The 72,089-nt window shown below is 35.3% G+C and overlaps 2 protein-coding genes and 1 pseudogene across 3 annotated transcripts; 2 read left to right on the top strand and 1 right to left on the bottom strand.

Annotated features, from left to right (window-relative positions):
• Window positions 1-23,790: 23,790 nt before the first annotated feature.
• LOC107639682 (HIT-type Zinc finger family protein) lies at window positions 23,791-27,754 on the top strand. Of its 2 annotated transcripts, none has more exons than XM_016343240.3 (6): window positions 23,791-24,160; window positions 25,253-25,484; window positions 25,823-26,024; window positions 26,315-26,383; window positions 26,543-26,675; window positions 26,759-27,754. In XM_016343240.3, the coding sequence occupies exons 2-6, from the start codon at window positions 25,256-25,258 to the stop codon at window positions 27,371-27,373; spliced, it is 1,248 nt and encodes a 415-aa protein (XP_016198726.1). In that variant the 5' UTR covers window positions 23,791-24,160; window positions 25,253-25,255; the 3' UTR covers window positions 27,374-27,754. The 2 variants fall into 2 exon arrangements, with proteins under 2 accessions (XP_016198726.1, XP_020977105.1); XM_021121446.2 differs by having other exon boundaries at window positions 23,797-24,167.
• A 200-nt stretch (window positions 27,755-27,954) lies between these two features.
• Window positions 27,955-32,902, bottom strand: LOC107639681 (protein trichome birefringence-like 34). Its single transcript, XM_016343238.3, has 5 exons — window positions 32,392-32,902; window positions 31,652-31,832; window positions 30,292-30,488; window positions 29,468-29,626; window positions 27,955-28,583 (listed from the first exon to the last, which is right to left on the bottom strand). Exons 1-5 carry the CDS (start codon window positions 32,793-32,795, stop codon window positions 28,235-28,237), a joined length of 1,290 nt encoding a protein of 429 aa, XP_016198724.1. The 5' UTR covers window positions 32,796-32,902; the 3' UTR covers window positions 27,955-28,234.
• A 4,803-nt stretch (window positions 32,903-37,705) lies between these two features.
• LOC148568904 (protein FAR1-RELATED SEQUENCE 5-like) lies at window positions 37,706-39,442 on the top strand (annotated as a pseudogene).
• The last annotated feature ends 32,647 nt before the right edge of the window (window positions 39,443-72,089 follow it).

The raw sequence follows: 72,089 nt of genomic DNA, 5'->3' as shown, positions 1-72,089 counted from the left end.
GCAGTAGGAAATTTTGGAGTCCTGATTCTTCTAGAAAGGAAGATAAAAAACTCATGCATTAAGCCTATACCAGAGAGATATGGATTTAGACCTAGAAGATATGGGTATATTGAGGGATAAGTTTTTTTTTATTTAAATAAAATAAGGAGAAATCAATTTTATTTGATTCTACAAATTCAAAAACATAAATCTCCTACACTTACTAATATATAAATCGTGCTATGATCGTGTGTATTAGATATTATATTAAACACCGATTTATGCATTAAATTTCTTCAAAAAAAATATTTATAAATCGTCTCAGGATATCGAACATTTTAAATTGTATATAATTCGTCATAGGTAGCATGGTTTACTTTTTTTTTTTTTTGAATAATCCTAAACCTCAATTAATTATATATGTTTAGTTTATTTTGTCAAATAAAATATATCTTTAAAATTTTATTTTTTTATTTGGATTTTTTAAAATATATTTTGTTAAAATTATAATTCTAAAATGTATAAATGTTTTTTTAAATAAAAGTGACATATTAAATTAGGTTAAGTGTGATGAGTAATATTTTGAAATAAGAAGGGAGAAAGCACTTGGATATAGGACATAATTGATTAATTTAAATTAAAAAATTATAGTTATTTTTTTTAATATAAATTTGAGGAACAAATTTCTAGATTAATTACAAAACTTAATTGGCCTCGGTGATTTAAGTATATAGGATATATGATATAGCCATGATATTAGATTTTTTTTTTACCGTTATATGAATTTTATTATAAAAATAAATTAATTAATTTAAATTAAAAAATTGTAGTTAATTGATTATTATAAATTTTTTTAAACCAAAATTATAATTGAAAAAAGAAACAAAATTATTTAGTATATTGAGACCAACTCAATGTTAATCATATTTATTTTTCTATTATAAAATATAATAAAATTTTAATTCTCAAAACAAATTAAAATAACATTATTTTGTAGAATTTAATTTTTTATAGTATTTTTATAAAATTTGCATAAAATTCACTTATCACATTGACTGAATTTATTTGTTTATGGTATATTTTTATTTTTCAATCAATTTAATTTTATTTAAATAATTCGAATTTTAAATTATAAAATTTGTATTATTTAAAAATTAAAAATTTAAATAGATATAATTTAAATTAATAATTAAATTTAATTTTATAAAATTATATGTATTTATATTATTGTATTCATATGATTAATTATATTTTTTTAATTTAAAAAAATAACGATTTGAAACCGTTAATTCCTAACTAAAAAATAAATACACTTGTATTATTTTTAACTTAAAATTTATTAAATAAATATATTTTTATTATTTTAATTTTTTATTTAAATAAATATATTCGTATTATTTTAAATAAAATTTAAAATTAATATAAGTATGTTTATTTAAAATTTAAATAAACGTACTCATCATTTTGAAATTAATACAAGTAAATTGATACAAAATTTTAGAATTTTAAATAGATATATTTTTGTTATTTTAAATAAATATATTCTTTTAATTTAAAACTAACATGAATGTATTTAAATAAATGTAGACATGTTTTTTTAATCGTGTGTTAGGGTAGTGTGGGATAGGTTGTTGCACGTTAATCGTGCTAGGGAGTGTAGGATAGCTTGTTGCACGTAAATTGTGCTATCCCATAGTGGTTTAGGTGAAAAAAAAAAATTATCCTAGGACGAATTATATATAATTTGGGATACTTAGTGCCGTGTAATAGTTTATGAGCATTTTTTAAAGGAGTTTGATGCATAAATTATCCTAGATTGTGGTGTTTAATATAATATTTAATACACAATACTCTAGCACGATTTATATATTAATAGATTTAGAAGATTCACGTTTTTGAATTTAATATAAGAGAATCAAGTAAAATTAATCTTTTTTTATTTTATTTAAATAAAGAAGCCTAAAAGATATGTGTAGAGATAAGTCATGTATTTATTTTTTTAATTTTTTATTTTTTTAGAAAAATAATTATATTAGCAAATGGAATACGTGGAAAATATTAATTTTAAAATTTGGTGTCAATAATTTTGTGGAAATCGTGTTTAACATCGTTGATTAATATGAAGACAGAAAAAACGAAAATAGAGATTCCTTACAAGTCTAAGGAAGATATCATAAATGTCAAGATAATTCATCGCAATTTCATGTGATGAAAGACAAAAATGTAATTATGGTATAATGTGGACTGGTTGATAGCATGAGCATAGTTGAAATTTTGGCATGATCTCTTCCATATTTGTTGTATGTCTCTTTAGTTGGTGGTGTTATAGTTTATTGTGATGATATGATGGTAGTTTAATTGTATGAGTTAGGTCTTTTTTATTTGGTTGGATTTTTTCTATGGCTATCCTATTCTTGATGGCAATGCTAAAATAAATATTTTCATTAGTTGTTTTTTTTTTTTTTGTTTTCTCTATTTTTGGGTCGATTTTATTTTGAAAAATTTTATTAAAAATTTTTGTTGTAGACAAAATTAATAATATTATGTTCAATTATTTAAGGAGACCAAATTAATATTTTGATTAGATACTTTTGTTTTATTGAAAATAAATTCTAGTTTCATTAAAAATAAATTCTAGTTGGTAAGTAAAAACACAAAAACGTGCATGACATTGAAATCATAATTTCTACACAAGTAAATTATCGTCTTATTATCTTAAAAAATAATTTATTTATAGAATAATATTGAAAAATCACAATAATTTGCATGAAAATAGTTTATTAGTAAAATAAAAGTTAATTGATTGACCATAAAATTTAATTTAACGGTAAATTTGTAATTGAATATGTTTTTACAGCTTAATTTAAAATCTGTTTACAGCTTAATTTGAAAGCAACTGAAAATGTAAGTCATAGGAAACAAAACAAAGCTCATCAAGAAGATAGAAATAGAGACACACAAAAAAGGACAGATGATACCATTTATGCAATTCCTATAAAAAAAAACGTGAATTTTGTTTCTTTTTTAGAATACTAAATTTTACTTTTTCAAACAATTTGTAGACATATATTTGACGAAAATTAAATAAATAAAAGTTTTAGATAAATTTAAGAAAAAATTGGTCAATAAGAATAAAGAAGAAGAACATACCAAATTTATCTGTTAGGAATTTAAGAATAATACACAGAAAGAATTAAAATTGTTTTAAAGGTAGTTATTTAATCTATTCAAACCGATTTTTTTTTAAATAAACTATTTGTATAAAATAAATCAATTTTTTTTAAACCATATAATAACACGTGTCATATAATAACATGTGTCAACCATCCAAAAGCAACTTCACCTGCAGTCGATTACAGGTGAGTTTCCACCTTCAAATAAACCTTGTTTACTCTTCTTTGTTTTGTTAGTCGTAATAACAGTAGACCAGCACCCTATGGATAGACCCTACGAGGACCAATTTAAGCAAACCAATTACAAGCACGCTAAACCACCAAATCAGATCTACAAAAAAACAAGCATAAATGTCTAACGGAAAAGGACCGAAAATCCTACACCACTCAAACTAGCCAAAAGGTTTAAGATCAAACACCAATACCATCACAAGAAAAACATTCGAGTCAAGGAAACCGAGATCCAAGTTCTGTCACTAGTCATAGAATTTATGTCAAAGTTTGTCTTTTTTTTTAGGAAGATGTTGGCAACTTGTAATATGCTTTTAGGATCAATGTCTTGCATACTTTTATATTTTGAATTGGAATATCCCTCTTATTTTGTTATTAGAAATATTCTAATTGGACAAGACTATATTATGCCACTTTTGTAAAAGTGTTAATTGTGATAAACAATGGTTTGGTTTACATAAAGTTCCTGGTCCTTTAAGATTCTTAATATTCTTTCCCCATGGTAGAACTCTCATAAGTTATAGATTATCTTGATGTAATGGACAAATTCAATTCCTCTTATTTGAAATGGAAATATTTTTTTTATTTTGAGTGAAAATCTTTTATCTTAAACATTTATGTATTATTATATAGTACAGATTATTCAAGACAGGAATATTTTTAAGGAGACAATCAGGGATATTTTAAAAGATTAAATAAGACTTTAGAGACATTAACTTTACAAAGTTTGTGAATTAAGTACAGTTTTATTGAGTTAAGAAATTAATTAAATTAATTAGTGATGACAAACGTTATTTTTGGGCAAAATAAATAATTAGTGTTGATTAATTATATTTACTTATTACTAATTGTTTATTGTTGCAGGCCAAATTTCAATAGCCCAAATGGAACAAAAACCAATCAACAAAATATTGGGCTGAAAGCAAAATTAAAAGCTCAAGAAAAAGCAAAGAAAGAAGCCAAAGAAATCAAATCGGGCCAAGCATATCAATACCCGATCCAAGCCCGATCTGGTTTCAGAAAAACAAATCCCTCTCTTTTGCTTAACCAAAAGCAACGTTCATCTCTCTTTTGTCCTAGTCAAATCAGAGTTTCAGAAAAGTAAGAAAGAGAAAGAGAGAGAGCTTCTTCACCAAGCTAGTCACCAAAGAAGCAAGAGAGAGAAGGATTAAGCTTGAAAGGCAGATATCAAATCACCCAGTTCAAACCCAATCAAGCTTAGGTTAAAGTTAACCCATTTCCTCTTGCATGCATCAAATCTTCATCTCTTCTTCTCAACTCTCTACTCTATCCAAAAATGGCATTCAAGGGAAAGTTGTTCTCTGCCCTATTCTGCTTTACATCTACGGTCACAAGTTATACTTGGGGACCAAGTAGTTTCTCAATGGCTAAGATCAAGTTGACCATTGGAAGATTTATATGGTTGCTGTATTATGGCTTTCGGTCAAGGTGAGGAAGTCAAAAGCAAAGCTTCTACTCTAAGGTTTAATGAGAAAAAGTGATTCTGTGGGTTGGTGAAGCTCAAGGCTCAAGGTGTTGACCTTGGAAGAAGAACCAAGTAACATACAAGGAGATAAAAGAGGTTTGCTGTTCATTCATAAACCAAGGAGAGAAAACCAGAGTGTGAGAACAGTGTTCTGTAAAGAAGTTCCTCTACTTGGATAATGCTTTCTTTCAAAGAAGCATTCGGCCAATACTGAAGAACTCAAGCTGAGGTTTGCGAATCTGGTTTTGCACATAGCAAAGAGGCTGCTGATGAAGTCAATCTCCTTCATGTTTTACTAATTGTAATGTACGTTTCTAAGTTTATCTTTCTGTAATTTCTTGAGAGAAAAGGCATTGTGAGAAAGCTTAAGAAAAAGCCATGAGTGAAAAAAGGCTGAGAGATATACTTGAGAGAAAAGCCTAGAGTTATTCTCTGATTTCTTTAGGTATGTTTATGTCTTGTATCTTGTACCTGTGAGGTATCCTTTTCTTAGTTGGGTTAGCACTAAGAGGGAATAGTTAGGTATTAGCATAGCCAATATCAAGTTAGGTTAGAACTTGAGTGTGAAAGGATTGGGTCAATCCTGTGAAATTAGTGTATGTAATACTGTTAACTATAGTGAAATTCTTCCATAGTTGTGGAGGAGACTGGACGTAGGTTGCATAGCACAAGGCAACCGAACCAGGATACATGCTGGTGTTAGCTTTTCTCTTCTCTACTGTGTTCTGTTTTCTGATATTCATGAGACAAAATTAAATTGTCTCATAAATTTCCGCTGCTGAGTACAAACAGAATCAGAATTGAAAGTTTGTTTTAAAAGGATAATAACAGCAACTTAAAAGGAAGGCATAGATTCAACCCCCTTCTCTAAGCCTACCACAACCTTCAATTGGTATCAGGAGCTAAGGTCTCAAGAATCAAGCTTAACCGCTTGGAGCAAAGATCAAATGGCGAACAACTTGGGCACAACCACAGTTGCCTACACCCTCACTGAAGGCCAGTCAAACAACCGGCCACCTTTCTTCAACGGGAAGAACTACTCCTACTGGAAAGAAATGATAAGGATTTTCATCCAATCCATTGACTACAACATATGGAAGATTGTTGTGAGCGGTCCCAAGATCCCAACAAAAATAAGTGCTGATGGAGTGGTGACTCCAAAAGAAGAAGCTGAATGGAATGAAGATGATAAGAAGAAGATAGAGCTGAATGCTAAAGCAATCAACCTTCTTCACTGTGCTATCAGCTTTGAAGAGTACCGGAAGGTATCTAGATGCAAGACAGCCAAAGAAATCTGGGAAAAACTCCAGGTTACACACGAAGGCACCAAACAAGTAAAAGAAACGAGGATTGATATGCTGCGAAAAGAGTACGAGATGTTTAGCATGAAGGATGGAGAAAGCATTGATGAAGCGTTTGAGAGATTCTCAATCATAATCAACAACTTTGATGCTCTGGGTACAAACTATGCAGAACAAACTTTGGTGAGAAAACTCCTTAGAAGCCTCACAAAAGAATGGGAAAACACTGTCACTGTCCTAACCGAGAGTAACAACATAAGTCCCATAACCTATGATGAGCTGAGAGAAAAACTCATTGCCTATGAAGCCACACACACAAACACAGACTCAAAGAAAAAGGGAATAGCCCTCAAGTCACAAATAGAACCGAAAGAGAGTGAGTCTAGTGATGGTATTTCAGATGACGAGCTTTTGTTTTTTGCTAGGAGATTTAGAAGGATGATGAAGAACAAGGGCAAATACAAGGGTTCAATTTCAAAGGAGCACAAGATCGACTTGAGCAAGGTGACGTGCCATCACTACAAGGAGGCTGGACATTTCAAGCTAAACTGTCTAAAGCTCAAGAAGGAGGACAAAGGCAAGAAGAAAAGGAAGAGAGTACTCATGGCAGCTTGGGAGGATCTTGAGAATGACTCAAATGAAGAAGAAGAATATGAAGGAGATGACAAAGACTGCTTCATGGCTGGAAACAACAATCTTGATGAGGTAAATTATTATGATTTGACCATTGAGGATTTACATGCTATTTTTGATGATCTTACTTTAAACACCTCAAAACTGCTTGACAAGTACAATGAGTGCAGATCTGAAAGAGATGTGTTAAGAGCTGAAAATGATTTTTTAAAAGAAAAGGTGAAGGAAACTGAATGTGCTTTGGACATCATTGAAGAAAACAGATTTCTAAAATCTGAACTTGAAAAATTAAAAGGAAAGCACATTGTGGATCCTTCTCATGAGTTAATTGCTGAAAATGAAAGATTAAATAATATGATTAAAAGGCTGAATGGTGACTTAGCAAAATTTGCTCAAGGTTCTAGTAACTTGGACAAATTACTTGCAAGTCAAAGACCATTGTTTGAAAAATCTGGTTTAGGCTACATAGCTAAGGAAGATGCAGTTTCCAACACTTCCTCTATAAAATTTGTGGCTTCTTCATCAAATACTAAATCCATACCAAACAAATCAGGTATCGGATATGTGCCAACTTGTGAAGAAAAATCTGATGAAGAATACACAAGTGAAGCTGAGCCTTCACCAAGAACTGGTCCGAGTTCAAACCGGCCAGGTTTGGGTTACATTTCAAAAAATGAGGCTGCTTTCAAGAAACCACCATTTTACAGCAAAATCTCATTTTCGAAAGGTAAAAATGTTCAAAAAAATTCTGGTGAAAATGCTTTTGCAAAGAGGAATAACTTTAATAAAAATCAGTTTGTCAAAAGAAATGCATCTTCTCCAAAAACCAGAAAATTTCAACACTTTAATCAGTTCAAGGAATATAACTCACCTCAATTTCAGCGACACACATCAGAAAATCATTGTGTAAATTGCAAGAAATTTGGTCACTCATATGCACAATGTTTCATTGAAAAGAGAGTTGTAGGAAACAAAGTTTATAATGTTGTTTGTGATTTCAATGCTCTTAGGCAACCAAGATGGATTAACTTCAGAGGATCCAAATTAATTTGGATACCTAAGGCTACTTGAAACTCTTCATGCAGATTTGCCTAGCATCCAAGAACAAAAAGGACATGTGGTACATGGATAGTGGATGTTCAAGGCACATGACTGGAAGGTCAACTTACTTCATCAAACTAAATAAGTATGATGGAGGTTTTGTGACTTTTGGAGATGATGGTAAAGGTAAAATCATTGCTGTTGGAAAAGTAGGTAATGAGCAATCTACTTTCAGTGATGATGTACTTTTGGTATGTGGTTTAAAGCACAATCTTTTGAGTATAAGTCAGCTGTGTGATTTAGGATATTTAGTTGTTTTCAAAAGGCTTGAATGCTGTGTTGTTAATGAAAAGACAAATAAAGTGATGTTTGTTGCCAAGCGTTTCAATAATATGTATGGACTTACTCTTGATGAACTAAAGGATCAAAATGTAGCTTGTCTTCACTCTAAAGAATCTGAAAAGTGGTTATGGCACAAGAGATTGGGCCATGCAAGTATGTTTCAAATAAACAAACTTGTAAAGAAAGAATTAGTAAGAGGTCTTCCTTTGATAAAGTTTGACAAAGATATCACTTGTGATGCTTGCCAAATGGGAAAACAAACAAAAAGTTCTTTTAAACCAAAGGAAGACATCTCTACTAAAAGACCACTTGAGTTGCTACACATTGATTTATTTGGTCCAACAAGAACTCAAAGCCTAGGTAGTAAACATTATGGTTTAGTAATTGTGGATGACTATACTAGGTTTGGTTGGGTTTTATTTCTTGCACACAAAAATGAAGCCTTTTCGGTTTTTGAACCTTTTTGCAAGAAAATTCAAAATGAAAAGGATTTGAAAATCTCTTCTATAAGAAGTGATTATGGAACTGAATTTGAAAATAATTTGTTTGAATCCTTTTGTGAGGAATTTGGAATATCTCACAACTTCTCTTGTCCAAGAATACCACAACAAAATGGTATTGTAGAAAGAAGAAATAGAAGCATACAAGAGATGACAACAGCTATGCTTTGTGAGAGTAATGTTCCAAAATTTCTTTGGGCTGAAGCAGTTAACACAGCTTGCCACATTTTAAATAGAACAATCATAAGGAAATTTTTGAAGAAAATCCCTTATGAACTTTGGAAAGGCTACCCACCAAACTTAGACTACTTATACATCTTTGGATGCAAATTTTTTGTTTTAAATAACAAAGAAAATTTGAGAAAATTTGATCCAAAGGCTTATGAGTGTTTGTTTGTAGGATATTCCACAACTAGTAAAGCATATAGGGTTTATCATCAAGATGCTAGAATTATTGAGGAGTCCATACATGTTATATTCTGTGATACTAACTTGGTGCAAAGCATTTTGGAAGATTGTGATGCAGGAAATCAAGCTCAAAAGGAAGTTGAAACTGTGCAAAATCAAGAGAAAGGACATTCTGGTCAAACTGAACCAGAAACTGCAACTGCTGAAAATTCGAGAGACAATTCCATTTTGTCTCATGAATCTGAAGAAAATCCTAAAGCTAGCAGCACCCAGAATCCCTTGGTATCTCAATCTGCATCCAAGTCCACCAGACCTCGTGAATGGAGATTCTTAAAGAATTATCCTGAGGAATTTGTCATTGGAGACGTCTCTCATGGAGTGCAAACAAGGTCTTCCACTAGAAAGGTAAATGAAGGATCAAACATTGCCCTTCTTTCACAAATTAAGCCTCAAAATGTCAAGGAAGCACTCAGTGACCCTTCTTGGGTTAAAGCTATGGAGGATGAGCTTCTTGAGTTTGAAAAGAACAAAGTATGGACTTTGGTTCCAAGGCCAAGTGGAAAGAAAGTGACCGGCACCAAGTGGATCTTTCGGAACAAGTTGGGAAAAGATGGTAGCATTGTAAGAAACAAGGCAAGGCTAGTGGCACAAGGATATGACCAAGAAGAAGGAATAGACTTTGATGAATCCTTTGCCCCTGTTGCCCGAATGGAAGCCATAAGACTTCTCTTAGCTTATGCTGCACATTGTGATTTTAAATTATATCAAATGGATGTGAAATATGCATTTTTAAATGGAGTGATAGATAGAGAAGTGTATGTGGAGCAGCCTCCTGATTTTGAAAATAAAGAGCATTTTGATCATGTTTTCAAATTATCTAAAGCTCTATATGGTTTAAGACAAGCTCCTAGAGCGTGGTATGAGAGACTTAGCTCTTTTCTTTTGAAAAATGATTTTTAAAGAGGCAACACTGACACAACTCTAGTTATCAAGAACTCTAATGATTCTTTTATTCTAGTCCAAATATATGTTGATGACATTATTTTTGGATCAGCAAATGAATCCCTTTGTTCTGAATTTGGAAAACTCATGACAAGTGAATTTGACATGAGTATAATGGGTGAACTTAATTTCTTCCTTGGGCTGCAAATTAAACAAACTGAAAAAAGTATTTTCATTCATCAAGAAAAGTATGCCAATGAATTAGTTAAGAAATTTGGTATGGAAAATGCCAAACCCATGGGAACTCCCATGCATCCTAGTTCTAAATTAGATAAAGGAGAAACTGAGAAAGATGTTGATGAGACTAGGTATAGAGGAATGATTGATTCTCTTATGTACTTAACTTTCTCTAGGCCTGATATTGTGCAAAGTGTTGGATTGTGTTCTAGGTTCCAATCCAAACCTAAAGAGTCACATCTTTCTGCAGTTAAAAGGATCATTAGATATGTTCATGGCACATCTAATTTTGGTCTTTGGTATCCTAAGATTGATGATTTTTCTGTAGTTGGTTATTGTGATGCAGATTTTGCTGGTGATAGAGTTGATAGAATGAGCACTTCTGGTTTATGTTATTTCCTTGGAAAGTCATTGAATGTTTGGTCAAGTAAAAAGCAACCAACAGTGGCCTTATCTACTGCAGAGGCTGAGTATATTGCTGCTTCTTCTTGTTGTTCTCAGCTTTTATGGTTAAAAACACAGCTTGCTGATTACAAATTAAAGGCTGAAAATATTCCCTTGATGTGTGATAATATGAGTGCCATTAATATTTCTAAAAATCCAATTTTGCACTCTAGGACTAAGCATATTGAAGTGAAATTTCACTCAATAAGAGAACATGTCCAAAAAGGGGATATTTGCATTCAATTTGTTAAATCAGAGGAGCAATTAGCAGATATTTTTACAAAACCATTAGCTGAGGATAGATTCTGCATGCTTAGGACTTGTCTAGGAATTTTGAGTTATGATTCTTTATTTGAAAAGTGCTGATGTATTTGCTGGAGCTTTTTGTCTCATAAACAGGTATGAGACAATTATGGGCAGGTGATGAACGTTTCCTTCAAGTCAGCGTGTACTGGGCTTACTTCAAGTGAAAAATTGATCTGGAATAACCTCAAATCAGATCTAGGTAGTCCTAAATGTTTAATTAAATCCAAATTACCTCAGAGCCCAAATATGAATGTTACAATTTTTTATTAAAATTTTTTTGGTTGGCCTGTGTGTTTAATTTTTTAAAGGTTTTTTTAATATTTTTTGTCCAAAAATATTTTCAGTTTGGTTTAATTTTTTAATTTTAAGGATTTCAAAAATTTAAAATTAAAAAAAATTTCCTTGTTTTTAAAATAAAATCAAATCTTTCTTTTATGAGGTCATGTCTTTTCAAGTCTTTTCAAAAGTGATGCAGTTGCATGGTTTTAGAAATCTTCTTTTTGGGTACGGTTACCAACACTCCCTCTCTTCCCTCTATAACTCCTTCTCTATCCCTTCGGTTTTCACCACTACCCTCATTTCTCTTTTCTTCTTAAATCAAAAACCACCAAATGAGGAAGAAAACCATAGCACACAAACCTCCTCGTGAAAAGGTGTATAAACTTCCATCCAAGAGTTCCACTCGCTCCCAAGACAAAACCTTCACACTTTCACCATCTCCTCCTATCTCTCCTCCTCGCACTGCTCCCATGGCGTGAACTAAGACCACGCCAAGGTACCCTGCCCCTGCCAAGCCGACACCACCACCGAAAGTCACAACATCCAAGCCAGGGTCATTGAAACCGAGTTCATCCAAAGGGAAGTGACCAACCGCACCAGAACCTCCACCTGAGTCCACACAACCAAAGCCTAGGTCTGTTCCATCACGTTCTCAAAAAGGTAAAACTCGAGTTCCTCTTAAGTCAGTTAAAGAACCAGACATTGGCCCTTTTGATCACAAAGCTCACTTTTTGACTTCTCATTCGAACTATAACCTTTATAGATTCAAATCTACCATGAACAATGATTTTTATGAAGGGGTTATCTCGTACCCTATGTCCCTCTTTTCTCGCTGATTTGCCATCTTTGAAAAGAAAAGGTTTTCCATTTGTTGATAACTTGATTTTTTTGGACTGGAATCACCTTTTTGATATTAAAAAGCCTGTTTATCCCTTGTTGGTCAAAGAATTTTATGCAAACATGACTTATCATGAAGGCACTGCTCACTCATATGTAAAGAACCAAGACATAGTTTTAAATAATGAAACTATCAGTGATGCTTTGAAGTACACTGATGTTGGGCCTTGTGCTTACACTTCGGTTAAGTGAGATGAAGGTGTTGGAATTTCTTATCATGATGCATTTGTAAATCATGTTGCTTGTATGCGAAGTTTGTATTCGTAGGTTTTGATGAATGACAAACCAACAAAAGACATGAAAGACAAACCAACAAACAACTTGAATGAACAAGCATGTTGAAAGATCAACCAACATTCAACGTTGAGGAATGAAGAGTTGAAAGTAACACAACAACAACAAGAAACTCAAGTCCACAACATTTGAAGACAAGTATAGTGTCTTAGGACTTAGGTAACTTCTTGTTAAGAACCAATTGCTAAATCTCTCAACACACACTCACAAAATGTTTTGATGCACATCTTGCAATTCGATGCTAGCCAAATGGTTTAAAAACTTGTTTTCAAAGGTACAAAAGCATAGGAATTGACTCCAACAAGTTTGAGATCAATCCTAAGCATTTTGAAGTGATTTTAAGCCATTCTTTAAGGTTTGCATCGATGCACACTCATCTTGCATCGATGCAAAACATGCAACGACTTGTTGCATCGATGCAAAGATGTTTGCATCGATGCAACCTAGCTGAAAATTCAAATTTCAGCTTCAAAGACACATTTGCATCGATGCAAAGTGTTATGCATCGATGCAAATGATTCAAAAACATAAAAAACGGCTAGTTTTATCAAAACGGCTCCATCCCATTAACTCCCCAACGTTTCTAAGGTTTGGGGAGTCTATAAATAGATGGATTGAAGCCTTATTTCATACATGTGAGTACTTGCAAACTATCTTGTTCATATTCTTTCATTCTACACATTTTTAAGGTGTTATAATACACGATTTGAGAGAGCAATATCAATTGGTTCAATAGTGCTAAACTTGTAATCATACACTCTTCTAGAGAGTACTCATTTCATCTCAACAATTCCTTGAGAATTGTTTTCTTGTAACACTTTGTAAATTGGAGTGTGATCTCCAAGGTTGAGTCAAGAGTTATAAACACTATAGTCGGTGAGGATACCAAAGAAGTATACTAAGTACTCAAGGCAAATCTTAGAGAAGGTATCTCTAAGTGGAGTAGGTTAGTATACGAGTGGTGATCATATACCGTGAGGTGTTAGAAACTAAGGACTCGGATTGTAAAAGGTTTTGCGCGAGCACCTTGAAGCTTGGCAATAGTGGAACTTCTCAATAGCGATTGAGAAAGAAAGTGGACGTAGGACAAGGATTGTGCCGAACCACTCTAAATAGCGTTTGCATCTCTCCAAACTCATCTCTTCTATATTATTGTCTTTTACCTTTGAGCAAATAAATTGTGATCGAAAAGTAGCTTCGTAAGTACTTAAGAAATAGCTTAAGTCCGATTGGTGAAAAGCTTGATCAATTTATTTGAGTTGGTGTCTATTGGAAAGTAAAAGCTCCTTATAAATGCTTAGCAATTGAGTTAAGCTCTTGGAAAAATACTAGTACAATAACACTTTTGTATATTGTCTTTAACTTTCGCAAAAAGATTCATTGTTGTTGCAATACTCAATTCACCCCCCCCTCTTGAGTAATTGTGCATAGGTTCTACAAGTGGCATCAGAGCTTAACCCTTTGAAAGACTTAACCGTTTAAGGGAAAAGATCATGGCAAGCACAAGCTTTAACAACAACAACACTAGTGAAGGTAACTCAACCGCTACACCTCCTCTTTTTAGCGAAACAAATTACTCTTATTGGAAAAATAAGATGAGAATTTGGATCCGTTCTCAAGATGTGAGAATTTGGAAAGTGATTGAGAATGGAAATCACATTCCAACAAAGACAACAAGCGCTAAAGAAGGAGAAGTCTCCGTCTTAAAGCAAGTACCGAAAGGAGAAAATGAATATAGTGACGATGATTGGAAGAAAGTGGCAATGAATGATAAAGCCATCAACTTCATTCATTGTGCACTTAACAAGCATGATTATATGAAGATCTCTACATGTGAAACCGCTAAAGAGATTTGGGATAAACTCCAAATCACTTACGAAGGAACCGACCACATTAAAGAAACAAAGGTACCAAAATGCTATGAGTGTGGAGAAGTTGGACACATTAAACCCAATTGTCCAAAACTTCAAAAGGAGGACAAAAACAAGAAATTTAAGAAGAAGGAGAAAGCATACATATCATGGGAGAACGAGGATGAATCCGACTCCGATGACGACGAGGTTGCAAATCTTTGCTTAATGGCAAGCGAAGAAAAGGTTAGTGATGACAACTCCACTTCTTTTAATTTACAAGATGAATATGATGCCTTACTTGAGGTGTACACAAAACTTACCCAAGATTATTCTCTCCTAAAGAAAAAGAATATGGATCTTTTAAAACAAAATGAGATGTTGAAAAACGAGAATATCAATCTTGGAAAAGATAAGTGTAGCACAAGTAGTGATCCATACAAATCTTGTAAAATGCATGAAAATAAAATCACAAATCTTAAGAACAGTTTAGCTAAGTTCAATGAATCTTCAAAGAACTTAGATAAAATGTTGAAAAACCAAAAGCATGTTCATAATAAGGAAGGTTTAGGTTTTGAAAAAGGAAAATTTAAAAATACTAAAACTCCTATTAGGCAACCGCAAGCCCAAAAGGCAAGCATGCCTAAAAGGAATGATGCCTTTAAACATCCTCCTCAACATGCTTCATTTAGAAATTATAATCACAATGCATATAGATCAAAAGATGTTGCATTTAGGAAACAACCTAGGCAACCATTTAGAAACATGCATAGGATGCATAATCCAAATGTCATATGTCATTATTGTAATAAAGTAGGTCATATAGCACCCGTATGCTTTACTAGAATTAAACATATAAACTTTCGTAGTCAAGATACGAGATGGGCACCTTATGGGCATTATGCTCATACTAACCATCAAGGACCCAAATTCACTTGGGTACCTAAATCCCAATTTTAATTGTTTTGTAGGTACGTGTTGGAGCTAAGGATACAAATTGGTATGTTGATAGTGGATGCTCCAAACACATGACCGGCGATGAATCAAAGTTCACCGCAATAGAGCCTACAAACGGAGGAAACGTGATCTATGGAGACAACAACACCGGCAAAGTAATCGGCGTTGGAAAAGTTGGTAAAAATTCTTCTACCTCCATAGATAATGTTATACTTGTCAAAGGTCTCAAACATAATCTCATTAGTGTTAGCCAATTTTGTGACAAAGGAAACTTAGTCACCTTTAATTCAAAAAGTTGTTTGATAAAAAGGCAAGACACTAATGAAATTGTGCTAATTGGGCACCGTGTTGACAATGTATACATGATTAATCTAGATGAAGTTTCCTCAAATGATGTGAAATGCCTTGTTAGTAAAAATGATAAAACTTGGTATCTTGGATTCTAATCTAATATGATTTGTTTTGAATTCATTGTATTTATATTGCTATTTTTATATCTCTTACTAACTTAAGCATTGGAGATATCCAATTAGCCATTGTTTTGTAGGTTTATGAGTTGATGAATGAGTGATTAATCTTGAGGTAGATTGAAGTATTTGAAGATTATAAACAATGGAGGATCAACAAATTGAAGATTTTTTTAACATCAAGTCACTTTTTTATTGCTTTATGTTTATTTGATTATATGAATTGTTAAACTAACTCCTAGTAAGCTAAGGATTTCTATTATGGTTTAAATACTTTGATATTTTCTTCATAATTTTGTTTAATGATTAATGCTTGTATGCTTATTTGGTGAATAACTCAAAATAGGCTTGGTACCCCTATTTTAAGTTAATATGCATGCTTTATTATATTTCACTTATTTAGGGGGAATTATGCATGCTTGTTATATATATAAAAAGAGGAAATCAAATTCTTTTTGAAAGGGGGAATATCTCATCCTTGAAATTAATAGAGAAATTGAACTTTAAAAAAAAAAAAAAATTCATTGTTTTATGCATGCTTCTATGACACATTTCAAACTCCTTTCTTTTTGATAATGTCAAAAGGGGGAAGAAAAGTTTGAGGATATAAGTTTGAGGATATTTGAAGTTTTGAACTTTTGAAAAAGAAGAAGTTTGAGGATTTAAAAAGAAGAAATAAGTTTGCGAAACAATGATTTCAAAAAGACTTCCGCTAAGCAAAAACTTTTGATATCTAAATCGTTTTCTTTGATAAACGCCCTTTAAGGGAACAAATGCACATATTTAGGGGGAACTCCTGCAAAATTTTTGAAAGAAGTCTTCTCCAAAGTTTTCTATAAAACAAAGTGCATTATTGTTGCTTTCAAAATCATTTATAAATGCATATCCTCAAAATTGGTTTGTCATTATCAAAAAGGGGGAAATTGTAAATCATGTTGCTTGTATGCGAAGTTTGTATTCGTAGGTTTTGATGAATGACAAACCAACAAAAGACATGAAAGACAAACCAACAAACAACTTGAATGAACAAGCATGTTGAAAGATCAACCAACATTCAACGTTGAGGAATGAAGAGTTGAAAGCAACACAACAACAACAAGAAACTCAAGTCCACAACATTTGAAGACAAGTATAGTGTCTTAGGACTTAGGTAACTTCTTGTTAAGAACCAATTGCTAAATCTCTCAACACACACTCACAAAATGTTTTGATGCACATCTTGCAATTCGATGCTAGCCAAATGGTTTAAAAACTTGTTTTCAAAGGTACAAAAGCATAGGAATTGACTCCAACAAGTTTGAGATCAATCCTAAGCATTTTGAAGTGATTTTAAGCCATTCTTTAAGGTTTGCATCGATGCACACTCATCTTGCATCGATGCAAAACATGCAACGACTTGTTGCATCGATGCAAAGATGTTTGCATCGATGCAACCTAGCTGAAAATTCAAATTTCAGCTTCAAAGACACATTTGCATCGATGCAAAGTGTTATGCATCGATGCAAATGATTCAAAAACATAAAAAACGGCTAGTTTTATCAAAACGGCTCCATCCCATTAACTCCCCAACGTTTCTAAGGTTTGGGGAGTCTATAAATAGATGGATTGAAGCCTTATTTCATACATGTGAGTACTTGCAAACTATCTTGTTCATATTCTTTCATTCTACACATTTTTAAGGTGTTATAATACACGATTTGAGAGAGCAATATCAATTGGTTCAATAGTGCTAAACTTGTAATCATACACTCTTCTAGAGAGTACTCATTTCATCTCAACAATTCCTTGAGAATTTTTTTCTTGTAACACTTTGTAAATTGGAGTGTGATCTCCAAGGTTGAGTCAAGAGTTATAAACACTATAGTCGGTGAGGATACCAAAGAAGTATACTAAGTACTCAAGGCAAATCTTAGAGAAGGTATCTCTAAGTGGAGTAGGTTAGTATACGAGTGGTGATCATATACCGTGAGGTGTTAGAAACTAAGGACTCGGATTGTAAAAGGTTTTGCGCGAGCACCTTGAAGCTTGGCAATAGTGGAACTTCTCAATAGCGATTGAGAAAGAAAGTGGACGTAGGACAAGGATTGTGCCGAACCACTCTAAATAGCGTTTGCATCTCTCCAAACTCATCTCTTCTATATTATTGTCTTTTACCTTTGAGCAAATAAATTGTGATCGAAAAGTAGCTTCGTAAGTACTTAAGAAATAGCTTAAGTCCGATTGGTGAAAAGCTTGATCAATTTATTTGAGTTGGTGTCTATTGGAAAGTAAAAGCTCCTTATAAATGCTTAGCAATTGAGTTAAGCTCTTGGAAAAATACTAGTACAATAACACTTTTGTATATTGTCTTTAACTTTCGCAAAAAGATTCATTGTTGTTGCAATACTCAATTCACCCCCCCCTCTTGAGTAATTGTGCATAGGTTCTACAGCATTGGCACACATCTGTGAACATGTTTCTCTAATTGATGACATTACACCCACTCATAAAGCCCTAGGATATGAGCGTGCTCAATTGCACCGAATGGTCAACCACATTATTCTGCCTCAAAGTGGCTCATATCAAAGGGTTTCCTACACTGATACTCTTGTTTTATATGCCCTTCTCACCAAAACTGAAATTTCATTTGCATACTTGATGGTTAGATATATGTTTAACTCTGTTAGGAGTGAAAAGGACAAAGCACTTCCTTATGGCATGTTTCTAACTTTCATATTTGAGTTTTTTGGTGTTGACTTGACCAATGAGAACTATGAAAATAGACATTCATACCTAAAGGGGGGTGGTTTAGTGAAACAGAACAAAGGATCCACTAGATCAGAAAGAGTTGTCCTAGATGATGAAGATGATGATTTTGTTCCTGAGGATTCTCCTGCTCCTTCAACTGAGGGTACTTCCATCTCCACTGGGAAGAAATCTACTCTGCTGAATGTGGTCAAGGATGTTGCTCAAGAGTTTGTTTCCCAATCAAATCACATGATTGCCATGAGCAAGGAACAAAGGAAGCTAGCTAGCGAGCATGAGAACTTCCTGAAGAAATCAAGGGATAGGGTGGCTGTGCTCATGACCTTCATTGATAACCTTCAAAATGATGAAGACATTGCCACTGATGTTGAAGAGGAAGATGCTTCGGAGGAGAATGGTTCTGATGCCTAGGATTTGTCTCATAAAAACTGCTACAACTGCTCTCTTTTTGTCTCATGAACTTTGTTTTATTTTGCTAACTGTTTGGCCTACTTTTGTTATCTTGGATGACTGTAATAACTTTGGATACTGATGCACTTATGGTAGTTTAGTTAGAAATTTGGACTGTGCACTAACCTTTCTTGCAGGATTTATAGTGATGTTTTTGTTAATCTTGGTTATTGTCCGCCCTTGATGACAAAAGGGGGAGTAATAGTTAGCTGATTTCGATTGACTTATACTGCAACTGATTTTTCTGATTAGAACTTAACTTTGTTTTGCAAATTGTTTTTGTTTTACAATATGCTTTTGCTTCTGTCATGATAAAAATACTGGGCTGAATCTGTGTTGCTGGTTATATAGAATCCCCTAGTCAAGTTACATATTGAATAGCTCTTTTTAAGCTTAATGTAAACAGGAACAAAAAGGAAAGAGCATTAATTCAGGGGGAGCTACTGTTGAAAAGAAAAGGGGGGAGCAACACATCAGCAAGCAACATCATTCAAAGGGAGTTTCTAAACCTTACTCAAACTCAGTCCCTTTTGATTATTTCTTAAATCATGTTTGTCATCAAGGGGGAGATTGTTGAGTTAAGAAATTAACTAAATTAATTAGTGATGACAAACATTATTTTTGGGCAAAATAAATAATTAGTGTTGATTAATTATATTTACTTATTACTAATTGTTTATTGTTGCAGGCCAAATTTCCATAGCCCAAATGGAACAAAAACCAATCAACAAAGCTGAAAGCAAAATTAAGAGCTCAAGGAAAAGCAAAGAAAGAAGCCAAAGAAATCAAATCGGGCCAAGCATATCAATACCCGATCCAAGCCCGATCTGGTTTCAGAAAAACAAATCCCTCTCTTTTGCTTAACCAAAAGCAACGTTCATCTCTCTTTTGTCCTAGTCAAATCAGAGTTTCAGAAAAGTAAGAAAGAGAAAGAGAGAGAGCTTCTTCACCAAGCTAGTCACCAAAGAAGCAAGAGAGAGAAGGATTAAGCTTGAAAGGCAGATATCAAATCACCCAGTTCAAACCCAATCAAGCTTAGGTTAAAGTTAACCCATTTCCTCTTGCATGCATCAAATCTTCATCTCTTCTTCCCAACTCTCTGCTCTATCCAAAAATGGCATTCAAGGGAAAGTTGTTCTCTGCCCTATTCTGCTTTACATCTACGGTCACAAGTGATACTTGGGGACCAAGTAGTTTCTCAATGGTTAAGATCAAGTTGACCATTGGAAGATTTCTATGGTTGCTGTATTATGGCTTTCGGTCAAGGTGAGGAAGTCAGAAGCAAAGCTTCTACTCTAAGGTTTAATGAGAAAAAGTGATTCTGTGGGTTGGTGAAGCTCAAGGCTCAAGGTGTTGACTTTGGAAGAAGAACCAAGCAACATGCAAGGAGATAAAAGAGGTTTGCTGTTCATTCAGAAACCAAGGAGAGAAAACCAGAGTGTGAGAACAGTGTTCTGTAAAGAAGTTCCTCTACTTGGATAATGCTTTCTTTCAAAGAAGCATTCGGCCAATACTGAAGAACTCAAGCTGAGGTTTGCGAATCTGGTTTTGCACATAGCAAAGAGGCTGCTGATGAAGTCAATCTCCTTCATGTTTTACTGATTGTAATGTACGTTTCTAAGTTTATCTTTCTGTAATTTCTTGAGAGAAAAGGCATTGTGAGAAAGCTTAAGAAAAAGCCATGAGTGGAAAAAGGCTGAGAGATATACTTGAGAGAAAAGCCTAGAGTTATTCTCTGATTTCTTTAGGTATGTTTATGTCTTGTATCTTGTACCTGTGAGGTATCCATTTCTTAGTTGGGTTAGCACTAAGAGTGAATAGTTAGGTATTAGCATAGCCAATATCAAGTTAGGTTAGAACTTGAGTGTGAAAGGATTAGGTCAATCCTGTGAAATTGGTGTATGTAATACTGTTAACTATAGTGAAATTCTTTCATAGTTGTGGAGGAGACTGGACGTAGGTTGCATAGCACAAGGCAACCGAACCAGGATACATGCTGGTGTTAGCTTTTCTCTTCTCTGCTGTGTTCTGTTTTCTGATATTCATGAGACAAAATTAAATTGTCTCATAAATTTCCGCTGCTGAGTACAAACAGAATCAGAATTGAAAGTTTGTTTTAAAAGGATAATAACAATAACTTAAAAGGAAGGCATAGATTCAACCCCTTTTCTCTAAGCCTACCACAACCTTCAAGTTTGAAACATGATTCACCTATTTCACTACTACTTTTACATCTCTCTCGCTAAACTAATCCTATAACAGAGTTAAATCTTATTTTGGTCCCTAAAATTAGCGAGTTGCACTAATTTGATCTCTGACTTTTCAATTGCCACAATTTGGTCCTCCAGATTAAAAAAAGTACACCAATGTAATCCTTCGTATATCTTCCGTCGCTGGAACTCAACACCATTAGTGGCGTAGCTCAAGTCTTGTCACGCTAGACATATTAAAACGACATGGTATGCGTTTTGGCACTAAAGAAGGCACTAAATGACGTCGTTTGAGGGTTTGAACAATACTTACGTTATACTCCTCCTTTTTAATTTTGTTCAAACTCTGAAATGATATAATTTAGTATTCTTTTAGCGTCGAAACGTGTAAAATGTCGTTTTAATATGTCTAACATAGCAAGACTTGAGCTATCTCACTAACGGCGTTGACGAGGGACTATATTGGTGCACTTTTTTAAATCTAGAGGACTAAATTGTAGCAATTAAAAAGTTAAGGACCAAATCAGTGCAACTCGCTAATCTCAAAGATCAAAGTGGGACTTAACTCCCTATAATCTCTCTCAGTGCTAATAGCCTAGTTTCATTTGGGTTTCATTCCTAAACCATGAAAAATACACAAAAAAGACAATGCTCCATCCCAACACCAAAAGAGCACTAAAAATCAATAGTTTGCATTTAGTATACGATAATTTAGCCTTTAAAGTAAAAATCTTCATTTTTAGTCTAGCAATCTTAGCTTCTTGTATTACTACTTCTCCATCCGTCCAAACAAAAAAAGTACTGTCGAGTTGAGAATACAATTAATTTAAATATGATAACAAACATTGATTTATTTGATTAAATACTCAATTGAGTTTGAATTGTTTTATTTAGTGATGCAGGTCCAAAAATAAAGATTGCAGCAACCCAACAAATTGAAACAAAAAAATAAAGGCTGTTGGAGAATTGTTGATCCACAAACAAAGCCCAAAGAAAAGGAACAAAGAAATCAAACGTGTTGAACGGAAAATTAATCCAAACCAAGTCCAGGTCCTTCCAACCAAAGTGAATCAAATATAAGTTAAAGCTCACAAGTACTCTTCGGTCAAACACAAGAGAGAGAGAAAGAGAGCTTCATTCTCCAGTTCATACACTAGAGAAGAAAGAAAGAGAAAGGTTAACCAAGAAAGTAAAGTCTAATCACACTAATCAAAGGCATGTTAAGCTAAGTCAGAGGTTAAAGGTGATTTATTTCTATTTGCATGTAAGTTGATTTCTTTACTTCTTCTCCTACTCTCTGCAACGCCATTTCAGTTTCAATGTATATATTTCTTAATTTTCTTTGAGAGGTAAAAGGCAAGAAAGAGAGGCATTGAGAAAAACTCATAGATTGAAAAAGGTTGAAAGATACACTTGAGAAAAAAGCCAATAGTGATTTCAGATTTCTTTTGGTATTTTCTGTCTTGTGTCAAGTACGTGAGAGGTATCCCTTGCTAAGTTGGGTAAGCACTTAGTGTAGTGAGTCTAGGTATTAGCATAACCAAGTCAAGTTTATGTTGAAGCTTGTGTGTCCACTTAGGATTAAGTTGAGCACTAGGGAATTGGTGTATGTAATACTTGGATTATAGTGAAAATTTCACCAAGGTTGTGGTAGAGACTGGATGTAGGTTGCATTGCACAAGGCAACTGAACTAGGATATATGGTTGTGTCAACTTCTTCCTCTCTGCTTTAGTTCTGTTTTCTGGTTTTTATGAGACAAAATGAAATTGTCTCCTGATTTATCCGCTGTGTAGATCAACAGAAATCAAATTTAAAGTTTTGGGTTTAAAGCTTAACAAATCAAAGTTAAAGAAGGCCATAGATTCAACCCTCTTTCTCTAAGCCTTCTGAAACCTTCAAGTACACTCCTTTTCAATTTGAACCATAAACACCAAGAATTTAAAGAATTTTATAGGCCCATATCAAAATACAAGTTAAGCAGCATACTTATATCATAGTATATACAACTTCAAAATCTGCGTCTTAGATTTTCTGCTGTCTTCGACCACCTTAAGACAGGGACTCCCCACAATTATAGGTAAGTATTGCTCATCACCTACTTCGTTTCTGTGATGCTGTTAAACTATGAGAAGCCATAATTTAGGATTTCAGTTTCTTATTTTAGGAAGAAGAACGACGAAGATACAAGGTGGAATTAGAGTTCAATCATTCAGGTTTAAGTTTTTTTTATATTTTTTTGTTTTTATATATTTTTTTTAACAAAAAATTTAAAAATAAGTTAAAAATAATTTTATTTGTCCAATCAGCTATTAAAGGTTGCGTCAGAATTTTAGATTGTTAGTTTATTAATGACCATTTCTAATTTTGAGTTTTTGACATGGATAGAAAAAAAAGATAAAATTAGTCTAATTCAAAAATTTGTAGATAAAATTAAATCAAATTAAAATTTGAAAGTATTTTTAAATTTTTTTATAAATATTAGGGACATAAAAATATTTTATCCTTAAAAAAATTAGACCGACTATTATAATTTATAAACAAGATTCGGCTTAGCTCGGGTGAACCGCAAACGGCCTGGCCGGTTAAAGCAGAAATTAAAAAATGAGGGGATTAGGGCACGACCGCACACAAGGCTCCCAGTCCCAGCCTCCCATGCATTATTCCTCTTTAGTTCTTCGTGCTTCACTGCTTCGTCCGTTCTTCAGCTGGTCAGCCCCGTCCCACGGCCACCACCAAGCACCAGCCACCCTTCTTCCCTTTCTTCGTCACCAGCCAGCCAGCCTCACAAGTCACTACCAGTCCACCACGATTCGCCGTCGATCACGGCGCCGTCACCCACCCGTCCCACCGGATCTCTCATCTCTCAGATTCTCGTCTTGCTCACCTCCCTTCCTTCCAGCAGCTCGTTGCCGTTGCTGTTGACAGTTGCTGCCGCCGGCCACCAGCTGTCGTCGTTCATTGCCAGCAGCGAAGCAGCCTTTCGGCAGGTAACTGGTAAACCTTGATTCTAATTCTAAAAGACCATTATTGTAACATGTAAGAAGCTTCTAACCTGCTTTTGTCTTGTTAAAAGGCAGAATTAATTGTTTTCTTTGTATAAATTTACATTTCAAGGCTGAACCTTTCCTAACCTCTTTCTTTCCCCTGTTTCTCCTTTTATTTACATAGGTTCAGTGTTATAAATTATAAACCTCTCTTTTTCCTCTCCTCTCCCCCCCCGCCCCCCCCCCCCCCCCAAAAAAAAAAAATTTACACAGGTTCAGTACATTATGTCTACTTCAAGACAAGTCCCTGATTTTTTAGTTTTTAAGTTCCATGTCTTATGTTTTATGGTGTGTTATGATTTGAAGTTATGTTCATTTGTTGAATCTGCTACTGCATATACTGAATTAATTGGATGCATTGTGAATAGAAAATTACTTAAATTGATTAGATTTTATAATTGATTACATTTGCAATCTCTGCATGTTTTTTTGTGCATATACATGTATTTTTAGGTGATCTGCCATTTTCCGTAATGCCATCCGCCATAAATTTATGGCGGATTTTTGGCTCACTGCCATGAGTCGCCATCCACAATCGAAAACTATGTTATAAAACTGCTTGAACTATCCATTATTTGATATGTTCATTATCCTTTTCTAGGCTTAATTATATCAGCTTTGGTTAGAGTTACTGAAACTTGTATCGGTGGCATGAGTGTTTGATATGTGTGTGATAAAGGAGTTAGTATTAGTGTCCTAAATCTTAATAATGTTAATAGGGTTTGCAATTGATATTTTGTTCCTTCAATTTAAATACAAAGGGACGAAATTTCAGGGCAAGCAAGTGTAATCTGCAACTTTTTATGTCTTGATGATTTCAAGGTTTGTCGTATGATTGTGTTTTGGTTGCTTGTGCGGCATGTTGGTCTTTGTTTCTTGAAAGATATAAAAAATTAAGCCATTATCATTGAAAGGAAGCATCAAAGCTGAAATCTAATCTATTAGGTTCTGGCTTTTTCTCAAGGCAGTTTTTCCTATGCCTGGTGCACCTGTGATGGCTGCTTGTAATGATAAATGTGTTTGCTTTTGCTGTAGAAAATGGGAGAAAACGTAGAACAGGTCTCAAGTAGAAGCAACTCCAGAGTCCCAACACTATGCGAAGAATGCAAATCTAACCCATCAAAATACAAGTGCCCCGGCTGTTCCATACAATCATGTGGTCTTCCCTGTGTAAAAGCTCACAAAGAGCGAACGGGATGTACCGGCAAGAGGAACCAGACTCAATTTGTTCCTCTTTCCCAGTTTGACGACAACCTCCTACTATCTGGTACATAACACTTGAACTTTGCATTTAGCCTTTATGTTAAAAGCTTTTTATCTTGATTGTTGGTTAGTCAAAACAATTTTGTTTATTTTTGGTGCCTTTTATATCATCCAGGAGGACCTTTAATGGCTTCCCTGTTTTTTTAGTTAATTTCTAATTCTCGTGTATTTATTTTTCGTCACCATTTTGAATTTTCTATCTTCATTCTTTTTGTTGTTATTGTTTATAATATTTCATAAATATGCACCGTTGCACATTTTTCAATGTGCTTAGGGATTCTTAATTCCCCTATTTTTTGTATTTATTGTTCATTTTGTTTTATTTTGTTTTCCGCTATCTAGACTATAATTTGCTGGAAGAGGTAAAGAGGGTAGCTGAATCTTCTCAGAGAATGAGAACTAAATTGGGCATGTATGCATATTTTAAGTTACCTCATTACCTTAAAAGCCTGGGGAGCGCTGCTAGGAGTCGGAGAACCAAACTGCTGTTTCTTCCTAGCGGAATGTCAAAAAGACAGAAGAATCAAACTCGATATGACCAAAGGTAGTATATTTATTTTTCATGACAAGTTCCTTTTAGGAGGATTGTACATATAAGAAATTTCTTCATTTTGTACTTATAAGTTTTTCCATGTTTACTTTTGAACCTAAGGTATATATATGATCTGTAATATTCAAAGTGAATTTTTGGTTTGGATTTGAAAATTTTATCATGTTAGAGTTTCTTCTTTTTGGCATATTGATCCTAGAGGGAAATACATATTATAAGAATGTTTCCTTTGAAGATTGCTACGAAGCATTTGTAAATTTCAAATGTGTTTGAAACATTTTCAGGAAGAAATTCATATCTTGGACAATTGAATGGCATTTTCATTCAACGGATGTTGTTTTACATGACAACGGGTGAGCCACTTAGCGGTTTTCTTTCGATCTGAATACAATACTGCACTATTTAGTTTATTTATTTTTTAAAGAAGAAACTGCACTTTAAGTTCTTATCACATGCTTAGAATCTAGAATATGGAGAGAAAAAATTGAGTATATTATGCTTATGGCTTCCAGAGTCAATGAAAATACAAGCATCTACTCCATCCTAGAAAAGCACCTCAAGCCTGGTCCGTGGAATCATCCATTAAGGCAATTTTGCGAAGAGCAGCCGGATCGTCTCAAGATTTTCATTCGTAAATACCCAAAGGTGGTTTTCTTTACCTTTTCACATGGACATCAAGGAATGATTCTATTTCAGTTTTCAATTTAATCTTGCTCGTGTTAATGCAGGGTCCCAAGTCACCCTTCAAAGAGCTGGATATGAAAGCACCAATCAGACAGCAATTAGCCGATGTAGTCATTTTGGAGTTTCCCGTCGTTTTTGTTTTCTTGCCATCTCACAGAATTGATTTTGAAGTTATTAAGAATGTAAATCAGATAGATAATAAATCACTTCCAAAAGACAGCGAAGATGGCCAAGAGCCAGAAGGTGTATCATTTAGGGAGGAGGAGATAGAAGATGACTCCACAGATCCTCAGGTTTTGGATCTCATGAAGAACTTGGAGTCAAGTACATCAAATCAAGTGCCTACACATAATATGAGTTCCGAGAAAGCACCAACGGGTTCATCGGATAAACCCCTGTTTGAAGAAGACACTGTGGGTAACCCGTCACATTCTTCACTGAAAAACAAGGAACTAAAAATCTCTGAAGACATGACATTTGACTTTGATCCAGAATTGATGGATGTCTATGCTAATCTAATGGCTGACATGAATCCAGACAACTTCCTTGATTTTGATGGTGAATTCTCCAAGAAAACAGACAATGAGATAGGTTTGATTGGTACCAATGGGGTATTGCCTGTGCCAGAGGAATTGGAGGAAGGGGAAATTCCAGAATAGTTGGTAATAATATACTTGAATTCTATCAAAGCAGTCGACCAAGTGGTGGAAGAGCATTGGCAACATGAAACCGGATTATATGTTTTAAGGTTGCTTGCTTGCTAAGCAAGATCGCATTCACAGCCTAGAGTAGTTGCATCAAGACGATGATTTTATGTTGCTCAATTTAAGTCAGTTTTGATATCTCCATCAAATGCTCATGGATGTTCTTTCATGGTTCTTTGCATAACTGAAATTTTGTCGTAATAGTTGATACTTCACTTTAGATGCAGTAAGGTACTTCCTTAATCCTTTCTGTAAAAAGACCATTCCCCTAATATTTTTATGAGGATTCAAACATAGCACCAAAACCATACTTCACAGCATTGTTTGCTTTGCTCATCCCTTCAGGCCAAATTTTGTTACCCTTACCTTCAAAGCGAGATTAATTCATTGTAATGGATATATTTTCTAGTCTCCGGTTGTTCAGTTGTGCCTACACAACCTTGATCTTCACTTCAAGTTTAAGAGTCCATTAGTATATTTTTGAAGTTCAAAATGGACATGGCGTGAAGTTTAAGGGGTTGAAGGGAATAAAGTACAATTAATAACACTTTATTAACATGTTGCACTTGTGGAGAACTTGTCATCTGCACTTTGTTAATATCTAATAACAAGCCAGGTTTAGGCTTATGAATATTCTAGACTGATTGGTAGTTGGAGACTCAAACAATTTCAGAGGGGAAAAGGAAAGCCTTTGCTTTACAATATCAGTGGTTGAAAAAGAAAAAGAAATGATTCAACAATCTTAGAAAGGTTGTATGAAGGTGTAGTTTTTTTTTCTTTTTGTTATACAAATTAATATTTTCTTTTGTTTATTAGTCATTGTTGGAAAAGATAGGCATAAAGTATCTCATTCCACACATCAGGAACTCCAGGAAGGCACCAATGTATGCAATCTGCATAGCTATTTGGATCTTGTATCTGTTTTTGTGTTAGAGGCTCCCACTGCTTTCTGTATATAGAAGGGTGTGCTTCTTTTCTGTACTCTGAGAGCTGAGTGATGTTAAGTATTTCAACATTCAATCCTCTTGTTTTCAAGTCTTCAACCACATTTTCCACCACTTTCATCATTTTTGGATCTGACCCTTTACCCCAATACCCTTCTTCTGTGATCATTTCTGTTTCTTTGTAACAATTGTCACCCTTATCTGCTCCCCATTCTTCAGCCCTGCAATGTTTTTTATTTTTTATTTTTTTTATTAATGATGGTGTTGTCGAAAATATTTATAAATTAATATTATTTCGGTTAGAAAATAGTGAGACATAAAAATTCCGTTTTCAAATTTTTAAATATTATTTTGCTTAATGATTTACATAGTTAGGAATTTTAAGAATAAGAAAAAAAAATGATGGATGAAATTCTCCAAATTAGAGATTTATTCAAAAAAAAAAAAAGTTAAAATCTCTTTTGAAGGCTTATTCAAGATATTGGTTCGAAAATTAAAAGAAAAGCAGAAAACATGGCCCAACTCCATTTTATGATATGAATATTGAAGAAGAGAATTTCTTTCCTGAAGATTAGAATTGGGTGAAGAGTGGAGATTTTTACTAAATTTAGAATAAACGTATGCATTGCACATGATAAATTGTTATTGGTGAATTTTTTCTGCGCTCTAATAAAAATAATTTTTACTCCTCACTAAAATTTTACTTTTTATCTTAGCATTACCTGTTAAACAATCATGCTATGTGCATATAAAAATTAGTTATCAAGTTAGTCATTCGTATAAAAATATATATTGAAATATAAAACACACATTGAATATAATTTAACAATATATATTTATAAATAAATATATAATAACTAGTTTTTATGGTGCACATAGTATTTTGATATTTCAAAAAATTCTCCTATCTGATAACTATGACCTAAAATGTGAAATCACTATTTTAACTAAATTCATATTCATCATCTAGTTGTAACCGTCAAGAAAAAGATTTATCCACTTGTAGGGAAATGCACTTCCTAACAAAAAGTTACCATAAATATAAATGCAATTGTACTTAAAATGATAGTTAGTTAGGTAGCAATGACTTTCCTCTTATATATACCTTTCATGAGTTGGTGACATACTAACAAAAAATAACTGTGTCTTGTTACGATTAACATGGACCTCCAACCAATCTGACCATGTTCTCAATGCCATCTCATAAACTCTTAGCATTTCCACTTTTTTGTAAACTCCATTTGGGTCTCCAAATGTTCCCCACCTGCTCTTGCAATTGAAATCAATGAAATATTGTTACTATATATTAGTGTTCAATTTTAGCACACATTTAAAAGAAACAAAATGAAGTAAACTCTATCTCCGATGAAATTTGATTTTACACTTTATAATCTGTACTACAAAATTTTTTAAATAATGTCAAAACGTGTAAAATGGGCCTTTTTTCGTAACTTTTTTTCAAAATGACTCTTTCATTAATTAAGATATAATTTTTTCTAACACATCACATAGAAGGATAACATTAAAAATAAAAAATAAAAAATAAAAAAGTTAATAAAAGACCTATTTACATTGTTTGACAATTTTAGAATGTCAAATTGGGATTTTTCTTAATAATCTAGAGTATTATAAGATACATAAAAATTTCTGGAAGGCCATAAAAAATATGGCCAAAACAGTTTAAAATTATTTAATTTTATCTTCTTTAATTACGACTGAAATAATTGAATAATATGAAATATAATAAATTTGTAATTATGTATATATAGTACGCACTTAAAATTATAAATGTTAAAAGTTAAATAAAATAACATAAGGTTGTTTTCTTCTTAACATTATTACCGAAAATAAGAAGTAAAATTTGTTGAAGGTTAATTATAATTGAAAGTGATGGTTTGGCAAATTAAGTTCCATGAGAAGTATACTTACAAAACATTCATAAGAGGCCTTCTCCACCAGAGGTAAGTGTTGAAGACAATAAAGTCAGCATGAGTCCAATACCTAGCATGCTTCTCAATTGCATTCACTCTCACAGTTCTTTCTATTACTCTATGGTGCACTGGATCATCTGAATTTGATTCTACTAGCAATGGTGCCCAATAGTGCTCAATTGTTGCATTGTATTCCTTCATTAAACAGTGTTGTAAGCATTAAGCTATGAAAAAATTAAACAGTTGTCAACATTTTTTTTTCTTTTTCAAAATTAGGAGTAAGACTCAAATCCGAAACCTCTAAGTGAGGAGAGAAGACTGTACTATTTGAGTTATAACTCGTTGACAACAGTTGTCAACATTTACTATGAGAAAAATGTTGGAATTAGATTTTCAATTTTTTTTTGCATTTATATTTGTTAAAATAATGGGATATATATTTGTCAATTTGTTTTTTGGATGAATAAGTAAAATTATGCCACTAATTTGCACTAAACAAGCATGCATTACGCTTGTGGTAAAAAATTGACAATTTTTTACATTACATAATGAACTTTATTTCTATTATTAGGATTGCATTGTCTAATTTATTATCAAACTCATCTCTAATATAGACTTCTTTTCTCTCGTTTTTTCATATTCTCTTTTAAAAGATAATAAAAGAACATTAAAAGAAAAATCTTATAATCACTTTCGTGGATATTATTGGATTAAAGATCAAATGCAAACAGTTGGTAATTTCAATTTCGTTTCTAGTAGGAGTAAACTTGCCTATGAAAATTATATGTTAATAGTCATGCATGCATTTGGTTTATCGTACTAGAATTTGGTGAAATAATTTTAATCTATTATTAGATATTTATCATAGATCAGATAATGTATTTACTAAAAATATTATAGATAACAAAATATTCATATTTTTATATTAAATATGATATTAAGATGATATTATTTTTGTAAAAGTATATGTTATTAATTCCCTTAAATTAAAGTATGGTGTATATAAATTTTATTTTATAAATTATGACACCAATAATTAAAAACTAGAGTAGATATATAGGAAACACTAACTAAGAATGTGAAAAGTGAGTATAATTCTATTATTTATGCATTAATTCTTATACGCTCGTTTATATATTGATCCCTAATATTAAGAATTCATTTAATTTATATAAAAAGAAATGAACAACAAATAGATTGTTTATGCCAACTAACTATAACTCAAATGACAAAGCCTCCATATTCTCATTTAGAGGTTTCAGCTTCGACTCTCACTCCTAACTTTAAAAAAAACAAACGGATTGTTTACATTCCTAGTACTCTTCATGAAGCATATAAGAATAATGATAATAACTTACTGTGACCTTCCAAATGTTAAGAGAGGCATTAGCAGTGTTGTGCATGGAAGTGTGAGTTGAGGATGAGAGGGAAGTGTGAAGAAGGCAAACCATGGAAACCCATTGGCCTCTGTTGAGTGAATCCCCCACAAACACAAGCCTCTTGTTCCTTAGCCTCTCAAGCAATGCTGTGGCATTGAACCTTATTGTACATATATACAAAGAACCACAATATTCCACAAAGCTTCAGAAAACATAGCCAAACCTGATCAAGCCACATATTATACACCTAGCTAGCGTATAAATTACAAAACAATATTATATTATTTATTCTCATTGCAATGTTTTTTTTGTCATCAGTAATGTTAGAGAGATAAAAAAAATCGCCAGAATTTGTCTTATTTAACATTTATTAACTGTCGCAACAATTAATAAATATTAAATAAGACAAATTATGATTGTTTTTGACTAATTTTTCTTTTGTTACCAAACATTTTCAAAATTTTATTGTGCCACCCATAAAAAAATCCCACAAAATATGTTATTTTTAATTACTTTTTTTTTTCTATCTTTATATTTTCCATTCTGTATCAGAATGTCTCCTTATCTATAACTATTACTATATATAATTTACATCTAAATATTGAATTATTAATTTACAAAATTTTTAAAATGACAAATATTTTAAAGTGGGATAAATTGTAATATATATAATAAAGTAAATATTAAAAAATTAAACCATTATTGTTGAAGAGAGATACCTTGGTAGATCACAATGGTTTGGCTTCCACCTCCAATTCTGGTAACTCAAGTCCTTCCTTCCAAACTTCTCACATGCCAATTGATCAGACATGAACTTGCATTCCTTATCTTTGTATAATGGATAAGACTTATTGTCAAAAACCCATTTCCCATTGAACAAGTCACATTTAGATGATGACACATTATTATGAGTGTCATCATCCTGAGAGGCATCTATCATTTCTTCATGTTCTTGGGGTGGTGATGATGATGATAACTGTGTTCCATTGTCTTGTTTTATATAAATGAAACTAATGACTAAAAGAGTGGTAAGAATGGCCAAAAGAGAATGAAAGGTGTTTCTAATTCCCCAAGTGTTGCTCCCCCCTACTAGTACTATTGGTTGTACCTTTGCCAATTTCATTGTGATGAATTATTCTTTTGATTCTTCAAATTCCTTTCACTCAATTGGAAGAAGCATGCACCTTTCTTCTATTATTATTCCTCCTTTTTGAAGCTTCATTGCAAAATCGGTTGGTGGAAAAAGGTTCTTATTATCGTTAGCCCAACTTGCCCACTAAAAAATAGTAGGTAAATTAAAGTTTTAATTTGTAGCATGATGCATTTCTAAGCTTCTCATGTTGTTGATTGACTTAAAATATATAATTCCCAGTGAAAATTGTCACTTATAGCTATTTTAAGAGGAATAATATAATCAAATTTACCCACTTTTTCGGTGATTAAAAATGGAATTTTGTTAGTAAATGTACAAAGTTTTAAATTTATATTCAACAATGCAAGCTAAGTAATCTTAAGAGCAAAAGTTGGTTTTGCCCTACTAGTACATACCTTAGCTGAGACCCCACGACTATATATATGCCATTTCTTCAACCTACTTTTTTGGGGATACATTCTTCACTTTTCTTTCACTATACTTGAAAAATAAATATTTTACACGTAAAAAGAAAATCTGAATTTTAATGAGTTACGTAACAGTAAATATTATTATTTTTAGCTATTATTTAGTCAACAATAATTTGTACCTATATTTTCAAAAATTTTACATATAAAAAATATATAATTTACACACATAAATCAATACAATTTATACTTATATTTTTTAAAATTTACACACATAAAATAACAAATTTTATTCGTTGAAAACAATTTAATATCTATACTGATTAAATAATAATAAAAAATACTAAAATTTATTGGTTTAAGAGTTTTCTTTTAATATAATATTTGGTATTTCTCCTCATAACTTGATTGTATTTTTCGACTTAAGAGTTATAAGAAACTGATATTCATCTACACCTAGAAATATTGTATACATGTTTGAGATATTATTTTTTCATGTATACAATTCTAACATATGTATATTCATTAATATTCACAATAAAAAGGTAACTTTGGTTAAGATATATTTATTTTAATATTTATGTATATAGTATAAGTCTCATCAATTTAATTTATTGTAATTTGAAATGTCAGGTGGTTAGAATTATTGTATGTTTATTAATATATTTAATATGTTTGACAATGACCATGTGCAGACCCAGTTTAACGATATATCAGTTGGTTGTGCTATTGACGTTTTCACAAACCCAATAACATTGCTTGAAGTATGCTCGAAGTTTTAATTTCATGTGAATTCAATTCATCTGGTTTCATTGCCCAAGAGATAGAAGTTGAGATTCAAATTAAATCAAAACCAACCAACAATAATTGTTTTATACTTTTAATTATAATAATATTTGTGAATACTTTTCTTATGGATAATAATATATCTAGTGGGAGACAGATAAGATTTCAAATTAAATTAACTATTCTGTTTTCTTCAAACACATACCGGAAAAAACAGAAAAAGAGAAAAGGAAACTTAGAAGAATGGCGATGGATATGGTCATATGGATATATTTAATTATTTATATTTATACATAAATATATGTACATATACATACGTACCCTAAATTCAATAGAAGTATAGTATATGACTTTAGTATTTCGGCGGTGTTACGGTGATGAAAGGAAAAATTTTCCTTATATGCTAAAGAAACGTGGAGAAATTTTATGGTAAATACGTGTTGACTGATTCTCTAAAGAGCAGTAATTCTGATTAGAAACAGAAGCTGCAGCGTGCCGCAGATAAAAGAGATTAATTAGATAAGTATTATTTTATGTTAATAATTATGATTAAAATTTTGGATTTTTTTTATTTTGGGTTCAGTAATGTTTTTTGCAGCAAGATTATTTTCGTAAAACAAATAGATTGAGATAGCGTTATAACAAATAAAAAGATGTTTCTTCTATTAGAATAATTGTATAGCTCGATATGTACTTTTTTTTTTTTTTAACATAACGTGCTTTTTTCTTTAATTTTTTTGAGACATCTTTATTTTTCGAACATCTTTAATTTAAATATAAAAATAATATGCTTATTTTTTAATTTAAAGACTTAGTTTATCAAAATTAAATAACATTATTAATTTAAATTACATCCATTTAAATTTTAAATTAATTTTTCTATAAATATCAATTATTAAAGTTAGATTAATTAAAAAATAAAAACATAAATAATTATTACCTATGATGAACGAGCACTGACATGGACATAGGATACGACACGATACGGGACACGCGAATTTTAAATCTTACATGACACAGGAACACGCATACATATAAAATATAAAGTATTTTTTAGATAAATCGTAATGATATTTTGATATTTTATTGATATTAAACTATAAATTAATTTTTTTAATTATTTTTTATGTCTTATTTTAATTATATCAAGCATTTAAAATATTTTTTGTTTTAATAAATAATAATATATACTATATCTAAATTTATTTTAAGAATACATGTTAAGAATAAGATTGGACACGCTGACACGTGATGATATTTAGGTGTGTTCAGACGTGTCTGGAGAAGAATTTTTTATTTTTTATTAAGACACGGTTGGATACAGCAAATATGCATGTCAGACGAGTATCTGTGAGTGTCGTGTCCGAAATGTATCTGACATGCGGACACGACAACTCAACAAAGTGTGTGTGCTTTATAGATTATTACCCATTCCACCCAACCCAATTCACTAACTTCACCATAACTTTTTGCCTGCATTTGAAGAAGAAATTGAAATTGAGATATTAACTTCGTGTGATATATATTTGGTGTAAAATATAGTTATATCTTAGTTAATATTTTATTTAGTTCAAAATAAATATAGATATAAAATGAGAATACTTATTAAAATATTTTTAATTATTAAAAAAAATATTATTAAAATTTTAATTTTTTCTCAAAAATTTTAATTTTTGTGTCTTAATTTTTTAGAAATATTAAAGTGATTATAATTTTATGTCTGAATTGAAATTTTAGTTTTAATCTCTAATCACTAAATGTAATATTGAGTTTAATCTCCCAAATTCCAATCCTAATCTCTATCAATATACTTTTAATAGTACTCATGTCAATGCTTAGATTACTCTTAATGTTAGTTATTTTTTTTCTTCTGCTTCCTAAGTCTTTCCAAGTCTCTAGTACATATAAAAAAAGGAAACAAATTCCTTTTTCTATATTACATGGTCCAATTAACTATACCTAATATCAACATATTAGTTTTCTTTCGGCTAATTTTTTTTATATTGTTTAAATATATGTGTAATATATTGTTATTGGAAGATTTGGTGTTTTTTTTATATGGTGTTTTATTCAAATCGGACGGTCCGATTTGTTTGAAAAAAAATAAACTACAAATCGGAGGGTCCGATTTATTTGAAGAAAAAAATATATTACAAATCGGAGGGTCCGTTTTGTATTTTTTATTTTTTTATTTTTCAAAATAAAAATCGGACGGTCCGATTTCAACATTAAAATTTTTTTTATTTTCGAAATCACAAATCGGACCGTCCGATTTCTGATTGTTGGTTTAAAAAATGAAACAAATCAGAGGGTTCGAATTGTTTAAACCATACCAGCGTAAAACTTATCTCTTCTCACATCATTGTGAGATACACTCCTCTCTCTCACACATGAAAAAGAAAAAGCGTTTTCTTTCTCTCAAACCGAATATTTTCAAAAAACTATTCCTCTACGGTTAGGCCGTACATAATACAAAAATAACCCTAAAAAAATTCCAAATCCACCATTACAACCAAAAATACCCATAACCTACAAAAAAGTCCAATCCAAAAACATAACTATCATTAATAATTTAATATAAGCTTATGACCTACGTGATTATTCCAACTCACCTAAATTTTTTTCTGCAACCACTGCAGCAGACGAATTTTTGTCTGTGCGTGCACCCCCAACATCAATACGCATCCACTAGATGATGCCGCCAGCTCAATTTATTACCTGCTGAAATATAAGAACTTCAGTACGGTAGCAACGGTCTTAGTATTTTACTAGGTACAAAAAAGAATTGAATGTATTAAAGAGTTCAATTAATTTTATTACCTGTGAAACAAGCTATCGCTGTCAAATCAATTTGGTTGTTATTGTTATCTTTAGCGCTGCAATGTCTTCACTTCATTTATAACACTTTACTCTATAGACAATGCTTTGTAAACTACTAAAAATATATTCGAATAATTTTATTTATAAAAATATATTCGAATTTTGTTATAAATAAAAATATCTTTAAATAATTTAAAAACGCAATAAAAATATTTAATACTAAATATGTATTTTTAAAAAATACTTTAAAGATTAAATTTAATGTAATTTTTTATAAGTATAATTAAAAAAATGAGATATTTTTATCCTTAAAATTTAATAATTTTTTACCAAGTAAATATTCTTTAGTGATTTTTTTTTGTTAACAACCAATAATACCTTTAAAAGACCACAAAAAATATATACTTAGCGAAAAATTACCAAATTTTAAGAATAAAAATATCTTATTTTTTAATCATACTTGCAAAAAATTGCATCAAAAAGGTAATCCCTAAAGAATTTGAGAAATACATATTTAATGTTAGATATTTTGTCGTGTTTTTAAATTATTTGAGGGTATTTTTGTTGATAACATGCGCTAGGATACTGTATTCAATTAACTTGTGATTTTTTTGTCTTTTAGCATATGGAATTACCAATGCATTCGAAAAAGATAAAAAAAAAAAAGACAATGTTAAGCAACTTGCAAATTGGAGAGAAAAATGTGGAAATTGGTTGGCGTAGGATTTTATGTTATGAACTAGTTAGGTGGTAAGAAATAAAGTAGATGGGTGGAATTTAATGGTTTGTTGAGGAAGATCCATAGTAGATCATCCATGGGTGGCTGCGATTCGAGAAATGTGAGGGTATTTGTAGCCGAATTGGACAATGGTGGGGTCGAATGTTGTCTGCCGTAAAGCGAGCGGTGTTTGTTCAGTGCAGAAGAGAAAATCGTTGATATCCAACGGCCACTGCCGGCAGAGTTCTGGGAGTCTAGGCCAACATAATTTTGCTAACAGATTCGCCCAATGGAGGATATTGAAAACTCTGCAAGTAGGTACCAAACATAATTTGTAATTAATTGTCTCAAGGTATCTGGAATTTAAAAATACATATGTGAGTATGGCGATATTGAAATAGTTTACATGTAGTTATTTGGAGTAAAAATCGTAGACCAAATGCAAATTACCAATATTTGATGATTTTTTTTTTCCGGTGAGAATATCTTCATTTAGGTAAATACATGTTGCTTTCACACAGCCTCTGGTGAGGTTGTGTCACTATATGTTATTGTTTAGTAGATTTGATTTGTGCCCAGACGAATTAGTTTAGAAAATGTAATGTTTGATAATCCGAGTACAAAAAACTATTTCCATGTCATTGTCAATTTGAATCCGAAGTTGCTAATCATCCTGGTTTAATAGGTGCACAAGTGTAACAATGCATTTTGGTCCTTATTTCTTTTCTGTTTATATTGACGTACAAGCATTTATTTTATGTCAGAACTGAGTTCGGAGAATGCTATCCACACAACAACGTCAATGGGACCAGAATCGTCATTCTCTGATGGGGTATTTTTGTTGAGGTAAATTTCATGGACATTCTTTTTGTTGTGATGGGAGGGATTGGTTCGGTGTTTATGGTTGAGAGGGAGTAAATTAATTATATTGTTGTTGGATTATGCCAATGATTGTTGCATAGGACATGTTTTTCGACACAGGTATTGAAGAGGATGTAGCTGGTACCGAGGCAAGGGGACAGTCAGAAACGGTTGTTGATTCGTCTCACGGTTATGGACATATAACGGTGGAAGAGGTAATGAATATGGAATTCGGTACCCTGGGAGAAGCAAGAAAATTCTATGCTGGTTATAGTAGAGTAAAAGGTTTTTCTATTTGAAAGAGTAAAAAGGTAAAAAATGCAAAAAGAGAGGTGGTCAGATATAATTTTGTGTGCAATAGAAAGGGGTTCAAGCAGAGGAAGTGGTTGGAGAAGTTCGATATGAAGCAGGAGCACAAGCCCGTTACTAAGTGTGGATGTCTAGCAGAGATACGGATCAAGTGGAATGCTGCTAATGGGAAGTGGTGCGTTGGAAGATTTCTCGATGATCACAATCACACTTTACTCCCCGAGAGATTTGTATGATATTTGTCAGTTCATCGGAGTATGTCGGATGTTGAAACTGTGCAGACGAACACGCTGAGGTAAATCAGAATAATCATCCCTAAGATATACAAATCGTTTGCAATGTAGGTTGGTGGATTCAATCTAGTTAGGTTTACAAAGCAAGATATGCACAATGTGGTTCGAAAGCAACGTGCGTTGCAGAACAGGGATGTCAACGTTGCACTTAGGTTCTTCCAACGAGCTGCTAGGGACGATGAAAGGCAATTTTGGCGATATCAGGTTGGGGAGAGGGACCAAATATGTGACTTAATATGGAGCGATGGACGCAACTAGGAAGATTATGAAGTATTTGGGGACATGTTGGCCTTTGACGTGACATATAGGAGAAACAAGTGCAACATCTCCATGATTGTTTTGTCGAGAGTTAATCATCACAATCAAACATGTGTGTTTAGAACGGCAATGGTGTCTTGTGAGTCTCAGGATTCCTATAAATAGGTTTTGAACAACTTCCTTGATTGCATGGGGGGCAAGGCCCCGAGGGCAATTATCACTGACGGAGATCCTGCAATGTGATTGTTTATTATGCAAGTATTTCTAGAAGTCCAGCATAGACTCTGAGCCTGGAATCTTCTAAGAATCGCTATGGCCAATATATTATAGTCGCGGTTCATACAGTTGTTCAAACAATGCATGCTCGCTGATGTAGAGGTTGCTGAATTTGAGATGCAGTGGGAGGCAATGATTGACAAATGCGGTGTTAAAGAAGTTGAGTGGGTAAGGGACCTATATATAAAGAAGTTGTCTTGGGCCACTGCCTATATCAGGGGCAGATTCTTTGCTGGCATAAGGACAATATCTTGATGCGAGTCACTTCATGCTAAGTTAGGGAACTTCGTGGAGAGCAGATATAGGATATTGGATTTGTTGAGAAATTTTCAGAGATGTGTAAATTTCCTGAGAGATAGGGAGAAAGAACTTGATTTTAGGTCCTTTTATGGAACACGCATGCTTTAAACTCTGTTTCCAAAGATCGAGAAGTCAGCGGCGGCGCACTATAAACGTGATATGTTCTATAGGTTCTGTGAGTGCCTAAAAAGGACAGTTCGATATTACATTATGGACCGCGAAGAAGGTGACTATGGCTGTTGTTATGTTATACAAAAGTACGGTCGGCCAGAGGAGACCTGGCAGATTGCGCATGTTGCAAGTGAGGCATCATTTAGGTATAGTTGCCACAGGATAGTGAGGCATCATTTAGGTATAGTTGCCACAGGATAGAGTCGTTTGGTGTTCCATGTGTTCATATGGTTGTAGTTTTGGTTGGGTTGGACATGGGGGCATTGCTACACAGCTTACTTCTAGGGAGGTGGTGCAAGGTTGCAAAGAGTCATATGCCTAGAAACAGAGTAGTGAGCGATACAGGATATGTTGCTTTTCAATATCATAGAAGAGTTGGTGTTTTCGTCGATCAATGCAAGCGTCTTGCCAAGGTGGCCTATCTTAGGGAGGAGGACTTCAAGGCTTTCCTCGAGAAGATGTTAACTGACACTGCATTGTTAGAGGTGAGGATGGGTTGCGGATGGGGTTGGGCTCAGATTCTTTCCCACAAGCTATAGCTTATGGGTGTGTAAACGATCCTGCAGTCGTTCGAACTAAAAGAACTGGGCGGGCTAACGACACCCTGGAATCGAAAGGTCCAACGCGGAGAAAGTGTAGTAGATACGGGACGTTGGGTCATCGGCGAACACGTTGTCCTAATCACTATATTTGTGTCTATTTCTGTTGCGAAAATGGTCAAATTTGACATCACTACTGCGAAATAAGAATGAAAAGAGTTTTTTGCATTTAATTACTGAGTATCGACTAATTGAGGTAGGGGTTGTTTGATGTGATACAATTTGGAATGCTTTTAAAATTTAGTAAATGCATGCATCTGAGTTGATTGACGTTTTGTGACTTGATTATTTTTATTAAAAATTTGATTAACTTAATTTTGAATATTGAAGCTTCTTTTGAATGATTAAGTTGAAGTTGATTAAATATTAAAAAAAGAATAATAACTCTGACAATAAAATTAATTAGTAATAATACTTGAAGCCTCTTGGTGGGTGGATCAAGTCTTGAACAATGTGTTTGCTGATCTAATGCCTAAAATTTTAATAACTTAAAGACAATTAAAGATAACAAGTCAAGAACATTTATGTTGAGAATTGTTGGATATTAGAAGCGATTGAGAGATGTTTAGTTTGGATGGGACCAGGCACGGACCCAAGCTTATGAATAGGGCGACACTTGCCCCGGGTCTCATTTCATATTTTTAAACCAATATATATATATATATATATAGTATGTTCTTGATGAGCGGATAATTTATACGCTATTTGGCATTGTTTTTAGGTAGTTTTTAGTATGATTTAGTTAGTTTTTACTATATTTTTGTTAGTTTTTATTCAAAATTCACATTTCTGGACTTCACTATGAGTTTGTGTATTTTTTTGTGATTTTAGGTATTTTCTGGCTGAAATTGAGGGACCTGAGCAAAATCTGATTCAGAGGCTGAAAAAGGACTGCAGATGCTGCTGGATTCTGACCTCCCTACACTCGAAATGGATTTTCTGGAGCTTCAGAAGTCCAAATGGCACGCTCTCAATTGCGTTGGAAAGTAGACATCCAGGGATTTCTAGAAATATATAATAGTCCATACTTTGCCCAAGTTTAGATGACGCAAACTGGCATTCAACGCCAGTTCTCTGCCCTATTCTGGCGTTAAACGCCAGAAACAGGTTACAAGTTGGAGTTAAATGCCCAAAACAGGTTACAACCTGGCGTTTAACTCCAGAAACAGCCTAGACACGTGTAAAGCTCAAGTCTCAGCCCCAGCACACACCAAGTGGGCCCCGAAAGTGGATTTCTGCACTATCTATCATAGTTTACTCATTTTCTATAAACCTAGGTTACTAGTTTAGTATTTAAACAATTTTTAGAGATTTATTTTGTACCTCATGACACTCTACACGTTTCATATTGTATCTTCTACGGTATGAGTCTCTAAACCCCATGGTTGGGGGTGAGGAGCTCTCCCGTGTCTCGATGAATTAATGCAATTACTTCTGTTTTCTATTGAAACACACTTGTCTCTGTTCTAAGATATTCACTCGCACCTAACCATGATGAATGTGATGATCCATGACACTCATCACCATTCTCAACCCATGAACGCGTACCTGACAACCACTTCTGTTCTACCTTAGATTGAGTGTGTATCTCTTTGATTCCTGGTTCACGTGTTTGATTACATCTCCTGACAACAGAGCATTCGAATCCGTGAGATCAGAATCTTTGTGGTGTAGGCTAGAATTATTGGCGGCCATTCCTGAGATCCAGAAAGGGATGACTGTGACGAGCTTCAAACTCACAAGTGCTGGGCGTAGTGACAGACGCAAAAGGATCAATGGATCCTATTCCAACATGAGTGAGAACCAACAGATGATTAGCCGTGCGGTGATAGCGCATTTGGACCATTTTCACTGAGAGGAAGGATGGTAGCCATTGACAACGGTGATCCACCAACATACAGCTTGCCATGGAAGGAGACCTGCGCGTGTGAAGAAGAAGACAGTAGGAAAGCAGAGATTCAGAAGATAGAGCATCTCCAAAACCTCAATCTATTCTCCATTACTGCATAACAAGTACTATTTAATTTATGCTTTTTACTCTTCATAAATATAATCACTCTTATCATTAATTTCCTAACTAAGATTTAAAAGAAAACTATAGATTGCTTCAAGCCAACAATCTCCGTGGGATCGACCCTTACTCACGTAAGGTATTACTTAGACGACCCAGTGCACTTGCTGGTTAGTTGTGTGGAGTTGTGAAAAGTGTGAATCACGATTTCGTGCACCAAGTTTTTGGCGCCGTTGCCGGGGATTGTTCAAGTTTGGACAACTGATGGTTTATTTTGTTGCTTAGATTAGGAAAAATTTATCTTTTTAGTTTAGAGTCACTAAAATTGCGTCTTCTATTATTGTTTTTGGTTGAAATTTTCTTTAAATCCTTATTTTCTCTTTTTAAATTTTTCAAAATTTTTTTAAACTAATAATTGAGTTTTTCTGTTTGAGTTTAGTTTCATATTTTAAGTGTGGTGTCAAATGCATGTTTTTATTTTCTTTCAATTTTTCGAATTATATGTTCTTAGTTCTTTCTTAATCTTCAAGTTATTCTTGCTATTTTTCTTGTTTGATCTTTAGTTTTTCCTGTTCTGTGTCTTCTTATTTTTCTTGTGCATTTTCATATTATCAGTATTCGAAAAATTTTATATACATTAAATACCTTTATTAAAACACTTTAAATTTATAGCTCAATTGGCTAGAGCGGTGTGCTTATGTTCTTGGTAATTAGGAATCTTCCTTTTAAAACTTTTTCAAAAATAATTTTTCTTTGATTAAATCTCATGTCAAACTTTTAAGTTTGGTGTTCTCTTGTTATTTTTTTTTATTTTCGAAAAATTATTTCCAGTTTTCTAAAAATTTTAAGTTTGGTGTTCTTTTTATGTTCTTGTGAGTCTTCAAAGTGTTCTTGAGGCTTCTTTGTGTTTCGATCTTAAAATCTTTAAGTTTGGTGTTCCTTGGAGTTTTCCCTCCAAAACTTTCGAAAAACAAGGAGCATTAGATCTAAAAATTTTAAGTCTTGTGTCATTTTATTGTTTTTCTCTTTCCTCATTAATTTCAAAAATATCTTTTCTCTTTATTTTAAATTGAATTTTCGAAAAGTACTTTTAAAAATTCCGATTTTTATTTTAAAAATCAAATCCTTTCAAAATTCAAAATCTTTTTCAAAAATCATATGCAAAGTTTTTCAAATCTTCTCAATTAAGCAATTATTTTCATTTTCAAATTTATTTTTCTCTTGGTTTTCAAAATTTACATCTTCATTTCTAATTATTTTATTTTATTTTATCTTATTATTTTTATTTATCTTAATAATTTGGTTTGTTCTACTTCAATAAAATAAAAACAAAAATATATTTTCTTTGCAATTCATATCAATTCCATTTTATCCATCATGGATCTAAGTGGAAATGAACAGTCCAGAAGGACTCTGGGATCATATGCTAATCCCACTACTGCTGCATATGGGAGTAGTATCTGTATACCTCCCATCAAAGCAGGCAGTTTTGAGCTAAATCCTCATCTCATTGTCATGGTGCAGCAAAACTGCCAGTATTCCGGTCTTCCACAGGAAGAACCTACTGAGTTTCTGGCGCAATTCTTGCAAATTGCTGACACAGTACGTGACAAGGAGGTAGATCAGGATGTATACAGGCTGTTACTGTTTCCGTTTGCTGTAAAAGATCAAGCTAAAAGGTGGTTAAATAACCAACCCACAGCAAGCATAAGAACATGGAAACAGTTATCAGACAAATTCCTGAATCAATATTTCCCTCCAAAAAGGATGACACAGCTAAGGCTGGACATCCAAGGCTTTAAACAAGAGGATGATGAATCCCTTTATAATGCCTGGGAGAGGTACAGAGGGATGCTAAGGAAATGCCCTTCTGAAATGTTTTCAGAGTGGGTGCAATTAGACATCTTCTACTTTGGGCTTACAGAAAGAGCTCAGATATCTCTAGACCACTCAGCTGGTGGATCTATACACATGAGAAAAACTATTGAAGAGGCTCAAGAGCTTATTGATATAGTTGCTAGAAATCAGCATCTGTACATAAGTAGTGAGTCCTCCATAAAAGAAGAAGCCAAAGCAGTGTCTACTGAACTTGGTCCTCCAGAACAAGTTGCTGAACTCAATCAACAATTGTGTTTTCTAACAAAATAGCTAGCAGAATTCAAGGAGATGCTACAAGACACTAAAAATGCTAATAAAAATATGGAAGCACAATTGAATCAGACAAAACAGCAATTATCAAAGCAGATAACAGAAGAGTGCCGGGCAGTTCAATTAAGAAGTGAAAAAATATTAAACACCTCACTTCAGAGCAGCAGAAAGTCAAGAAAAGAACAACTAACAGAGGATAAGCAAGACATTATCCAAAATCCCTCTGAGGACAGTAAGAGCCCAGAGAGGAACAACTCTGGCGTCCAAAGGCCAGAAAATTATGCAAGGTTGGCGTTAAACGCCCAACCCACGTGCAGTTCTGGCATTCAAATGCTAGAAACAGGCAAGGAGCTGGCGTCAAACACCCAATGGAAGCTCAGTTCTGGCATTCAAACACCAGAAACAGGTAAGAAGTTGGCGTCCAATGCCAATCAAGCTTCTAACCTTGGCATTCAAACGCCAATGAGGGATCAGACACACACAAGTGCTGATAGCAACCCCTCTAAAAAGGCTTCTACAACCACCTCTGTAGGAAATAAACCTGCAGCAACCAAGGTTGAGGAATACAATGCCAAGATACCTTATCCTCAAAAACTCCACCAAGAGGAGCAGGATATGCAATTTGCCCGCTTTGTAGACTATCTTTGGACTCCTGAAATAAAGATTCCATTTGTAGAGGTACTTGAGCAAATACCCTCTTATGCCAAGTTTATGAAAGAGATCTTGAGTCATAAGAAGGATTGGAGAGAAACTGAAAGAGTTCTCCTCACTGAAAAATGTAGTGCAGTCATTCTGAAAAGCTTCCCAGAAAAGCTTAAAGATCCCGAGAGCTTTATGATACCATGCATATTAGAGGGTAATTGCACCAAGACAACTTTATGTGATCTTGGGGCAAGTATCAACCTAATACCTGCATCCACTATTAGAAAGCTTGGTTTAACTGAAGAAGTCAAACCAACCCGGATATGTCTCCAACTTGCTGATGGCTCCATTAAATACCCATCAGGCGTGATTGAAGACATGATTGTCAGGGTTGGGCCATTCGCCTTTCCCACTGACTTTGTAGTGCTGGAAATGGAGGAGCACAAGAGTGCTACTCTCATTCTAGGAAGACCTTTCCTAGCAACTGGACAAACTCTCATTGATGTCCAAAAGGGGGAGGTAACCCTGAGAGTCAATGAGGATGAGTTTAAGTTAAATGTTGTCAAAGCCATGCAGCATCCAGACACACCGAAAGACTGCATGAAAGTTGATCTTATTGACTCTTTGGTAGAGGGGATCAACATGGCTGAGAGTCTCAAATCAGAGCTGGAAAACATCTTTAAAGATGTTCAGCCTGATCTAGAGGATTCGGAGGAATTGAAAGATCCTCTGAAACTTCCTCAGGAAGAAGAAAAACCTCCTAAACCCGAGCTCAAACCATTACCACCATCCCTGAAATATGCATTTCTAGGAGAAGGTGACACTTTTTCGGTGATCATAAGCTCTGCTTTAAATCCCCTGGAAGAGGAAGCACTACTTCAAGTGCTAAGGACACACAAGACAGCTCTTGGGTGGTCCATAAGTGATCTTAAGGGCATCAGCCCAGCAAGATGCATGCACAAAATCCTATTGGAGGACGATGCTAAGCCAGTGGTTCAACCACAGAGGCGGCTAAATCCAGCCATGAAGGAAGTGGTGTAGAAAGAGGTCACCAAGTTACTGGATACTGGGATTATTTATCTTATTTCTGATAGCCCCTGGGTGAGCCCTGTCCAAGTTGTCCCCAAAAAGGGAGGCATGACAGTGGTTCATAATGAAAAAAATGAACTGGTTCCTACAAGAACAGTTACAGGGTGGCGCATGTGTATTGACTACAGAAGGCTCAATACAGCCACCAAAAAGGATCATTTTTCTTTACCATTCATAGACCAGATGCTAGAAAGACTAGCAGGTCATGATTATTACTGCTTTTTGGATGGCTATTCAGGCTACAACTAAATTACAGTAGATCCCCAGGATCAAGAGAAAACAGTATTCACATGCCCATTTGGAGTATTTGCCTACAGAAGGATGCCATTTGGGCTGTGTAATGCACCTGCAACCTTTCAGAGATTCATGCTCTTTATTTTCTCTGATATGGTGGAAAAATTTCTGGAAGTCTTCATGGATGACTTTTCAGTATATAGAGACTCATTCAACTCCTGTCTTGATCACCTAACACTGGTTCTGAAAAGATGTCAAGAGACTAACCTGGTTTTAAACTGGAAAAAATGTCACTTTATGGTGACTGAAGGGATTGTCCTTGGGCACAAGATTTCGAACAAGGGAATAGAGGTGGATCAAGCTAAAGTAGAGGTAATTGAAAAATTACCACCACCTACCAATGTTAAGGCAATCAGAAGTTTTCTGGGGCATGCAGGATTCTATAGGAGGTTTATAAAGGATTTTTTAAAAATTGCAAAACTCCTGAGCAACCTGCTAGCTGCTGACATGCCATTTGTGTTTGACACAGAGTGTCTGCAGGCGTTTAAAACTCTGAAAGCTAAGCTGGTCACAGCACTAGTTATTTCTGCACCAGACTGGACATTACCATTCGAACTAATGTGTGATGCCAGTGACCATGCCATTGGTGCAGTATTGGGGCAGAGGCATGACAAGCTTCTGCATGTCATTTATTATGCTAGCCGTGTTTTAAATGATGCCCAGAAAAATTACACAACCACAGAAAAAGAATTGCTTGCAGTGGTTTATGCCATTGACAAGTTTAGATCATACATAGTAGGATCAAAAGTGATTATGTACGCTGACCATGCTGCTCTTAAATATCTACTTACAAAGCAGGATTCAAAACCCAGGCTCATAAGATGGGTGTTGCTTCTGCAAGAGTTTGATATAGAAATAAGAGACAGAAAATGGACAGAAAACCAAGTGGCTGATCATCTGTCCCGGATAGAACGAGTAGAAGGGACGTCCTTTCCCTCTATTGAGATCTCTAAAACCTTTCCGGATGAGCATTTGTTTGCCATTCAGGAAACACCATGGTTTGCAGACATTGCAAACTATAAAGCTGCAAGGTTCATACCCAAGGAGTACAGCAGGCAACAAAAGAAAAAATTAATTACTGATGCAAAGTACTACCTGTGGGATGAACCATATCTCTTTAAGAGATGTGCAGACGGAATAATCCGTAGGTGTGTGCCTAGAGAAGAAGCACATAAGATCTTATGGCATTGCCATGGGTCACAATATGGAGGACATTTCGGAGGTGAGCGAACAGCCACCAAGGTCCTCCAAGGTGGCTTCTACTGGCCTACCCTCTATAGAGATTCCCGAGAGTTTGTACGTAACTGTGACAGTTGCCAGAGAGCTGGTAATCTGCCTCATGGTTACGCCATGCCTCAACAGGAAATCTTGGAGATTGAGTTGTTTGATGTATGGGGTATTGACTTCATGGGGCCTTTTCCACCATCATACTCAAACACTTATATTCTGGTGGCAGTCGATTATGTATCCAAATGGGTAGAGGCCATTGTCACACCCACTAATGATACTAAGACAGTGCTGAAGTTCCTCCAGAAACATATCTTCAGCAGGTTTGGTGTCCCTAGAGCACTAATCAGTGATGGAGGCACTCACTTCTACAACAAACAGCTTTACTCTGCTATGGTCCGGTATGGAATTAGCCATAAGGTGGCAACTCCATATCATCCACAGACAAATGGGCAAGCTGAAGTCTGTAATAGAGAACTAAAAAGAATCCTGGAACGGACTGTAAGTACCCGTAGAAAGGATTGGGCGAGAAGCTTGGATGATGCTCTGTGGGCTTACAGAACAACATTCAAGACTCCTATAGGGACCTCTCCATACCAGCTTGTGTATGGTAAGGCCTGTCATCTGCCCGTGGAACTGGAGCATAAGGCCTACTGGGCAACCAGATTCCTAAACTTTGATGCCAATTTAGCCGGAGAAAAAAGGTTGCTCCAGCTGAATGAGCTAGAGGAATTCAGACTCACTGCTTTCGAAAATGCCAAGCTTTACAAAGAGAAAGCAAAAAGGTGGCATGACAGGAAGCTGTCATCTAGAGTCTTTGAACCAGGACAGAAGGTTCTGCTGTTTAACTTTAGGCTCAGGCTATTCCCCGGGAAACTGAAATCCCGGTAGAAGGGACCATATGTGATTACAAGTGTGTCACCATATGGCTATGTGGAGCTTCAAGACATTGATTCTAATAAGAAGTTCATTGTTAATAGACAGAGAATCAAACATTATCTTGAAAGCAATGTTGAGCAAGAGTGCTCAAGGCTGAGGCTAGATTAAAAGCTCAGCAAGGTCCAGCTAAAGACAATAAAGAAGCGCTTGCTGGGAGGCAATCCAGCCATTAGCAAAGCTTTTTATCTATTTATTTATTTATTTTTAATTATAAAAGTTAATATAAATAATATTCAAGGTAAAGAATCAATTGCATAAGTTCACAGGGCTGCAAAAGGATTCAGAATACAAAATAGGGAGAAAGAGCTCACTGGCAAGAAAACGCCAGTAAGAGGTATATTTGGGCGTTTAAAGCCAGTAATGATTCCTTTTTGGGCGTTAAACGCCAGAATGAGTACCATTTTGGGCGTTTAACGCCATACCTGCAGCATCCTGGGCGTTCAGAAAAACGCCCAGTGACGAAAGATTTTTGGCGTTTAACGCCAGCCAGAAGCAACAGCTGGGCGTTAAATACCCAAAACAGGCTACAGATGGGCGTTAAACGCCCAAAACAAGCAGCAGTTGGGCGTTTAACGCCAGGATTGTGGAGGGGAGGAAGTTTTTGTTCCCAACTTAAATTTTTTTCAAAATTTCATATCTCCATCCATTTTTCTTGCATAAACATGTTCCCATACTTTCATTTTTCAAACTTTTTCCAAAAATTTTTAAAATATCTTAATCCTAATATTAAATCTTTCTCAATTCTTCTTCAACCTCTTCTCAATTCTTTTTCAAAACAAATCTATCTTTTTTAATTTTTTTTTCAAACTCATCAATATCTTTTTCAAATCTTCACAATATTTTTAGAACAAATCTATCTTTTTCAAATATCTTTCATATCTTTTCAATTTTAAACTACATCTTTTCCTATCATACTTATCTTTTCCAAATCACATCTTCTATCATATCTTTTTCAAAAATTTTCGAAACCCTTTAAATCCTCGTTCGGCCTCCCCCTCTCTTCCACAATTCAAACTTGGCTCTCCTTTTATCCCTCTCCTTTCCTTTCTTTTGCTTGAGGACAAGCAAACCTCTAAGTTTGGTGTGTTTATCCGTGATCACTAAGCCAATACCCACCAAGATCATGGTTCCTAAGGGAAAACAAACCAACTCAAGAGGCAAGAAAGAGAATATTCCAAAACCACTTTGGAATCAAGGGAAGTTCTTAACCAAGAACATTCAAACCATTACTACAAAATAATGGGTCTAAGGTCAGTGATCCCGGAAGTTAAATTCGATCTGAAAGAAGACGAATATCCGGAGATCCAAGAGCAAATTCGAAACAGGAGCTGGGAAGTCCTAGCTAATCCTGAAATAAAGGTGGGAAGAAACATGGTTCAGGAATTCTACTCTAATCTGTGGCAAACAGATAGGTAGAGAATAGCTGGAATCGCATTTTATGACTATCGAACTCTGGTCAGAGGGAAGATTATTCACACCCACCCTAACAAAATAAGGGAGATCTTCAAGCTGCCTCAACTACAAGATGACCCAGACTCCTTTAATAGGAGAATGATGAAACCAACTCAAAAGAGGAGATCTCAAACCAGTCGCCAGAGGCTGACTGGACTTTATTGGGCGCTCCTTACTGCCCACTAGAAACCGCTCTGAAGTCACCATCAAAAGAGCAGTGATGATTCATTGCATTATGATGGAAAAAGAAGTGGAAGTTCATCAGTTGATTTCTTGTGAGCTTTACAAAATTGCAAACAAGAACTCCAAAGATGCCAAATTGGCTTATCCAAGCTTGATCTCTCTGTTATGTGAAGATGCTGGAGTAAAAATGGGAGTAGATGAGTATATTTCAGTTGAACAATCAATCACCAAAAAGTCAATGGAATGACAAGTGCAGGACGACCCCATCAAGAGGAGAGCACAAGAGTTCCTCCCGGAAATTCCTCAATTTGAATACTGGGGGCGCCTAGAAGCATCTATCACCAAGTTGCAAGAAGCTATGGATCAACTGAAGGAAGAACAGCAAAATCAAAACAGCATGCTCTGCAAACTGCTTAGGGAACAAGAAGAGCAAGGGCGTGAACTGAAAGAACTGAAGCGCCAGAAGCTATCTCTGAAAGGGCCAAGCACCCCACAGACTAAAGAGGCATCTACCTCCCAAAGCAAAGGTTGTTGAGTCCTAACTCTGTGATAACCTTTTATCTATTTTAAGAGTATATGAGTATTAAAACTAGAGTCAATTGTCTTTATGTCTTCAATTTCTTTTCTTTTATTCCTAAGTGTCTGCTTTTATGCCTAATTTATATTATTTTCATTAAATAATAAATAAAGATTAGAGTCTATGCCTTAAAGCTATGAACACCCTATGAATCCATCACCTTTCTTAAATGAAAAATGTTTTAATTACAAAAGGACAAGAAGTACATGGTTTCGAATTCATCCTTGAATTTAGTTTAATTATTTTGATGTGGTGACAATACTTTTTATTTTCTGAATGAATGCTTGAACAGTGCATATGTCTTTTGAATTTGTTGTTTATGAATGTTAAAATTGTTGGCTCTTGAAAGAATGATGAAAAGGAGAAATGTTATTGATAATCTGAAAAATCATAAAATTGATTCTTGAAGCAAGAAAAAGCAGTGAATAAAAAAGCTTGCGAAAAAAAAAGCCAATAGCCCTTAAAACCAAAAGGCAAGGGTAATAAAAAGGATCCAAGGCTTTGAGCATCAGTGGATAGGAGGGCCCAAAAGGAATAAAATCCTGGCCTAAGCGGCTAAACCAAGCTGTCCCTAACCATGTGCTTGTGGCGTGAAGGTGTCAAGTGAAAACTTGAGACTGAGCGGTTAAAGTCGAGGTCCAAAGCAAAAAGAAGAGTGTGCTTAAGAATCCTGGACACCTCTAATTGGGGACTCTAGCAAAGCTGAGTCACAATCTGAAAAGGTTCACCCAGTTATGTGTCTGTGGCATTTATGTATTCGGTGGTAATACTGGAAAACAAAGTGCTTAGGGCCACGACCAAGACTCATAAAGTAGCTGTGTTCAAGAATCAACATACTGAACTAGGAGAATCAATAACACTATCTGAATTCTGAGTTCCTATAGATGCCAATCATTCTGAACTTCAAGGGATAAAGTGAGATGCCAAAACTGTTCAGAGGCAAAAAGCTACTAGTCCCGCTCATCTAATTGGAGCTAAGTTTCATTGATATTTTGGAATTTATAGTATATTCTCTTCTTTTTATCCTATTTGATTTTCAGTTGCTTGGGGACAAGAAACAATTTAAGTTTGGTGTTGTGATGAGCGGATAATTTATACGCTTTTTGCCATTATTTTTAGATAGTTTTTAGTATGATTTAGTTAGTTTTTACTATATTTTTATTAGTTTTTATTCAAAATTCATATTTCTGGATTTCACTATGAGTTTGTGTGTTTTTCTGTGATTTCAGGTATTTTCTGGCTGAAATTAAGGGACCTGAGCAAAATCTGATTCAGAGGCTGAAAAAGGACTGCAGATGCTGCTGGATTCTGACCTCCATGCACTCAAAATAGATTTTTTGGAGCTACAAGAGTTTAAATGGCGCACTCTCAATTGCGTTGGAAAGTAGACATCCAGGACTTTCCAGAAATATATAATAGTCCATACTTTTTCCAAGTTTAGATGATGCAAACTGGCATTCAACGCCAGTTCTCTGCCCTATTCTGGCGTTAAACGCCAGAAACAGGTTACAAGTTGGAGTTAAACGCCCAAAACATGTTACAACCTGGCGTTTAACTCCAGAAATAGCTTAGGCATGTGTAAAGCTCAAGTCTCAGTCCCAGAACACACCAAGTGGGCCCCAGAAGTGGATTTCTGCACTATCTATCATAGTTTACTCATTTTCTGTAAACCTAGGTTACTAGTTCAGTATTTAAACAACTTTTAGAGATTTATTTTGTACCTCATGACACTCTACACATTTCATATTGTATCTTCTACGGCATGAGTCTCTAAACTCCATGGTTGGGGGTGAGGAGCTCTGCGGTGTCTCGATGAATTAATGCAATTACTTCTGTTTTCTATTCAAACACACTTGTCTCTGTTCTAAGATATTCACTTGCACCTAACCATGATGAATGTGATGATCCGTGACACTCATCACCATTCTCAACCCATGAACGCGTGCCTGACAACCACTTACGTTCTACCTTAGATTGAGTGTGTATCTCTTTGATTCCTGGTTCACGTGTTTGATTGCATCTCCTGACAACAGAGCATTCGAATCCGTGAGATCAGAATCTTCATGGTGTAGGCTAGAATTATTGGCGGCCATTCCTGAGATCTGGAAAGTCTAAACCTTGTCTGTGGTATTCCGAGTAGGATCTGGGATGGGATGATTGTGACGAGCTTCAAACTCACAAGTGCTGGGCTTAGTGACAGACGCAAAAGGATCAATGGATCCTATTCCAACATGAGTGAGAACCGACAGATGATTAGCCGTGCGGTGACAGCGCATTTGGACCATTTTCACTGAGAGGACAGATGGTAGCCATTGACAACGGTGATCCACCAACATACAGCTTGCCATGGAAGGAGACCTGCGCGTGTGAAGAAGAAGACAGTAGGAAAGCAGAGATTCAGAAGACAGAGTATCTCCAAAACCTCAATCTGTTCTCCATTACTGCATAACAAGTACTATTTAATTTATGCTTTTTACTCTTCATAAATATAATCACTCTTATCATTAATCTCCTAACTAAGATTTACAAGAAAATCATAGATTGCTTCAAGCCAACAATCTCTGTGGGATCGACCCTTACTCACATAAGGTATTACTTGGACGACCCAGTGCACTTGCTGGTTAGTTGTGCGGAGTTGTGAAAAGTGTGAATCACGATTTGGTGCACCAGTTCTCATTTTAAATTTTAAATTACCCCACTACAATTAAACTAAGTCCAATTATTAAAAGTCCAAACCCATTTTTTCTTTTTATGATTTTGACTATTAGTTAACCTAATTAAATTTAGTCTTCTTCTGTTTTTAAATCCCAGTCGTCACTCATTTATTACCTTAAACCCTTTTCTTAGTTTCATATTTTCAACCTTCTTTCTCTATTCCTTGTCTAGTGGTCATCCTCTCTCATCAAAATATAAATTTTAAATTCTCTATTTTGTTTTATATAGCTCTCTATGACTCTATGTATCTTTCAATTTCATTGTTTCTCTTTTTGATATTTTCAATTGCAAATTTTAATTCAAACAATTATAGTTTAGGTATTAATCTATTTTTTATTCTCTTCATGAATTTATATATTTTATTTTATTCTCAATTTAGTGATCCTTATTATTTATTTGTTTATCTTTCGTTCTATTCTATTATATGTAATTATATCGCATATAAATTTTTAAAGTGAATTGATCAATTTACTAATTTAGAATATATATCTTTTAATTTTTAGAAATAGTAATGGAAAAATATTTCAAAAGAAAGCTACCACTAGAATTTGAAGTCACTCCATTAGTCTCTTCTAATAAAAAGAAGTTCTTAGAATTCAATGTAAAATTAGCTTTGATTCTATCTGTGGCAACGACATCAGTTGAGAGAACATTTTCTGCTATGAATATCATAAAGAGTCGACTTCGTAATCGAATAGGAGATGAGTGTTGAATGATTGTTTGGTTACATATATAGAAAGAGAGACACTCAATCAAGTTGATAATGAAACAATTATTCAACATTTTCAAAATATGAAAACAAGAAGAGAAGTACTTTCAAGATTTGAAGCGAAGAAAGTTAGCAACTAATGTAATTTTTGGTTTTTTTTTTTACTCGAATAATTAATGTGCACTTTTATATTTTTAAATTTAAATTAATATATATTTTGATAGTAATGTGTATTACTTTTACCCCCCAACATAAATTTTCTGGGTCCGTGATGAGCGGATAATTTATACGCTTTTTGGCATTGTTTTTAGGTAGTTTTTAATATGTTTTAGTCACTTTTTATTATATTTTTATTAGTTTTTAAATAAAAATTACATTGCTGGACTTTAATATAAGTTTGTGTATTTTTCTGGGATTTCAGGTAATTTCTGGTTGAAATTGAGGGACCTGAGTAAAAATCTGATTCAGAGGCTGAAAAAGGACTGCAGATGTTGTTGGATTCTGACCTCCCTACACTCAAAGTGGATTTTCCGGAGCTACAGGAGTTCAAATGGCGCGCTCTCAATTGCGTTGGAAAGTAGACATCCAGGAATTTCCAGCAATATATAATAGTCCATGCTTTGTTCAAGGATAGATGACGTAAACTGGCGTTCAACGCCAGTTCCATGTTGCATTCTGGCGTTAAACGCCAGAAACAGGTTACAAGTTGGAGTTAAACGCCAGAAACAGGCTACAACCTGGCGTTCAACTCTGGAAACAGCCTAGGCACATGTAAATCTCAATTCTCAGCCCCAGCACACACCAAGTGGGCCCCAGAAGTGGATTTCTGCACTATCTATCTTAGTTTACTCATTTTCTGTAAACCTAGGTTACTAGTTTAGTATTTAAACAACTTTTAGAGATTTATTTTGCATCTCATGACATTTTTAGATCTAAACTTTGTACTCTTTGATGGCATGAGTCTCTAAACTCCATTGTTGGGGGTGTGGAGCTCTGCTGTGTCTCGATGAATTAATGCAATTATTTCTGTTTTCTATTCAAACACGCTTGTTTCTATCTAAGATGTTCATTCGCACTTCAATATGATGGATGTGATGATCCATGACACTCATCACTATTCTCAACCTATGAACGTGTGCCTAACAACCACCTCCGTTCTACCTTCGATTGAATGAGTATCTCTTGGATTCCTTAATCAGAATCTTCGTGGTATAAGCTAGAATCCATTGGTAGCATTCTTGAGAATCCGGAAAGTCTAAACCTTGTCTATGGTATTCCGAGTAGGATTCAGGGACTGAATGACTGTGACGAGCTTCAAACTCACAAGGGTTGGGCGTAGTGACAAACGCAAAAGGATCAATGGATCCTATTCCAGCATGAGTGAGAACCGACAGATGATTAGCCGTGCGGTGACAGCGCACCTGGACCATTTTCACTGAGAGGACGGATGGTAGCCATTGACAACGGTGATCCACTAACACACAGCTTGCCATAGGAGGAACCTTGCATGCGTGAAGAAGAAGATAGGGGGAAAGCAGAGATTCAGAAGACAAAGCATCTCCAAAACTCCAACATATTCTCCATTACTGCATAACAAGTATTTAATTCATGCTCTTTTATTTTTCTCAATCCAAACTGATAATTATAATTGATATCCTGACTAAGAATTACAAGATAACCATAGATTGCTTCAAGCCAACAATCTCCGTGGGTTTCGACCCTTACTCACGTAAGGTATTACTTGGACGACCCAGTGTACTTGCTGGTTAGTGGTACGAGTTGTGAAAAGTGTGATTTACAATTCGTGCACCAAGTTTTTGGCGCCGTTGCCGGGGATTGTTCGAGTCTGGACAACTGACGGTTTATTTTGTTGCTTAGATTAGGAAAAATTTTTCTTGGTTTAGAGTCTTTTATTATTGTTTTTGGTTGAAATTTTTTTAAATCCTTATTTTCTCTTTTTAATTTTTTCGAAAATTTTATAAACTGATAATTGAGTTTTTCTATTTGAGTTTAGTTTCATATTTTAAGTTTGGTGTTTTCTTGTCAGTCTTTATTTAATTTTCAAAAATTTATTTTTGGTTTTCAAAAAATTTTAAGTTTGGTGTTCTTTTTTTATGTTCTTGAGTCCTTTGAGTCTTTGAATTTTTGTTCTTCGTGTTCTTGTAAATCTTCAAGGTGTTCTTGAGTCTTTCTTGCGTTTTGATCTTAAAATTTTTATGTTTGGTGTTCCTTGGTGTTTTTCCTCCAAATTTTCGAAAATAAGGAGCATTAGATCTAAAAATTTTAAGTTTTGTGTCTTTTTATTGTTTTTCTCTTTCCTCATTGAATTCAAAAATATCTTTTTCCTTTATTTTAATTGATTTTTCGAATTTTTCTTTTAAAAATTCAGATTTTATTTTAAAATTTTTTTTTATTTTATCTTATCTTAGTTTTAAAATTTCAAAATTCAAATTTCAAAACTTTTTAATTTAAATTCCTTATCTTCTCTTACCTAGCTTATCTTATCTTTTCTAATCTCAAATCTTAAAATCAAATATTTTTCATATCTTTTTATTTTCTTTTATTTTATTTTCTTACAAGTATCTTTAATTTTAAGACATATCTTTTTCAAAACTTCCTAACCAATTTCTCTCTCTTCAATTTTTTTCGAAAATCCTCACCCACATCTTTTCAAATCTTTTTAATTAATTAATTTAGTTTTCAATTTTCTTTTATTTATTTTTCTTCAAATTTTCGAAATCATAATCAATTTTTCATTTATTTTATTTTATTTTATTTTAATTTCAGTTTTCAAAAAAATAAAAAATAAAAAATATATTTTATTTGCAATTCACAACATCTCCCTTTCTCCATCATGGACCTAAGCAGAAATGAACAGTCTAGAAGGACTCTGGGGTCATATGCTAACCCCACTACTGCTTCATATGGGAGTAGTATCTGTATACCCTCCATCAGAGTTAGTAGTTTTGAGTTGAATCCTCAGCTCATTATCATGGTGCAGCAAAGTTGCCAGTATTCCGGTCTTTCACAGGAAGAAACTACAGAGTTTCTGGTACAGTTTTTACAAATTGCTAACACAGTACATGATAAGCAAGTGGATCAGGATGTCTACAGATTATTACTATTTCCATTTGCTGTAAAAGACCAAGCTAAGAGGTGGTTAAATAACCAACCTAAGGCTAGCATAAGGACATGGAAACAGCTGTCAGAAAAATTCCTGAATCAATATTTCCCTCCAAAACGGATGACATAGCTAAGGCTGAACATCCAAGGCTTTAAACAAGGAGATAATGAATCTCTTTATGATGTCTGGGAGAGATACAGAGAGATGCTAAGAAAATGCCCCTCTGAAATATTTTCAGAGTGGGTGCAGTTAGGCATCTTCTATTATGGGCTTAGAGAGAAAGCTCAGATGTCTTTGGACCACTCAGCTGGTGGATCTATGCACATGAGAAAGTCAATTGAAGAAGCTCAAGAGCTCATTGATACAGTTGCCAGAAATCAGCATCTGTACCTAAGTAGTGAGTCTTCCATAAAAGAAGAAGCCAAAGCAGTGTCTACTGAACTTGGTCAGAACAAGTTGCTAAAATCAATCAACAATTGTGCTTTCTAACAAAACAACTAGCAGAATTCAAGGAGATGCTACAAGACGCTAAAAATGCTAATAAAAATATGGAGGCACGATTGAATCAGACAAAACAGCAGTTATCAAAGCAGATAACAGAAGAGTGCAGAGCAGTTCAATTAAGAAGTGGGAAAACATTAAATACCTCACTTCAAAGTAGTAGAAAGCCAAGAAAAGAACAACTGACAGAGGATGATCAAAATATTATTCAAAATTCCTCTGAGGACAGTAAGGGCACAGAGAGGAACAACTCTGGCATTCAAATGCCAGAAAAGAATGCAAGGTTGGCGTTAAACGCCCAACCCACGCGCAGTTCTGGCGTTCAAACGCCAGGAACAGGCAAGGAGCTGGCGTCAAACGTCCAATGGAAGCTTAGTTCTGGCGTTCAAACGCCAGAAACAGGTAGGAAGTTGGCGTCCAACGCCAATCAAGCTTCCAACCCTGGCATTCAAACGCCAGTGAGGGATCAGACACACACAAGTGCTGATAACAACCCCTCTAAAAAGGCTTCTCTAACCACTTCTATAGGAAATAAACCTGCAGCAACCAAGGTTGAGGAATACAAAGCCAAGATGCCTTATCCTCAAAAACTCCGCCAAGAGGAGCAGGATAAGCAATTTGCTCGCTTTGCAGACTACCTCAGGACTCTTGAAATAAAGATTCCGTTTGCAGAGGCACTTGAGCAAATACCCTCTTATGCCAAGTTCATGAAAGAGATCTTGAGTCATAAGAAGGACTGGAGAAAAACTGAAAGAGTTCTCCTCACTGAGGAATGCAGTGCAGTCATTCTGAAAAGCTTTCCAGAAAAGCTTAAAGATCCCGGGATCTTTATGATACCATGCATATTAGAGGGTGATTGTACCAAGACAGCTTTATGTGATCTTAGGGTAAGCATTAACCTAATACCTGCACCCACTATCAGAAAGCTTGGTTTAACTGAAGAAGTCAAACCAACCCGGATCTGTCTTCAACTTGCTGATGGCTCTATTAAATACCCATCAGGCATAATTGAGGACATGATTGTCAAGGTTGGGCCATTTGCCTTCCCTACTGACTTTGTAGTGCTGGAAATGGAGGAGCACAAGAGTGCAACTCTCATTCTAGGAAGACCATTCCTAGCAACTGGACGAACCCTCATTGACGTCCAAAAAGGGGAGATAACCCTGAGGGTCAATGAGGATGAGTTTAAGTTGAATGTTGTCAAACCTATGCAACATCCAGACACATCAGAAGACTGCCTGAGCGTTGATATTATTGACTCCCTGGTGGAAGAGGTCAATATGACTGAGAGTCTCGAATCAGAGTTAGAAGACATTTTTAAAGATGTTCAGCCTGATCTGGAGGAACCAGAGGAAATAAAAGAACCTCTGAAAACTCCTCAGGAAGAGGAAAAACCTCCTAAATCCGAGCTCAAACCACTACCACCATCCCTGAAATATGCATTTCTGGGAGAAGGTGACACTTTTCCTGTAATCATAAGCTCTGCTTTAGAGCCACAGGAAGAGAAAGCACTAATTCAGGTGCTAAGGACACACAAGACAACTCTTGGGTGGTCCATAAGTGATCTTAAGGGCATTAGCCCAGCCAGATGCATGCACAAGATCCTATTGGAGGATGATGCTAAGCCAGTGGTTCAACCACAGAGGCGGCTAAATCCCGCCATGAAGGAGGTGGTGCAGAAAGAGGTCACTAAGTTACTAGAGGCTGGGATTATTTATCCTATTTCTGATAGCCCCTGGGTGAGCCCTGTCCATGTTGTCCCTAAGAAGGGAGGTATGACAGTGGTTCATAATAAAAAAAATGAACTGGTTCCTACAAGAACAGTTACAGGGTGGCGTATGTGTATTGACTACAGAAGGCTCAATACAGCCACCAGGAAGGATCACTTCCCTTTACCATTCATAGACCAGATGCTAGAAAGACTAGCAGGTCATGAATACTACTGCTTTTTGGATGGCTATTCAGGTTACAACCAAATTGCAGTAGATCCTCAGGACCAAGAGAAAACAGCATTCACATGTCCATCTGGAGTATTTGCATACAGAAGAATGCCTTTTGGTCTGTGCAATGCACCTGCAACCTTTCAGAGGTGCATGCTCTCTATCTTCTCTGATATGGTAGAAAAATTTTTGGAAGTCTTAATGGATGACTTCTCAGTATTTGGAGACTCATTTAGCTCCTGTCTTAACCATCTAGCACTTGTTCTGAAAAGATGCCAAGAGACTAACCTGGTTTTAAATTGGGAAAAATGTCACTTTATGGTGACTGAAAGAATTGTTCTTGGGCATAAAATTTCGAACAAGGGAATAGAGGTGGATCAAGCTAAGGTAGAGGTAATTGAAAAATTACCACCACCCACCAATATTAAGGCAATCAGAAGCTTTCTGGGGCATGCAGGATTCTATAGGAGGTTTATAAAGGATTTTTCAAAAATTGCAAAACCTCTGAGCAATCTGCTAGCTGCTGACATGCCATTTGTGTTTGACACAAAGTGTCTGCAGGCGTTTGAAACTCTGAAAGCTAAGCTGGTCACATCACCAGTTATTTCTGCACCAGATTGGACATTACCTTTGGAACTAATGTGTGATTCCAGTGACCATGCTATTGGTGCAGTTTTGGGACAAAGGCATAACAAGCTTCTGCATGTCATTTATTATGCTAGCCATGTTTTAAATGATGCCCAGAAAAATTACACAACCATAGAAAAAGAGCTGCTTGCAGTGGTTTATGCCATTGACAAGTTTAGATCATACTTAGTAGGATCAAAAGTGATTGTGTACACTGACCATGCTACTCTTAAATATCTACTCACAAAGCAGGATTCAAAGCCCAGGCTCATAAGATGGGTGCTGCTTCTGCAAGAGTTTGATATAGAAATAAGAGACAGAAAAGGGACAGAGAATCAAGTAGCTGATCACCTGTCCCGGATAGAACCAGTAGCAGGAGCATCCCTCCCTCCTACTGAGATCTCTGAAACCTTTCTGGATGAGCAATTGTTTGCTATTCAGGAAGCTCTGTGGTTTGCAGACATTGCAAACTATAAGACACAAGATTCTCCTTCTGTAACCATGGAGAGGAAGCATGAAAAGCTTCTCTCAATACAGAGTCAAACGAAACCCCACATTCAAACTCTAAGTTTGGTATTGGGAGGCCACAACCAAACTCTAAGTTTGGTGTTGAGAGGCCCCAACCCTGCTCTGATTATCTGTGAGGCTCCATGAGAGCTCACTGTCAAGCTATTGACAATAAAGAAGCGCTTGTTGGGAGGCAACCCAATGTTATTTAACTATATCTATTTAGTTTGCATTGCTATTTTATGTTTTCTGTAGGTTGATGATCATGTGAAGTCATAAAAACTATTGAAAAATCAAAAATAGAATGAAAAACAGCATTAAAAATAGCTCACCCTGGAGGAAGAGCTTACTGGCGTTTAAACGCTAGTAAGAAGCATCAGACTGGCGTTTAACGCCAGAAAGAAGCATCAAGCTGGTGTTAAACGCCAGAAACAAGCACCAAGTTGGCGTTCAACGCCAAGAAAGGGGAAAAGCTGGCGTTTAATGCCAGAAACAAGCAGCAGTCTGGCGTTAAACGCCAGGATTGCACACTAAGGGCGTTTTGCATGCCTCAATAGAGCAGGGATGCTAAGTCCTTGACCCCTCAGGATCTGTGGACCCCACAGGATCCCCACCTACCTCACAATTCCAATTCAAACCATTCCCCTCCCATACCCACCCATTCACACACCTCCTTCTCCTCCACTTCTCCTTCTACTCCCTTCTATCTTCTTTTGCTCGAGGACGAGCAAAAATTTTATGTTTGGTGTGAAAAAAAGTGTTGCTTTTTATTTTTCCATAACTATTTATGGCACCTAAGGCTGGAGAAACCTCTAGAAAAAGGAAAAGGAAGGTAGTTGCTTTCACCCCCGAGTCATGAGAAATTGAGAGGTTCATCTCAAGGGTCCATAGTTCAGTGGTAGAGCATTTGACTGCAGATCAAAGAGCTATGAGGAAGGAGCAACAAAGACAAGGAAGAGACATAGAGGAGCTCAAGAGCACCATTGGTTCTTCAACAAGAGGAAGACGCCACCCTCACTAAGGTGGACCCGTTCCTTAATCTCCTTGTTCTTATTTCTCTGTTTTTCGTTTACTATGCTTTATGTTTATTTATGTTTGGGTCTTATTACATGATCACTAGTATCTAAGTGTCTATGTCTTAAAGATATGAATGTCCTATGAATCCATCACCTTTCTTAAATGAAAAATGTTTTCTGAAAAAGAAAAAGAAGTACATGAATTTCGAATTTTAAAATAGTTTAATTATTTTGATGTGGTGGCAATACTTTTTATTTTCTGAATGAATGCTTGAACAGTGCATATGTCTTTTGAATTTGTTGTTTATGAATGTTAAAATTTTTAGCTCTTGAAAGAATGATGAAAAAGGAGAAATGTTATTTGATAATCTAAAAAATCATAAAAATGATTTTTGAAGCAAGAAAAAGCAGTGAAGAACAAAGCTTGCAAAAAAAATGTGAAAAAAAAGAGAGCAAGAAAAAGAAAAAGCAAGTAGAAAAAGCCAAAAGCTCTTTAAACCAAAAGGCAAGAGCAAAAAGCCAATAGCCCTTAAAACCAAAAGGCAAGGGTAATAAAAAGGATCCAAGGCTTTGAGCATCAGTGGATAGGAGGGCCTAAAGGAATAAAATCCTGGCCTAAGCGGCTAAACCAAGCTGTCCCTAACCATGTGCTTGTGGCGTGAAGGTGTCAAGTGAAAACTTGAGACTGAGCGGTTAAAGTCGAGGTCCAAAGCAAAAACAGAGTGTGCTTAAGAACCCTGGATACCTCTAATTGGGGACTTTAGCAAAGCTAAGTCACAATCTGAAAAGGTTCACCCAGTTATGTGTCTGTGGCATGTATGTATCTGGTGGTAATACTGGAAAACAGAGTGCTTAGGGCCACGGCCAAGACTCATAAAGTAGCTGTATTCAAGAATCAACATACTGAACTAGGAGAATTAATAACACTATCTGAATTCTGAGTTCCTATAGATGCCAACCATTCTGAACTTCAAAGGATAAAGTGAGATGCCAAAACTGTTCAGAAGCAAAAAGCTAATAGCCCCGCTCATCTAATTAAGACTGATCTTCATAGATGTTTTGGAATTCATTGTATATTCTCTTCTTTTTATCCTACTTTGTTTTTAGTTGCTTGGGGACAAGCAACAATTTAATTTTGGTGTTGTGATGAGCGGATAATTTATACGCTTTTTGGCATTGTTTTTAGGTAGTTTTTAATATGTTTTAGTCACTTTTTATTATATTTTTATTAGTTTTTAAATAAAAATCACATTTCTGGACTTTACTATGAGTTTGTGTGTTTTTCTATGATTTTAGGTAATTTTTGGCTGAAATTGAGGGACCTGAGCAAAAATCTGATTCAGAGGCTAAAAAAGGACTGCAGATGCTGTTGGATTCTGACCTCCCTTCACTCAAAGTAGATTTTCTGGAGTTACAGAAGTCCAAATGGCACGCTCTTAATTGCGTTGGAAAGTAGACATCCATGGCTTTCCAACAATATATAATAGTCCATACTTTGTTCAAGGATAGATGACGTAAACTGGCATTCAACGCCAGTTCCATGTTGCATTCTGGCGTTAAACGCCAGAAACAGGTTACAAGTTGGAGTTAAACGCCAGAAACAGGCTACAACCTGGCGTTCAACTCTGAAAACAGCCTAGGCACGTATAAAGCTCAAGTCTCAGCCCCAGCACACACCAAGTGGGCCCCAGAAGTAGATTTTTGCACTATCTATCTTAGTTTACTCATTTTCTGTAAACCTAGGTTACTAGTTTAGTATTTAAACAACTTTTAGAGATTTATTTTGCATCTCATGACATTTTTAGATCTGAACTTTATACTCTTTGACGGCATGAGTCTCTAAACTCCATTGTTGGGGGTGTGGAGCTCTACTGTGTCTCGATGAATTAATGCAATTATTTCTGTTTTCTATTCAAATACGCTTGTTTCTATCTAAGATGTTCATTCGCACTTCAATATGATAGATGTGATGATCTATGACACTCATCACCATTCTCAACCTATGAACGTGTGCCTAATAACCACCTCCATTCTACTTTCGATTGAATGATTATCTCTTGGATTCCTTAATCAGAATCTTCGTGGTATAAGCTAGAATCCATTGGCAGCATTCTTGAGAATCCGGAAAGTATAAACCTTGTCTGTGGTATTCCGAGTAGGATTCAGGGATTGAATGACTGTGACGAGCTTCAAACTCACAAGGGTTGGGCGTAGTGACAGACACAAAAGGATCAATGGATCCTATTCCAGCATGAGTGAGAACCGACAGATGATTAGCCATGCGGTGACAGCGCACCTGGACCATTTTCACTGAGAGGACGAATGGTAGCCATTGACAACGGTGATCCACCAACACACAGCTTGCCATAGGAGGAACCTTGCATGCGTGAAGAAGAAGACAGGGGGAAAGCAGAGATTTAGAAGACAAAGTATCTCCAAAACTCCAACATATTCTCCATTACTGCATAACAAGTATTTAATTCATGCTCTTTTATTTTTCGCAATCCAAACTGATAATTATAATTGATATCCTGAGTAAGAATTACAAGATAACCATAGATTGCTTCAAGCCAACAATCTCCGTGGGATTCGACCCTTACTCACGTAAGGTATTACTTGGACGACCCAGTGCACTTGCTGGTTAGTGGTACGAGTTGTGAAAAGTGTGATTTACAATTCGTGCACCAGTCCGTCACTGGATGGGACCCTTGAAGGGTGACAAAGTCTGAGTTTTAGGATAGGTTCTGCCGAAATTTTCATAAGAGTTTAGGCAGAAATTGAATAATAAAAATAATAGAAATTAGTGTTATTTTTAATAAAAACTAGAGACTTTGTTTTAAAGTTTTATTGGGTTAATTTTTATTAAATCATTACATTTTGAGAAGTTTTAGTGAATTTAAAGTATTTGAATTTGATCAGTGAAAATGGAATGAATTTTGAGTCTTTTCAAAAATGTTTTAAACTTAAAAGTGAAGCTGAAATTTGTTTTGGAAAATTTCGTTAAATCAAAAATTAGTTTATTTGATTAATTAGTTAAAGATTTAAAAGGTAAATTATTTTATCAACCAACGGGTTCAGGTTTAGGAAGTGTGAATATGAGATAGTGTTAATGGAGCTAAATGATAAAGTTGATGAAAAAAAGAGATAATTGAGGAATATGTAATTAAGTTGTGATTTTTGAGAGTCATGAGATAAATGTTAAGGACCTTTGGGTCTAGTCTAATTAGAGATTGAGAATCTTGAAAGTTTGGTTTGTTAGCCCCTAAAGTAACAAATTAAAGAATGATATAACGAGATTGAATGAGAAAAAGCTTGAGGTTGATTATTGATGATGTGTTTGAGTTAGCTTGAGGTTGATTATAAATGATTATGTGTATAAGTTAGTTTATTTACAACCTTGACCTCGAGAGTAGGGTATTGTGTTAGACGCCTCATACCTGCAAGCCATAAGTAACGGCCTAAGCCAAACCCGGTGAATATTAAAGTGTGCGGAGTAGGAAGTGGAGTTGAGTTGATGATTATGAGACTGATGATGAGAGGTGAGACTTGATTAGAGGCTTAGAATGGAAAGTGAGACTAATATGAGCAGTATAATGAGAACTTTGATTAAGTCGAGTGATATGTAAGAGATTATGATTGATGATGAATTAATATTATTGATGATGAGATTGATATGATAATTATGATGAAAAATGAGATTATGATTGGTATTGTGGGGATAGTGGTTCGTTCCTCCCATGGTGAGGACGATGGCTTGGTCCCACTCACAGATTGATGCTTGTAGTTGACTTAATAACAGAGGGGGTTATGATTGGTTAAGATTATGATTATGATTGAATTAATTTAATTAGAGACTTATGTTAAAAAGTGAGGATTTATATGAGGTTTGTGAAGAAAACTATGATTGAGATATATGTTAGCGACTATAATTAATGATGGATTTGATGATTATAATAATGGGTTTGGTCGATAATGAATATGGATTGGCAAGGACGCGAGTTTTGTCCCCTTGCGTTATTGATATTGTGGGGATGATGGTTCGTCCCGCCCACGGTGAGGATGGTGGCATAGTCCCACTCGCGTTATTGATGAGGCACCTACACCTGGTAGATGCAAGGATGATGGTTTTGTCCCACTTGCTCAGTGTTGCGGTGTAGATGTAGGGATGATGATTTTGTCCCGCTCACATTCTCTCTAGTCATTACGTATGTTCGGACACTATATCATGGATAACGCTGCCTCCAGTGAGAAGGTGACAGGGCACTCTCCCTTGTCATACCAACTTGTGATAAGTTCAGGACGTTCTTCCTGGGGATGCATGACAGAGAGACAATGTCCAAGTTAGCTACCAGATGTGTTAGGTCTGGCACTTTAACCGACACGTGACCTTATAGTCAGTAGGACAGTCATGTATTTATATGCATTTTTTTATTTGTTTGGGTGCGAATTTTGTTGTTGTGTTGTGTTTTATGTGATTCATCTGATTATGTCCTATGTGATATGTGCTTTATATGTGTTTGCTTATGTGTAATTGAATTGTTTGATTTGATTGTGTTTGATGGTGTACGGAAGTGATGGAGGTTGAGGCGAATCGAACTCGATATTGTCTTAAGACTCTGGTTTATATATTGAATGGATAGGAATGAGTGATGGAAGTTCGTTGGGGTAGAAAATCCTTAGGCATGTCTTTGGTCCCTACGAAAAAGCTTTAAAGAATTATTTCGGATTTCCTAAAACATATATACTAAGAAAAGATTAAAGATTTATCGTGATTTGATTTCTTCCAGAATATATATATATATATATATATATATATATATATATATATATATATATATATATATATATATATATATATATATATATATATATATATATGACTAAGAATTATTTGAATAAGCAACTGTATGAATATAAGTTAGTGAAAAATAGTTTTCTTGAAAATGAAGAAATAAAGACTGCAAGCTTGATAAAGATAACCTTTCCTGATATGTGAGTTGACCACGTGTATGTGTTTTTATTATTTTTGCAGCATTTCCTTCTTCTACGGAGGACCGTGTGGTTAGGTTCTCATTGCCCTACAGCCTTATATTTTTCAGGAAAATAGATGAAGAAGGCAAGCTCTGGACATTTATTTCTGTATTTTAGACTGAATTTATATTTAGTTATTGTTTTTTCTCGCCATTATTATTATATCTTGTAAAGAGGGATATGAGTTGTAATTATATATGTATGTAATATTGACATGTTATTTGTATATGTTATTCTTGTGAATGTAAAGTGTGTTGAGATGTATTTATGTTTATATGTATGCATGTTTGTATAAAATTTTTTTTTGATTTTCAAAGAAAAATCTATAAGGATTTCAGGTAAAGGCTCTGTTCTGAGGGTTACCTGAAACTGGAGGTCGATCTCGGACCAGATCTTCTGTACTGGTCGGAGATGGTGTGTCCGGCTGGCTGGTGGCGGCCGGAGCTGTTGTGTCCGACTTGTTGGACTTGCTGCACTGCTGATCCTTGGCCACCGGAGGGTGGGGGGTACCTGCAAGAGACTCCGATGCTTAAGTTAGCATGGGTATTAAACAGGTTTTTATGTAGAATCAGAGTATGAGTTATACCTGGGTGCTCCAGTGTATTTATAGTAGTGTGGGCTGACCCTTCTGATAAGATAAGTTAGTTATCTTATCTTATCTTATCTTATCTTATTTTGAGTGTGGTCAGCTTATCTTCAAGGGAACCGCCTTTATCTCTGTAGGCTTGGGTTGCCTCTGGATTTGGGTCGTGTTCCTCTATTTGGGCCCTTTATTGGGCTTTCCTGTCGATTTGGCCGACTTCCTCGTAAAGAAGTCGGTCCGCTTGTTCTAAGGAGGTCGGTCATTTTACTACTGAACATCCTGGTCCGGTCATCTCGGACCCAGGGTATGAACAGTGCCCCTGCTTGAGCTCGGTCTTCTTTTTGAGGTCGAGTTCTTGACTTCGGTCCTTCTCTAGTGAAGCCGAACTCAAGCATTTTGTCGATTCCTTTGCAGAAGCTTTTGAATGTAGAAAGTTTTCCTCTAAAAGCGCGCGCTTTTATATCGGCGCTTTGGAAACGTGCGAGGGTTTAATGCCTTTTAATTTTAGCATTAATTGCCCCGTTTCCTTTTAGCTCTTTATTTTTATTTTGAAAACCCAGAAACGGTTTCTCTCCTTCGCCCTTTTCGTAACTTCTTTTTCTGCTCTTTGTCTTTCGCTTGCGCTTCTGCTTTTCTTGCGTTTCGGCGTTCGCTCGGCGGTTTTCTGGGCAGCTTCCGTTTCTACACCTCCATTTTTTCTCCTCGAAGCTTCTTTCGCCTCCAGGTTAGTCCCGTTTCGTGCTTTGCTTTTGTCTTTGTGATGAAGTTTTGATTTTTATCCTCCTTTAGCGAAAAGTTTGGATCTTTTGTTTTGTTATGCCCTGTTGTTTGTGCGTTCTGGGAGTTTCTTCATTTTCTGCATGGTCCTTTTTTGCCTTTGCTTAATGCTTTTAGGGTTTTGCATGTTCTTTGTTGTTTCCGTTCTGATGCCGTTTATCCAGAAAAAATCCTTATCTGTTTCTTGCTTTATTTGACAGTTGCTTTGCCTGATTCTGAAAAAGTTCGCACCTTTGATGGTTTCTTCTTGACGTACTTGATTTTGGGAATGCTTTTGCTAATGGATTGTGATGACTTTTCTTTTGGCACTACTTTGCTGTTTAAAGTCTTTTTCTTTGTTTGAAAGATGCTGGGGTGGGAGCTGTAGATTTTCCTGGAAACCTTGCTTTGTTACTGCCTCCAAAGGATGCCCCAAGATTTTGGTTTGAGTCTTGGGGTTTTCCTTTTCTGTGTGTTCGCCTGCATCGTATTGAGTTGTTTTCTCCCTTGTCCAAGATGTTTTTAGTAATCCCATCTTCTTTTCTTACTTGTAGGATTAGTTGGCCTCATGTCCTCTCGCAATAACATTGTAGAGATGTCTTCCAGAGTTCCCGAGGGGATGTCCGATTGGCTGGACTCCCTTGTTTTGTTGTGTGTTTCTATTGTGGATGCTGAATTTTGCACAGAGCTGAGGAAGCGTCATAGGATTTGTGATAATAGTGCCTGCGAGGGGGATTATGAGCTTGTTGCTCCTGATTCTGATGAGAGAGTTTGTTTTCCGACTTCCGTCGAGGGGGAGCATCCCTCTTTCTATGCTTATGAATACTTCTTCAGCCAATTGAACGTTACTTTCCCTTTTACTGCTTTTGAAACTGACTTGTTGTGGTCCTGCAATATTGCTCCGTCCCAGCTTCATCCAAACTCCTGAGGTTTTATCAAAATATTTCAACTTCTTTGTCAGGAGTTGGACATAGCACCTTCTGAAACTCTTTTCCTTTATCTTTTTGTCTCGGCCAAACCTGGAGGTTCCTCCAAAAAGAAGGCTTCCTGGGTTTCTTTCAGGTCGGCCCAGGGGCATAAAGTTTTTGCCATGTATGACGAGTCGTTTAAAGATTTTAAGAACTATTTCTTCCGAGTCCATGCCGTTGAGGGGGTTCGCCCCTTTTTTCTTGATGAAAATGATGAGCCTGCTTTTCCTCTGGAGTGGCAAAAGAATGTAAGAGTGCCACGTTACACATGGGAAATGCTTAGTGAGGTTGAGCGGGCCTTTGTAGTTGTTCTTGAAGATTTGTGGGGGAAGCCTCCCCATCTGGACACGAAGAGATTTTTGAGTGATCCATCTTTGGTTCGGGCCGCTTTGGGTACTGTCTGATTTGTTTTTATACTTGCTCCCGAGTTTTGCTTCTCCTGTGTTGTAACTTTGTCTTCTATGATTGATTTTTGTGTTTTTTCAGAGATGTCGAAGAATAATGATTCTATGAGGGCTTATAAGAAGGCGAAGAAGGCGACCGCTGCTTTAAACATCTCGGCCAAGGCGGCCGGAGAGGGATCTTCTCAGCCTCCAGTTAAACCTCATATACCGAGTTCTCCCGGGCCGAGAAAAGCAATTCCTACTCCTCGGGTCCGTCTGGTTGATCCTCCACAATCTTCTGTTGCAGCTTCTGGTGCCCCTCCTAGTAAAAAGCAAAAAACAATTGAGCCTTTCAACCTCGATGCTCCTGACTTTGATGCGGTTGAGTTTGTAGACCAACAAATCGGCCCTTATGGTGCTCTTTCGATGGACGACGTGTCGTTTCTTCATCACTTTGATTATATTACCCGGAGTGGTATCAAGTTGGCACACATGGGTGCGGCCCTATATCGAACTACTCAAAGTCTTCCTCTCCATGCCACTAAAGCTTTTATGGAGGAGGCTAAACAGGAGTTTGATCGGATGAAGGGCTTGAAGGAGGAGTTTGAAGTGAGGGTGGCCAAGTTGGAGAAAGACTTGGAGAATGAAAAGGCTAGTTCCACTTCTCTAGCTGCTTCTTTGAGGCTGGCCGAGGACACGGCTATGAGACATAAGGACAGTTATGTGACGTCTTACCGGGAGGTGTTGCGTCTGAGAGGAGAGTTGGAGAATGCCTGGGCTAATTATTCCGAACTCCAAGGTCATCTTGTTGGCAGTGTAACTGCTGCCTATGAGAACTTGAAGGAACAAGTTCGGGTTATTGCTCCCGAGGCCGACCTGACCCTCTTTAGCTTGGAGAACGTTGTCAGGGATGGCAATGTTGTCCCTGATGACGAGGATGAAGATGATGTAGATCCTCCCCCTGTAGCCTCTACCAAGGTGTCGACTTCTGCTGTCCCTGCCGAGGTTGGTCCTCCCGCTTCTGATCCTGACTGCCAGATCTTGAACCGGGATGACGGTACTGTAGATGCCGTTCCTCTTCAGACTCGCCCTCCGTCTCCTCAGGCTGATGCTGCTAAAAAGTCTTCTGACCCTTAGCTTTTACTTTATTCTGGATATGTAGTTGGCCCGGCTTGTGGGCTTTTTTAACTCTTTATGTTTCGTTAATTGCTGATACTTTCCCGTTGCTTGCCTAGCAACTTTTGTTTTTTATAAAAAACAAAAGGTAGCTCGTTTTAGCTTTCTTAAGGTAGGTTTTGGTGGCCTCCAAGGCTTTTATAACCTTGTGAATGATATCATGCTTTTTGTGCTTGACTTGGTATCTCTTTTTCTGTGAATATTGGAACCTTGCGGCTTAACCTTTTTTGGTTTGCTTTATACTTTGTAGCTTGAATCCTTTGTGATTGTGGGTCCAACTTGATTTTTGGTTCGTTTTTGCTTGTATTTCTGACGATCCATAACTGATTTCTTTAAGTTGGTCCTCCAAGTTGTTTTTGTAATTCTCTTTTTTGGATCTTTGTCAGATCTCTTTCAGGGATTTTTATCGTAGTAGGAGTCCGACTTCATTATATCGGTCTCCTTTAAGTTATTTTTATAATCCTCTTTCTTGGATCTTTGTCAGATCTCTTTCAGGGATTACTTTTATAACTTTTTTAATAGTAAGAGTCCGACTTGGTTATATCGGTCTCCTTTAAGTTATTTGTAGTCCTCTTTTCTTGGATCTTTGTCAGATCTCTTTCAGGGACTACTTTGATAACTTTTTAGTTGTAGGAGTCCGACTTCGTTATATCGGTCTCCTTTAGGTTATTTGTAGTCCTCTTTCTTGGATCTTTGTCAGATCTCTTTCAGGGACTACTTTTATAACTTTTTTAGTTGTAGGAGTCCGACTTGGTTATATCGGTCTCCTTTAAGTTATTTGTAGTCCTCTTTCTTGGATCTTTGTCAGATCTCTTTCAGGGACTACTTTTATAACTTTTTTAGTTGTAGGAGTCCGACTTGGTTATAT

The sequence above is a fragment of the Arachis ipaensis genome, chromosome B4 (assembly GCF_059453495.1).
Source record: "Arachis ipaensis isolate K30076 ecotype BB chromosome B4, ASM5945349v1, whole genome shotgun sequence".
Classification (NCBI taxonomy): Eukaryota; Viridiplantae; Streptophyta; class Magnoliopsida; order Fabales; family Fabaceae; genus Arachis; species Arachis ipaensis.
Note: the sequence above shows the minus strand (reverse complement) of the source record. Positions and strands in the feature narration are given on the sequence as shown.

Coding starts and splice junctions, on each gene's coding strand:
- LOC107639681 (XM_016343238.3), bottom strand. CDS start 32,795: ATGAAATTGGCAAAGGTACAACCAATAGTACTAGTAGGGGGGAGCAAC. Junction 31,833..32,391: donor AACCATTGTGATCTACCAAG/GTATCTCTCTTC, acceptor ATGTACAATAAG/GTTCAATGCCACAGCATTGC. Junction 30,489..31,651: donor TTAACATTTGGAAGGTCACA/GTAAGTTATTAT, acceptor TGTTTAATGAAG/GAATACAATGCAACAATTGA.
- LOC107639682 (XM_016343240.3), top strand. CDS start 25,256: ATGGGAGAAAACGTAGAACAGGTCTCAAGTAGAAGCAACTCCAGAGTC. Junction 26,025..26,314: donor CAAACTCGATATGACCAAAG/GTAGTATATTTA, acceptor AAACATTTTCAG/GAAGAAATTCATATCTTGGA. Junction 26,676..26,758: donor TCATTCGTAAATACCCAAAG/GTGGTTTTCTTT, acceptor GTGTTAATGCAG/GGTCCCAAGTCACCCTTCAA.